This window comes from Cervus elaphus, chromosome 9 (genome assembly GCF_910594005.1).
Source record: "Cervus elaphus chromosome 9, mCerEla1.1, whole genome shotgun sequence".
Taxonomy (NCBI): Eukaryota; Metazoa; Chordata; class Mammalia; order Artiodactyla; family Cervidae; genus Cervus; species Cervus elaphus.
In genome coordinates this window covers 37,000,961-37,073,049 of record NC_057823.1, presented here as the reverse complement: position 1 = coordinate 37,073,049, position 72,089 = coordinate 37,000,961, and the positions used below count along the sequence as shown (strand labels likewise).

The window sequence follows — 72,089 nt, the reverse complement described above, 5'->3', positions numbered from 1 at the left end:
ACATCTGGAAGTTCTCGGTTCACGTATTGCTGAAGCCTGGCTTGCAGAATTTTGAGCATTACCTTACTAGCGTGTGAGATGAGTACAATTGTGCCGTAGTTTGAGCGTTCTTTGGAATTGCCTTTCTTAGGGATTGGAATGAAAACTGACCTTTTCCAGTCCTATGGTCACTGCTGAGTTTTCCAAATTTGCTGGCATATTGAGTGCAGCACTTTCACAGGATCATCTTTCAGGGTTTGAAACAGATCAACTGGAATTCCATCACATCCACTAGCTTTGTTCGTAGTTATGCTTTCTAAGGCCCACTTGACTTCACATTCCAGGATGTCTGGCTCTAGGTGAGTGATCACACCATTGTGATTATCTGGGTCGTGAAGATCTTTTTTTTCAGGAGGGGCGGCCGTGAGAAGATACTCTTCGTCCAAGGTAAGGAGCAACAGCTGCGCTTTGCTGGAGCAGCCGTGAAGAGATACCCCACGTCCAAGGTAAGAGAAACCCAAGTAAGATGGTAGATGTTGCGAGAGGGCATCAGAGGGCAGACACACTGAAATCACAGAAAACTAACCAATCTGATCACATGGACCATAACCTTGTCTAACTCAATGAAACTAAGTCATGCCGTGTGGGGTCACCCAAGACAGACGGGTCATGGTGGAGAGGTCTGACAGAATGTGGTCCACTGGAGGAGGGAATGGCAAACCACTTCAGTATTCTTGCCTTGAGAACCCCATGAACCGTATGAGAAGGCAAAATGATAGGACACTGAAAGAGGAGCTCCCCAGGTCTGCAGGTGCCCAATGTGCTACTGGAGATCAGTGGAGAAATAACTCCAGAAAGAATGAAAGGATGAAACAAAAGCAAAAACAATACCCAGTTGTGGATGTGACTGGTGATAGAAGCAAGGTCCAATGCTGTAAAGAGTAATATTGCATAGGAACCTGGAATGTTAGGTCCATGAATCAAGGCAGATTGGAAGTGGTCAAACAGGAGATGGCAAGAGTGAACGTCGACATTCTAGGAATCAGCAAACTAAAATGGACTGGAATGGGTGAATTTAACTCAGATGACCACTATATCTACTACTGTGGGCAGGAATCCCTTAGAAGAAATGGAGTAGCCAGAATAGTCAACAAGAGAGTCCAAAATGCAGTACTTGGATGCAATCTCAAAATCGACAGAATGATCTCTGTTCGTTTCCAAGGCAAACCATTCAATATCACGGTAATCCAAGCCTATGCCCCAACCAGTAATGCTGAAGAAGCTGAATTTGAACACTTCTATGAAGACCCACAAGACCTTCTAGAACTAACACCCAAAAAAGATGTCCTTTTCATTATAGGGGACTGGAATGCAAAAGTAGGAAGTCAAGAAACGCCTGGAGTAACAGGCAAATTTAGCAAATTTGGAGTACAGAATGAAGCAGGGCAAAGGCTAATAGACTTTTGCCAAGAGAACACACTGGTCATAGCAAACACCCTCTTCAAACAACACAAGAGAAGATTCTACTCATGGACATCACCAGATGGTCAACACCGAAATCAGAATGATTATATTCTTTGCAGCCAAAGATGGAGAAGCTCTATACAGTCAGCAGAAACAAGACAGGAGCTGACTGTGACTCAGATCATGAACTCCTTAATGCCAAATTCAGACTTAAACTGAAGAAAGTAGGGATAACCACTAGACCATTCAGGTATGACCTAAATCAAATCCCTTATGACTATACAGTGGAAGTAAGAAATAGTTTTAAGGGATTAGATCTGATAGACAGAGAGCCTGATTAACTATGGATGGAGGTTCGTGACATTGTACAGGAGACAGGGATCAAGACCATCCTCATGGTAAAGAAATGCAAAAAGGCAAAATGGCTGTCTGAGGAGGCCTTACAAATAGCTGTGAAAAGAAGAGAAGCAAAAAGCAAAGGAAAAAAGGAAAGATATTCCCATATGAATGCAGAGTTCCAAAGAAGAGCCAGGAGAGATAAGAAAGCCTTCCTCAGCGATCAATGCAAAGAAATAGAGGAAAACAACAGAATGGGAAAGACTAGAGATCTCTTCAAGAAAATTAGAGATACCAAGGGAACAATTACATGCAAAAATGGACTCAATAAAGGACAGAAATAGTATGGACCTAACAGAAGCAGAAGATATTAAGAAGAGGTGGCAAGAATACACAGAAGAACTGTACAAAAATAAACATTAGTTGCAATGTAACTAATATATGAGAAAAGCAGATGTGAAACAGTTTTTTAAAGTGATAATTGAAAATATTGTTATAAACCAATATTCAGCAAATTCCAAAGGACTGAAATCACAGAAATAGCCAAAAATCTCTTGGAAATTAAGAAAACTTTTCATGAGTAAGTCATAAGTAAAAAATAAAGCAGTAAAAAGAAAATAATTTGAATTGAATTTGGGGATGAAATAAAGTTTGAAAATTTGAGCTAAATATTTATCTTAAGAAGGTAAATCCTTAAAGGCTAACTATAACAAAAGACAACAAACAAACAGAAAGCAAGTAAAAATAAAGGGGAACAGCAAAGAAAGTTTAGTTAGTTAAAAATAATTATAAGCAAACATTGAAGGGAGTGATTATGACAAAAGACATAAATAAACCAATATTGGGAATAAAAAAGAGATTTTCATCCTTGATACTACAGATACTAAAATAATGCAGGATATTTTTAGCTGTATAATAATAAATTTTGAATTTTAAATAAAATGGAAGATTTTGTTTAAAAAGATAGCTTACCAAAATGAGAGAGAGAAGGAGAAAGAAGGGAAGAGAGATTCTGAATTATCCTGTAACCATTAAAAAAAAGGAATCAGGAATTTTAAAAAATAAGGCCCTTCTACAAACAAACCTTTAGTCTCACATGGCTTTCCTGAACATTTTCCAAAGTTAATAGATAAAAAAATGTCCTGCCTGTTTACCCATCAGAAAACGAAAAATGAAGAAGTAACCTGAGCTCATTTTACAAGACTATCATAACCTTGAAATAAAAATCCAGTAAAGAAAAAAATGAGAACGGAACGTACTTGTCGTTTTCACGGTAACATTTGTAACAGACATGTTACATTTGTAACAGACATGTTACAAATTTTAAAAGCAAAAAACAAATAAAATTCAACAATATAGAAAAATTTTAATATTATGTATCATAACCAAGTTGATGATGTATCAAGAAGACAAGGTGTTTAAATATTAGAAAATCAATGAATAGTTATTTGATTAAATGGAAAATGATGTTATTTCGATAGATATGATAAAAATGGTAAAATTCAAAGTTCTATTGAATGTGCTATTAAAAAGAATAAAAACCTCTTATCAAACTAAGAATAGAACCAGTTCTTTCATCTAAATATAACTGTTTTTTAATTATATATCATACTTAATAATGAAATAGTAAAAATATTTCTCTTGAATGCATAAGATGAGGATCTCATGCTGGAGGTTCTATCCAGTTTGGCAATGGAATGAAAAGTATGTGACTAGAAAAAAGGAACAACAGCCTCATTATTTTTGAACGATGTGCTTGTACATATAGGATTTTCAAAATATACACACAAATTTTTTACTTAATAGAGGAGTTTATGGAAATTGCTAGATTCAAAGTAAGTTTACAAAAATTGATTTTATTTATATATAGTTAATATAAAAGAAATGTAAAGAGATAACATTTATAACAGTATAAAATATATTATATTTAACAAAATACATATAAAACCTCTGCAAGGAAACTTATAAAAGCTTACTGAGAAACATTAAAGATGGTCTTAATAAATTATGAGAGGTACCATATTTATGGATTGAAAGACTCACTATTTTAAAGATTTCCATCCCTTTCAAATCAGTTTATAGTTTGTATTTACTCCAAACCAAATCTCAGTCGATTTTTATTGTGATTGTCACATTACTGATCTTTATGAGTCAAGTTTTAAAATGTATATAAAAGTGCAATGTCTTCAAGACATCATTGAAGAAAAAGAACAAGAAGGAAATTTCTATGATACCAAATACCTAGATTTATTTTAAAGCCAAACCATGTAAGACAATATGGCATTAGCACAAGATTAGACACGCAGAGAAGAACAGCAACAGACTCAGACACACACGGACTTCATATACAGCAGAGGAAGCGCTGCAGACCAGTGGGAAAGAATAGCCTTTCCAAAGAAATTCTGATTCCTTATCATGGTCTACAATTTATGTGCAGCTACTCCTTTAAAGCAATTTCCTACAGTTACCCATGCTTCTCACTCTCTACCCACTATGCCATCCTCCTCACAATTGCTCAGATGGTGGCTCAGACTGTAAACAATCTTCCTGAAATGTGGGAGACCTGGGTTCAATCCGTGGGTCAGGAAGATCCCCTGGAGAAGGAAATGGCAACCCACTCCAGTAGTCTTGCCTGGAGAATCCCATGGACGGAGGAGCCTGGCGGGCTACAGTCCATGGGGGTCGCAAAGAGTCGAACACAAGTGAGCAGCTAACATTTTTGCTTTCAGCAGACATATGTCTAGCTTAAAGCCACTGACCAGTTAGTCCTTCTGCATGGCATGCTTTGCCCCCAGATTCACTGCATTTATGTCCATTCACTGCATTTATATTTTGTTTAAATATCATCTTTTCGGAGTGGTTTTCCTTGACCTGTCTTTCAAAAATAGGCATCTCCAATATGTTTTCTCTAATTACCTTGCTTCATTTTTCTATGTCATCTACACTCTCTAGATGAGATGAAGGACTGTTTTTTTTCAACCCCTCTGTGTCCCTAGCTCCTGCTTCATTACTGAGACAGTATTTTCTTGTAAATACATGCTGGATATATGAATAAAATATATTTTAAAAGTTCTCCCTTACTGGTATTCAAAGAAAACACTTCAAAGAAGATAACATTTTTCTTCTCCTAAGTAACAAAGACTTTGAAATTTAAATATTCTACATCATTAAGCAAGGAAAGACATATGTCCTCTTGTAAACAATGTAGGAAGACTCCTGGTATGAAAAATGTCAGATAAATTAAGAGAATTTACAAGAAATTTCTGTCTTAATATTCTATATCTAGCAATTAGAACCAAAAAAATAATTTTAAGATGTAGTTGTTACATGAACAATGTATTTTTCATAGCATTAATGATAAAGTGAAAGTCACTCAGTCATGTCCGACTCTTTGTGACCCCATGGACTGTATAGTCCATGGAATTCTCTAGGCCAGAATACTGGAGTGGGTAGCCTTTCCCTTCTCCAGGGGATCTTCCCAACCCAGGGATCGAACCCACATCTCCCGGATTGCAGGCAGATTCTTTACCTGCTGAGCCACAAGGGAAGCCCATTACTGATAAAAGCATATAATAAATTAGAAATAATGTAAACATCAACAAACAAGATAATAGCTAAGGAAATTTTATATAGTCAAAGAATGCAATATAATGCAACATTCCAAATGAGTTATACTAATAATTTAAGTGTTGTGAAAAAACATAGGATGATAACAAGTGAAAAAGATGGATTTTAAAGTTATTTGCATAGTAGAATATCAAGTAAAGAACAAAGGTATGCATAGAAAAACAGAGGAAATAAATATATCAAGATGTTAATAATAATTATATATGCTATGAGTGATCTAATTTCAATATAATTTTCTGTGTTTTCCTGGGCGGGGGGGAAGTTTAATAAAGTCCTTGAGCAGAGCATTTTATTCAGTATTACATCTTCTGTTTTTCACCAGCATTTTTTTCATAAATTGGTCAAGTTCATGTCAGTTGTCTTATTAGAGCTCAGTGCTCTTTATTAGTGGTATCACGCCAGTTACATTTCCTTGTCAGACCACCTGACACTCTTTAAGCAATTCATTTTGACAAGAAATTCTTTTCCGATCCTATTTTGCCTTGACATGCTTCAACCTGGATATCTTTTCTTACTATCTTACAGCTGTACACACTTTCTTCTCTCAAGCAATTGTGATTCCAAAGATATGCCTCTGACTGAGTTTCCACTGTCAAGCATGATTTCATCCTTCCTTCCCTGCCACCTGCTCCTATCTACCTCTTCCATCACCTCCCTGCTGGCCCTGCTGGCAGCTTGTCCAGCATCTCCTGGCGTTGCAGCTTCTCCTTATGAGAGGCTGCCTTCACTCTTCTCAGGATACAGCTTATTTGCTCAGCTTATATTCAGTGTAGCAGAGGAGAGCAGGAGCGGGTATAGCCTCAGGGCATCCAGGCAGTGGACTGTTTCACTGCCAGGACTTCAGCAGAACCCAAAAGGAGACCAAGTACTTGCTCTAACAACTCTGGAGTCTACTTCCATAGACTCACAGGAGCCTGTGGACTCTGAAAATTCCAGAAACTCCTTTACGTCACATTGACTTTCTCTTACTCTATTGGTCTACAGAGGAATCCAGAGGCAAGAGTTATACCCATCCTCCAAGTCAGTGTTAGAAAGGAGAGAGACCCCACAGGTCGGACCCACCAACTAGAGGCAATGGAATTTTGGTAAAGTAAGGAAGAGTCTATTTTCTATTTCACAGGGTAAGGTGGTCACGCTTTCCCAGTGCGTGACATTATACACTCACAAAGCTGCTTTTTGTAAAACTCCACATTGTGCTTCATCTGTGTGCCTGATGTGAGCCAGTCTGGGGCCTCGCTGACGCAGTACAACACGGCAATTTCGTCCTTTTTATGCCATCTTCCAGATTTCTCTTTTGCTTTGCCCATCCACTTATTTTTTTCTTGAGTAACTGAGAGCACAGCAAACTCTTCAACAAACTGTGCTAAAGAAGCACAATTATGTCTCTCCCACTTTTACCAACGTGTTGTCCTGTCATGAACCCTTCATGGAAGATCTCTGCTTGCTACTAAGATCTATACTTAATAGAAAACAAGATGTGGAATAATTTCTCTATGGTTCTATTTCAGTGCCTTTGCTTTCTCAATAACTAATAATTATGGAATGTACTATAATTAGATATTTTAACCTTGCCTTATCCTAACTATGCCACATTCCACTGCCAAATGTATCCCAAGATCATCTACCCAGAGTAGAGATTAATAAGGCTACAATCAGGAGTACTGTGTGTCCAAAGACAAGTTTTTGCCAATATAACTATAATACAAGCTAACTATAAATATTTTCCAATTTGAAAATCCTCTTATCACTCCTTCCTTTATCAGTACTCCAGTGGCTAAGACACTGAGCAGAGTAAGTCAAGTATGTCTGGAAGATAAACTATTAATCATATTTTCAAACCATATTCAAAATTATAATTGATGATGACATTTTTTCCCTGTTTTAAACAGGCCAATTTACTTTAATTCATGTGGCAATTCTCAAAGCATAATTTGGAAATGGTTTCAAACACAGAAACTTGCCCAAATAAACTTTAGGATTTCATCTCCTGATCCCTTTGTCATTCCCTTCTCAATAGGGAAGGGAAATAGGTCTGTCAAAAGAGTTTTCTTGTCTATAAATCAATAATAACTATTAGCAAACTCATTCACTCATGTCACATTACCACATTTATTTCTAAACACATTGCAACATATTCTCATACAGTCTTTACGGCTTGTCAGAAGGTGATAACATATACGGCTTTCACAAATTCATGAAAATTGCACAGATTTTAAATTTTAGAGTAAGAGTTTAACACTGAGAGAAAATTTTTTTAGAGTAAGGGATAAGGATTTTATATGCTTAAAATGACCTTTCACTTCATAATGGGATTAAGATTAGGGCTCTGTAGTCACACTTTGTAGATCAGGTTTGAGGAGTGAGAGAAAACCAAAGGACCAAGGGCAATGACATCATTTTCTGCATGGTTTGAAGGACCCAAAGACCAAGACTAAGAGTCCAAATATAAACCCAATGAGAACCTAATGAGAAAAAAGCAGGAGCATAGAGGAGATCAGAAGGTTGGTGATACAAGTACCCAAAGCCCTACCTTTAATCCCCTTAGCAGCCCGCTAGGATAGTAAAGACCACTAAGAAGCTATACAAGAATACCTGCTCCAGGTTTGTAGTGCTAATGGGAGATCTGGGATCTGAGATGAAGAAACAAGGTCCTTTGATAGGACCAGAGCTTTTCCCCAAGGCCCAATAGGAGGCCCACAGAAAACAAGATACATACACCCCAGTGTTCACTGCAGCACCATTTACAATAGCCAAGACAGGGCAACAACTCCAATGTCCGCTGATAAAGGGCCAGATAAAGAAGTGTGGTGTATGCATACAATGGAATATTACTCAGTCATAAAACGTAATGAAATAATGCTATTTGCAGCAAAATGTATGGGCCTAGAGATTATCATAGGTGGATAAGTGAAGTAAGTCAGAGAAACACAAATATCATAGAACACTACTTATATGTGGAATCTAAAACAATGATATGAATTAAATATGAACTTAAATACAAAACAGAAATAGTGCCACAAACACAGCAAACAAAGTTATGGTTACCAAAGGAGAAAAGTGGGAGAGGGAGGGATAAATTTGGAGTTTGGGATTAATATATACATATTTATATATATTTACACTATTATATATGGTAGATAAACAAAGTCCTAGTGTAGAGCACAGGGAACTCTACTAAATATTGTATAATAACCTTTAAGGGAAAAGAATCAGAAAAAGTGTGTGTGTGTGTATATATATGTATATATATGCCATTCCTCTCTTCAGGGGATCTTCCTGACCAGGGATTGAACCGAGGTTCCTGCATTGCAGGCAGATTTTTGCCCATCTGAGCCACTAGGAAAGCCATAGATAGATAGACAGGTAGATAGATAGATATCCAAATCATTTTGCTGGATACCTGAAACTAACACAATATTTTAAATTACATTTACATGATCATTGTTGTTTGATAACAATAAATAAATAAAAGTAAAATGAAGGCACTTCTGTGCAGCCAGCTCACACTGCACTCACCTCCCTACATTTTCTGTAGGAGATGACTGCCCTCCAGGCTAAGATTTCTCTCATAGCCTGCCACATTTTCTCTCTAGAAGGTAAAAGTGACATTTTCAACAACTTTTCCCATTTTTAAAAAAAATCATTACTCTTTTATGGAATTGCATTGTTTCCTTGTGAGGCAAAGTCACTTCTAAACCAAACTGGACAAACCACTGTTGACTTAAACATATGTTTTCCAAGCAATTTTATTCCATTATCTAAGAATTTAGCACCGTTCTGAAGTCCTAAGTGGCATCAGAATACAGTTTTACTGCAAAACTGTCAAAATATAATACAGTCTACAATAAAAGCTAATAGGTAAATAAAGTAACAAAACCAACTTCCTTTTCAAAGGGCCACTGCAATAAAATTTTAACATGTACTTTTGATGCAAGATACTAATATCTTTCTAAATACATTTATTTGCAGTTTATGTCTTGTTTCTAGGCCAGGACATTATTTGGGATTTAGTTGTGGTTTTTGTTAACAGCATCATCAAACTAATAAATAAAAGGAGAAATCTAGCTAGTTTGGAAGGAGCTGAAATAGAATTGTATGCACAACAAATCTTAGTGATTTTTCAGGAATATACTAAAGTATTTTCAAACAACTGCAGATTATTGCAAGTAGACTATTATGAATTTCTCTATAATATGGGAGTGACTTTCAAGATGGAGATTTCTCTCTCTCTTTTTTTTTTGTCTACTGTAAATATATATCTTTTTCTTTTACTCCCTCTTTCTTGATCCAGCTTCTGAAACAGCATGATCAACTATTTATTTTTCCTTGGGTTGCTTTCTGTTTGTAAATCTTTCAACTCAGTGTATTTCTTGAGACGACTGTATGTGTCTCTTGCTTTGTTCAAGGCACCCAGCTGAATTCATTTTATACATGAGACAAACAAACAAAACATGGCATAGAATCCGCTTACTTTTAAAAGGTGACATTCCATCTTAGTTCAATAAAATAAAAATAATTCTTTTTTAAAGAATAGTTTCTTTCTGTATATTAGATTTGGGACATGCATATAAATAATAAGAAAAAAAGAAAATAATAGCAATGAAAAGATGAACTTCTAGAATACTTTAAAATGTTGATGGAAGCCTTGTTGTTTTTTCCCCAGATATACCCATATAAGAAAATCATTGAACTCATAGGGCTTCTCTTATAAGCTATCAGTAGGAATTATATGGCCTCTATGTAGTTAAAGGGGTACCGATTAAGATCCAGATCAACTTGCTGTCTTCGTATTTGTTCCACCGCAAAGATACTCTTCAAAATTTCTGAGTTGACAGCAATTGCTTAGACAATTTTTTAATCATTTTGATAGTCACAGTTTCTGTCATTAGTAGGGCAAACTGACAAATTATCAATGACATATTTACACTAGCAATGGCATCCCCTGGCAGCCAAGATGCTGGAAAACATACATGAGTAGCAATGTGTATAGAAAGTACTAGCTCACCATCTGTTTGTTTGGGTTGAGAACTTGAGAGAGCTCTTTTGTTTGAACAAGGCAGGGTTGATGTTGTGACTGTTTCAGCGAAATTCATGAAATGAAACTTCCAGTTGCTTGTCAGTTGAATATTTTCCCCATGGAAGGCTCTGTTGTGTCCCAACAAGAGGCAAGAGAATCCTGTTGATATGGCAGTCCTTATCCTTCTTGCAGAAGAGTAAGCCTAAGTCACCAGTACAATTATGTGTCTTTTCCCAAATGTCCATTCCCTGAAAGCTATGAATGTCTCTAAAAATATCAACTATGCATATGAACCACATAATCTTTGTATTCTCATATATGTTTATTCTCTCCTTAAAGTCATTTGATGTTTTCATCAGAAGAATATGGAATACTTCAAGTAGACTACTGAATTGGTTAATGTACAGGCCTTTAGCTATTCCAGCCAAATCACTGGGAAAGACCCTGATGCTGGGAAAGATTGAAGGCAGGAGGAGAAGGGGATGAGAAGACGAGATGGTTGAATGGCATCACCAGCTCAATGGACATGAGTTTGAGCAAGCTCCAGGAGATGGTGAAGGACAGGGAAGCCTGGTGTGCTGCAGTCCATGGGTCGCAAAGAGTTGGACACGACTGAACGACAGAACAACAAAGAGCTTTTCACATGAATGACATTGTTCATATGAACCATTTCCCCTATTCTAGAGTGGATCTTCTTTAAGGATGCAAGCCTGCAGAGTTTTTTCCTTTCTTAAAGTAAACACTGATCACCTGTGTTAATCATGGACCCTGCCACACCCACCACTTCTTATTAGGGAAACTATCCTATCTACTTAGGTCCCACAAGCTTTGCCCTACCAAGCTATAAAGTCAAACACAGAGCTCTCCTGGGAATGTAGAGCCTGTGCCACGGAAAGGATCAGTGCGTCTGCAGCAACTGAAGGTTGGTACCAATGCGGACGCAGCTGGAATATGGCCACGAGGGATCAGAGTGGGAATTTATATGAAAATAATAGAAGAAAGAAACACAAGCAGGAAAGAGCTTCAAGGAAGAAAAAAAATCTAGAGTAAGAGGGTTGAGCAGTCCATGGGAAGTGGGAAGAAGGCTGATGGGAGAGAAGGAGGCAGAGAGAACAAGAGAGGGAGGTTCTGAGAATGTATCTCAACAACCTTCCAGCCCCAGCCACCTCAGCCTCCTATCATCAAGGCCTGATACTGCAATTTTATTAAGGTTTCATACATCAAGAATCCTCATTCCTGATCTTCCCAATAAACTCCTCTGTTAACAGAGCTATTTAAGAGGGATTTTGAACAAAGGAAAGCATATTAACTGTACTTTCTTACTTTCTCTATTTTTGACGCTTTGATATCTGAAGCTTCGATGAACCAGGAGAGACTGCCCCTCCCAGAACCGGTTAATTTCTGCAGAGTTAAGGAAAACAACTTTACTGGGAGCCCCTAGAGCCTATGACCCCAGTAACCCAGAGCCGACAGCAGCCATTCAAACTGCCCAAATCCTACCCCTGCTTCCCCAGCTTATCTTCTCTCCTCCTGGGGGAGCCATAGGAAGGGTCCGTCCGCTACCCCGCCCTCCCTCTGCCTGCTCGTCTCTGCGCCCTGCTTCCCCTGCAGCCGTGCATGCCGTGCTATGCCTGTATCCAGGGGGCTGTGAGTGTGATAACAACTTCTGTCTTCATGACAATCTTTTCTGTGCTCTGCCTGTCTTACCACATCTGACTAAAATCCAGCTACCATTAAAGGAGAAGGACAGATGCTCATGTGAGTAACAGGAATATATACTTTTAAATGGTAGGGGCCTCAACGGGGCATATTCCAGAGACTAGGGCCGCAAGAATGTTGAATAAATGATTTCGGGTTATGAGCAGCAGAAAATGCTTAGAAGGGGTAGCATTCGAGATATATGTTGAAGGACAGGCAGAATTTAGACATGAATGATGGGGCAGGAGCAAAGACCAGCAGAGGGACTGGCCTGAGCACATGCGGGATGGGTAGAATGTATAGTGGAAAGGAAGCTTGATAAACTGAAGAGATAAAAGGATGCTAGGCCTGGAGGAAAGATTGGAGTCAAGTTCACATTTATATTTCCTTGAACTGCTGCTGCTGCTGCTAAGTCACTTCAGTAGTGTCCAACTCTGTGCGACCCCCATAGATGGCAGCCCACCAGGCTCTGCCGTCCCTGGGATTCTCCAGGCAAGAACACTGGAGTGGGTTGCCATTTCCTTCTCCAATGCATGAATGTGAAAAGTGAAAGTGAAGTCACTCAGTTGTGTCCAACTCTTCGCGACCCCGTGGACTGCAGCCTACCAGGCTCTTCCGTCCATGGGATTTACCAGGCAAGAGTACTGGAGTGGGTTCCTTGAACAATTAGCCCTCTATTACAGCTTTAACAGAGTATGCACTGTAGACCAAATTGTGCTACCCACACACACAACAAATTCACATGTTGAAGGCTTGACCTCTAATGTGATGGTTTTTGAAGATGGGGCTTTGGGAGATAATTAAGCTTAGATGAAGCCCTCAAGATGAGATTAAAACCCTTATAAAAATAAACAAAAGAGTGTTTGCTCTCACATTCGGTCTCTCTGGCTGTCTCTTTCTCCCTCTCTCTCCTCCATATAAAGTGACAGCAAAAACATGAACCTCTTCAAAACAGAAAGATAGTCTTCACCAGGAAACCAAATTACCTTGGTACCTTGGTCTTAGCCTTCCCAGTCTCCAAAACAATGAGAAATAAATTCCTGTTGTTGAAACCAGTCAGTCTATGGTAAGGCAGCCCAAAATGGCTAATATGGTAGGGAAGGGTTCAAACAAAATGCCAATTCCCAAAATGAACTTTCAAAAGCCTGATTTTGCCATTGCCTTGCCGTGTACTTGTGAACTTGATGAAAGCTGGTGTTTGGCAGGAGAGGATGTACATACAGATAAGGTAACAGTAATGACACAGCTTCTGGGGCTGCTAGTCTTTATGGCCTTAACGCCATTTCCAGGAGTAAATGTTTCCATCATAGTATGACAAATGTAATAGGTTTTAGAAAGTGCATTTTCAAAAAATTAATAGTATACATGCTGTGTGAAAACATTATGTTCGGAGGCATGTTTTCACAAGTTTCTAATAGACTATCTTAAAGAAATCATCCTAAAATGAGGTCATAATGTTTCACAATGTGTGATTCTAGTAACAAAGCATGGGAAATAGATTTATAACTGAAGGATATGAAAAAGGAATAAAAAGCTATAGTCAGTGTTTCTGTTCCATTAATTTTTAAAAATTAGTTTAATTATATGCATTCCCAAAGTACATTGGGGAATCAGTTAGTAGGTGTTCATGAAGAATTGAGAGGGAGGAAAAATACTCAAACAACATAAGTAACATACCAGAGAGGAAAAACTAGCTTCTATTCCCACCAGGTCTCATCCAGAAGACCTGGTGAAAATTAATCTACTTCTATACATTGAATTAGAGGGGAAATGTAACCATCACAGGGTAACAAGTTGAAGATGATCTTTCTCTGAATTAGCTGACCTAATTGACTCATTGGAAAGACCTTGATGCTGAGAGGGATTGGGGGCAGGAGGAGAAGGGGACGACAGAGGATGAGATGGTTGGATGGCATCACTGACTCAATGGACATGAGTTTGAGTAAACTCTGGGAGTTGGTGATGGACAGGGAGGCCTGGATGTGCTGTGATTCATGGGGTTGCAAAGAGTCGGACATGACTGAGCGACTGAACTGAACTGAACTGAACGCCCAATTATTTGATTATTATAATTTGGATTATTGTGATTTTTAATGATAGCCACTTGACTTTGATGTGGCTGCTAGCATAATCTTCAAGAAGCCTGGGCCTAATTTCTTCATACTTACAGGGGGAACATGGAAAAAGCAAAGAATTACTCTTAGCTAAGCTATGTTTTAATGTACATACAAACACTATAGAACTAAGAGAATTAGATATCCATTAAATATGGATTTTGAGACTATCATACTTCCACGTACATGCAAACAAATGCACTTTGCTTAATCCCTAAGAGGCTTAATATACAGGACATATGTGGAAACAAATGCATCCTGGGACAGAGAAGACAGAGGGGCTCAGCACGTGTGATTCTGAAATCTTCAGAGCCAGGATTCTTCTTTATGCTTCCCTTCAATGCTGATCAGCTTCCTCAACTAGAATAAAGTATTCTGTAGTTCACTGAGCCACAAGTAGAGGCAGGCAGCTTCTACAGTTTCCATTACTCATGGAATATTGCTATGGAATTATCTTAAATTTATCATAACCTGTAATTTGTTATCTATATCAAGTTATTACTTAGATATAATCCAACTGACGAACTTACAGAGAACTCCTTAGAGCTCTCCAGTGGAGCCCAGGTGGAAATAAGCAGCATTTACTCAGCACCTCCCATGTGCCAAGCGTTATATACAGTGCTGGAGACAAAAGGAACATCATGTGGCCCTTTCTCACAAATGATTCACAGGACACAGTGTACAGACAGAAACGTTAGCTAGCAATATCCTTCCTTAAATGTTAACTGCGAAATATGTGGTTAAGAATATTAATGCATAGGAATTCCCACCTGTGGACGGTTGCACAAATCAGAAGATTACATGAAGAAATTTAGCTATCAGTCAGAATAGCCATTATTAAAAGTCTAAAAATAATAAATGCTGGAGAGGGTGTGGAGAAAAGGGAACCTTCCTTCACTGCTGGTAGCAATGTTCTCTCTATGGAGAACAGCATAGCTGCTGCTGCTGCTGCTGCTAAGTCACTTCAGTCGTGACTGACTCTGTGCGACCCCATAGACGGCAGCCCACCAGGCTCCCCCGTCCCTGGGATTCTCCAGGCAAGAACACTGGAGTTGGGTGCCATTGCCTTCTCCGAGAACAGCATAGAGGTTCCTTTAAAAACTAAAAATAGGTCTTTCTCCTTCTCTATATGACTTATTTCACTTAATGTGAAACTCTCTCTGTCCATTCATGTTGCTACAAATGGCATTATTTCATACATCCCTTTATACATGGAATCTAAAAGGAAATTATACAAATGAACTTAGGTACAAAACAGAAACAGACTCACAGACTTTGAGAATGAGATTAGGGTTGCTGGGGAAAAGGAAGAAGGAAGGGACAGTGAGGGAGTTTGGGAACAATGTGTATAGATTACTATTTTATAATTGATAGCCAACAAGGACCTACTGTACAGCACATGGAACTCTGTTCAATGTTCTGTGGATGGAATTCTGCTCAATGTTATGTGGCAGCCTGGATGGGAGGGGAGTTTGGGGGAGAATGGATACATGTATATGTGTGGCTGAGTCCCTTCACTGTTCACCTGAGACCATCACAACAAGGTTTGTTAATTGGCTACACCCCAATACAAAATAAAAAGTTTTTTAAAAATCACCAGTATTGGTGAGGAGGTGGACAAATTGGCATCCTTGTGCACTCCTAATGGGATTATAAATTGGTGCAACTATTAGGAGAAAAGTCTGTAGGTTCCTCAAAAAATAAAAAATAGAATGGCCGTCAGTTCAATTCAGTTCAGTAGCTCAGTTGTGTCCAACTCTTTGCAACCCCATGAACTGCAGCACGCCAGGCCTCCCTGTTCATCACGAACTGCCAGAGTCTACCCAAACCCACGTCTATTGAGTTGGTGGGATGGTCATATGATCCATCAATTGTACTTTTAGGTATATATCCAAAAGAATTGAAAGCAGGGTATTGAGCAGATATTTATTTGCACACCTGTATTCATAGCAGCACTCTTCACAATAATTGCTCAAAGATGGAAGCAACCCAAATGTTCATTGACTGATGAATGGACAAAAAATTGTGGTACATGCATTCAATGGAATATTTTTCAGGCTAGAAAAGGAAGGGAATTCTGACACAGATGAACTTTGGGGACCTGCTAAGTGAAATAAGCTAGTCACAAAAAGTACTTTCTGATTCCTCTGTATTATATGGAATATCTAAAATAGTACATGTAAACTTGTCTACAGAACAGAAATAGACTCAGAGACATAGTAAACAAACTTATGGTTACCAAAGGGGGAAAAGAGGGAGGGATAAATTAGGAGTTGAAGATTAACATATACATACTACTGTATAAAAAATAAACAACAAGGACCTACTATATAATACAGGGAACTATATCCAATATCTAGGAATAGTTTACAATGGGAAAAAAATCTGAAAAAGAAAAGATAAATATAACTGGTTTATTTTGCTATTCACCTGAAACTAATGTGATAGTATAAATCAACTATACTTCAATCAAAAGAAAAGACTGTAACTTGATCTTGAAGCAGGTGCCAAAAGATCCAAAAATACAATTAAGGAGCTCCCCAGTCTATGATATGTCTCAAGTTTGTGGGTGACAGAAGTATACATCCCTGAAGAGGAAAATAATAGTCCAACAGGGGTAGGAAAAAGTCTAGTGCATTTGAAGCATTCATTCATTTCACAGAGGTTGCTTAATAATTACTAGGATTAGTAGTTGTTTGCCTGGTCATTTGCTTATTTCTACCTCTATAAAGGTCAAGAATAAGTATCAGGTACAAACACAGAGAGGCAAATGTGCATGTGCCATCTTTCATATATAAAAATAAAGCCATAGACAAAATATTTGGAGTTTTTCCAAGTGGCGACAAATACTCCTCATGCATTTAGTTCTACTCTTACTCATATCTCTCTGTGACCAGGTAAACATTTGAGAAGTAATCACTGGATAAGAGCACAAGCTTTGGAGTGAGAGCTCTGATCTTACTTTCTCGGTTGGTTGCTTACTAGGATGGGACCTTCGCCATAAATCTGTCCTCCAGTGGCCTATGTTTGCTGACTAGTGAAGGGTAAACACCAGCTCAAAGGGAAGTTGTGAGTATTCAGCTAGAGAAGGCATGTGAAGCACCTGATATTTAGTAGGTTCTGACAACAACATAGCCACTATTCTTGCAAGAAAGCCTGACAGCTGGCTCCAGCCGTGGAAACACATCACCAAACGATGAATGTCACCCCCCCACCCGTGCTGCCTCCAGAACTGATCGATGGCCTCATTACCACCAGCTGAGCTAACTGGCTAAAAAGCATGGAAAACAGGACTCATGGAAGGCAAATCACTACATGACAAAAGAAACCTCAGAAAAGAAGAAACGGCAAAATTGGATAGTAGAGGTCAGGGAGAAGACAGAACCCCCACTTCCCACAGTGGAGACTGATCTGTAGGTGACTTTGCTGAAAACATTCATTCATAAGCAAACGCCTACATGCTATTTTCTTTCTCCATATTTTAGTCCCTTATCCACCTACAGCTTCACTTCTGTATTTCAGCATTGTAATACTTCCAACCTTCCTCCTTCCTCATTAAGGAGGATGCATTGAATAGGCCACATGGAGAGATTTACACTGCCATGTCTGTCAGGAGGAATTCTAGCACAGTGATTTACTTTAACATCAAACTCAAAAGTAGGCCCAGAAATCCTTCATTATCATTTAATATGAATCTATTTCATTAACTAATATAAAATCATGCATAATTCATCACATGCATTGTTCATTTATTGTTTAGCATGTATTTCCCTAGATGTGGTGTCTATATTAGCTTAGCCTCATTATTTTTCCTGCATAAAATGATTGAAATATACAGCATTTCTTTATTATTGGGAATAAGATGGCTCTTTATTCATCAAACTGGGTCACTGATGTCCCTATGTACCATATTTCCCAACTTGTACTTTCAAAATCCTTTCCTATACATTCTCATTTTATCTTTCTAATAATCATGTTTTTTATCAACCTGATTGTATTATTTTATTTACTTGTTTTAAAAGCAAGGAATCTGTGATCTCGACTGAGAAATTTTCTCAAGTAAAATGTGATAGTTTTAAAACTGGAACTCAAATTTCCTGTCTTCTAATTCAAATTGCTACTGATAAGATAGTTATTCACCATTCCCAAAAGAAAAGGACATGCTCCTACCACACAGGGGCCAACACAGAAGTACCAGTCAGTCAGGAGGCAGAAGGAGCAAGTGGAAAATGCAGGCAAGAGCCTTTCCTATGACTTCTGAGGGAAGGAATGAGTGAGACAGGAAAAGCAGGTTAGGATTGGTACTTTGAAGAATTTCAGTGGACTCTGGGCCATAACGATTGTCCCTAGCTGTCTGATACTTGGTCATGGGGTGATTAAGGTAGGGAAAGAGTGGCTCTGAATACATGCCCAAGAGAGGGGGTGATGGAGGTGTGAGTTCTGGACTGATGAGTTTGCACATATGAAAGGCACCCTTGCAGGTCAGTCATTGACTATCTCACGTAATTGGCTAGCCCTGGGAGGAGCAGCCTGTCCAGGATCAACGAGGCCCTGGATGTCATAGCATCAGAAACACAGGATTAACACTAAGACCCAGTCATTCATACATGCCAGACACAGTGCTAAATTCTCAACATGCATAGTCTTACAAATACTTCCTAACAACCCTACAAAGTAAGTTGTTCATCATTACCATTAACATCATCATCCTTATTTTACAGATGGACGACCTGAGATTTAGAGACAACAGGAACTTGGTCTGAATCACAGCCAGTAAGTGGGGGGATAAGAATGTGACCCTCTCTACCCTAGCTACAGGGCTCATGCTTTTAACCATTGCATCACAGAATCTATTTGGAAAACTCAGGAAATATCATTGATGACTTTAATTTTACATAATGTTTCCCTTAGCCCCCAGATCATATCCAGGTTATCATGCTCCTGAGCCAACTGATTAGATCAGTTTGTGTTCCGATAACATGGTTGAGAATCCTCTGTGTGATGGGAGTTAAGAACAAACTCAGAAATCTGAGCAAAGTCTCCTGACTTAGGACCTTTAACAGTCAAACTTCAAAGTAAGTCTTCTGCTACCTATTCTTTTATTATAAATCCCTGTCCCTTTTCAAACTCACCTGAAGTTTTGTCTCCAGTGCAGTCTGCATAGCCCTGTCACTGAATAGCCAAGAGAAAGAGCAAAATCTCTAAATCTCAAAGATTAGGTATGAGCTCACAAAGACATTGGAAGGATAAGCAAGCTTAAAATATTATGGTATAGAGCTCAGAAAAACAAACAGGTATGTAAATTCTGTGGTTAATAATGTAATCTGAACAAGGCCAATGAGAGATTCACCTGATTCAGGGATCTCCCAGGAGGTAAAAATTTCCTAAAGATGCCCCTTCCACCACAAGAATCAGTTCGGTCACATCGCACTGTGACTAAGACTAGCTGACAAAGACTGGTTTCTCTGGATAACACAGTTGTTAAATTGTGCCAATTCCACTACGAAAGAAAATCAATGACTCTCTATATTACCAGTAGGAGCATCCACTTCTACATCCACACCATACCCAACCTCCACAAACACACATTGCCATAGCCCTGTGGAGTCATGAGGGACATCTTAAGAAGATAAGAAATCACTCTAAATTGCAGGGTCTTATTAAATGCACTGAACTCAGAAAGAAAGAGTTTCCAGCTCTAAGGAGTCTGTCTTCTCTTCATTCTGGTTTAGTTCCTGATTCCCTCTTGATTCACAGGCCTCCAATATTGAACTAGAGGGACTAGAGGGACTAGCTCATAATAACTAGAGGGACTTTATGAGTAGAGGGACCATTACTTTATTATCTGAACAGAGACACTTTCTGAGGCAGCAAGGGATCAGTATTAATCTTTACACAGGAACAACGAGCATAACTAGGTTCTCTTCCAGATAAAGGGGAATGTGTGGGCACCTGATTTGTATGACAGAGAGGAGCCAGTTCTTCATGACAGTCATATGGCTTTTGAGATGCAGGTGTTCACTTATCATCTGTGAGCCTTTATACACCAGACAGTCAGTGTCTGAAAGCCACTTTGTGCTTAGGTTACTCTTTAAGGGTTCTCCCTTATGCCTAAGAAAAGTGAATTTCAACAATTATACAGCCTTCTGTGAGAAATTTTGGCAATATTAAATAACAGTAAGCTTCCCAATCTAAATTTGCCCTAATCTCAAAAGGGGTCTCCGGAACAATCTAGGATACCTAAGAACTCAAGATATAACTGAGAATATGGAATGTTACAGAGCCAAGAGAAAGTGTTATCTGTAAGAACAAAATTAAGAGAAAATGTCTCACCCCATATATCACTTGAGCTCAAATGTGATTGAAGGAAAATAAATGAGGTGCTATTACAACCACTGGCTACAGAAGGGCTTAACACTTGAGAGTTAAAAGGGGACCAAGAGTCAATATCTCAAAGCAAAGGTACAAGGTCATTCCTTCTTTAATTACATATGCAATATTACTTCAGAAAATGTTGATTATCTATTGGTATCGATACATACCCTCATGAAGTAGAAAATCTGGTAGGAAACTATAAAATGCATGCATACACAAATAAGTGAGTTCTTCAAAAGAGACAACAATAAACAACTAAGAGGTCTCAAAGGAAGAAAATGCCACGGCTGGTGCAAGGTGATTATAATACTGAAGGAGTAAGAAAGTTTCCTGGAAGAGGCAGAATTTGAAACCTCCTTTGAAAAATGGAAAAGATTTTGACAATCGAAGGGAGATAATAAGCATTCTGGGCACAGAGAACGCTGTAAGCAAAGGAAGGAAGTGAAATGTTCCCCATCCTTGGAGTGCAAGACTGGAAAGGTAGGTCAGGGACCAGAATGTGACAGGATCATCAAGTTAAGTAGCTTCTAATACAAGATTTTCTTTACAGCAATTGCAGGAGAATGATCCAGTTATAATCTCTGAAAATTTGCCGTGATGGTAGTGATTATTCATGAGAATTAGCATACCTTTGGGAAATAGAATATTGATGGATGTATTTGTACTCTCAGATCCAAAGGTAAAAATCCCCCAAGTCAGTCCCAGCTGTGGGTAACCTAGATAAAAAAAAAAAAAAATGAAACTGTAAATTTTGTTTTAATCTAAAAGCAAAAATAGCAAAAATGAGGTTGCAAAATAGCAAAGGCTTCCTTCAGATATTTGCACTTTAAAGCCTTACACAATAAGGTATAGTTATTTCTGAATATCATAAAAATTTTAAAGGTGCTTTAAAATGCTTTTGAGTTTCATGAAATTGAAAAATAGTCTTTCTTCAGAACAACATGGTAGAATAATTAGGACATTAACTCAAGATTCCTACAGAATATGTCTTACAAACTCTTTACTAATAGTAGTAGCTAACAGTTAAGTAGTGCTTGTTATGTAATCAATACAATATCAAACATTTCACATGTATTTGTGGAAGCAACCCTTTGTTCAAATGAAAATTTAGGCCCAGTCAAAATAATAATAAGACAGTCGCTGTCTTATTAGGACTCCTTAGATAGTCCTGAAGAAGCCTCGAGGATCTGCTGGACTCTGAGGGAACAGTTTTTAAACCACCGTCACAGACTTTGCACAGAGGTGGACATCATGAATCCAGTGCCCGGGAATGCCTGCATCAGTCAGTTCAGTCACACAGTCATGTCAGGCTCTTTGTGACCACGTGGACTGCAGCACGTCAGGCTTCGCAGTCCATCACCAACTCCCAGAGCTTACTCAAGCTCATTCCATAGAGTCAGTAATGCCATCCAGCCATCTCATCCTCTTCCATCCCCTTATCCTCCTGCCTTCAATCTATTCCAGCGTCAGGGTCTTTTCATATAGGTCGTTCTTCGCATAAGGTAGCCAAAGAACTGGAGTTACAGCTTCAGCATCAGTCCTTCCAAAGAATATTCAGGACTGATTTCCTTTAGGATGGAATGGTTGGATCTCCTTGCAGTCCAAAAGACTCTCAAGAGTCCTCCAATGCCACAGTTCAAAAGCATCAATTATTTGGCACTCAGCTTTCTTTATAGTCTCACATCCATACTTGACTACTGGAAAAATCATAGCTTTGATTGGATGGACCTTTGTTGGCGAGGTAATGTCTCTGCTTTTTAATATGCTGCCTAAGTTGGTCATAGCTTTTCTTCCAAGGAGCAAGTGTCTTTTAATTTCATGACTGCAGTCACCATCTACAGTGATTTTGAAGCCCAAGAAAATAAAATCTGTCACTGTTTCCATCATTTCCCCATCTATTTGCCATGAAGTGATGGGACAAGATGCCATGATCTACTTTTTCACTCTCCCCTTTCACTTTCATCAAGAGGCTTTTTAGTTCCTCCTCACTTTCTGCCATAAGGGTGGTGTCATTTGCATATCTGAGATTATTGTTATTTCTCCCGGCAATCTTGAGTCCAGCTTGTGCTTCATCCAGCCCGGCATTCCTCATGATGTACTCTGCATATAAGTTAAATAAGCAGGGTGACAATATACAGCCTTGACATACTCCTTTTCCTATTTGCAACGAGTCTGTTGTTCCATATCCAGTTCTAACCATTGCTTCCTGACCTGCATATAAACCTCTCAAGAGGCAGGTCAGGTGGGCTGGTATTCCTATCTCTTTAAGAATTTTCCACAGTTCGTTGAGATCCACACAGTCAAAGGCTTTAGCATATTCAATAAAGCACAAGTAGATGTTTTTCTGGAACTCTCTTGCTTTTTCGATGATCCAGCAGATGTTGGCAATTTGATCTCTGGTTCCTCTGCCTTTTCTAAATCCAGCTTCAACATCTGAAGTGCACGGTTCACATACTGTTGAAGCCTGGCTTGGAGAATTTTGAGCATCACTTTGCTAACGTGTGACTGAGCGCAATTGTGCAGTAGTTTAAGCATTCTTTGCCACTGCCTTTCTTTGGGATTGGAATGAAAACTGACCTTTTCCAGTCCTGTGGTCACTGCTGAGTTTTCCAGATTTGCTGGCATATTGAGTGCAGCACTTTCACAGCATCAGCTTTTCGGATATGAAACAGCTCAGCTAGGATTCCAACACCTCCACTAGCTTTGTTCATGCTTGCATAGCTCTGACTTTGAGAATCATGGGAATATTACAGAATAATGGTGGGCATGTTTATTTGCCCTCTAAAATTTTTCAAAAAAGCCAGTATTCATTGCCAGCTTTTTAAAAATTTCATATTAAAATTTGGATACTAGGCTTCTCTTAGAAAATCTGAATATCTGGCAACCATGGATCCACTCATGTTTCATAACAGCCACATCATATAGAATAGAATCTTGGGTACACCCTTCAGACAGTCTATGTGTTCTGCTCTTTGGCTCACCACTGGCCCCACTCATTCCTTCGTGGCCTAGAGGTATCAGGTTTGACTATCTTAGCTCAGAGTGTGAATTTCAAATGCTGAGTATAGATGACCTGGAGATATGCCTGGGATATTGTCACTAGATGAGTAACAGGTTCACTTAGAATTTTCAACTCAGCTAGGATAAAGTGGAGGTTCAAATAATGTGCACAACCAGCTAGTTTTCCAAGTATATATATTTTCACCTTTTGTTATAGAATTCTTCCATGACAGAATTAGAGATGATCTAGCCTAACACACTCCCTTTATAGATATGGACACTTGAGTGCAGTCAGCTGTGTAATCAAACCTACAACTATAGTCGAGGAGGTTTTCATATTATTACTGGCTCTCAGTTCCACCAAACTTCTGACAGACTATTAAGATTTGTCCTTGTCCCATAAAAAAAAATGTTATTTTGGTCCATTCTTTAATATTGTAATTTACTGGTATTGAAGTTTATATCTATATATGTGTATATATGTATGTATAACATATATTGTGTATACATGTTATATGGGCTGCCCAGGTGGATTGACCACCTGTCAATCCAGGAGACATAAGATACATGGGTTCAGTCCCTGGGTTGGGAAGACCCCATGGAGGAGGACATGGCAACCCACTCCACTATTCTTGCCTGGAGAATCCCATGGACAGAGGAGCCTGGTGGGCTACAGTCCACAGGGTCACACAGAGTCAGACACAATTGATGTGACTCAGCATGTATGCATGCATACATATTATAAATATATACATATATAATCAATAGATTTATAATACATGCATTGTATATATATAGTATATATGTATGTGTGTGTGTGTGTATATATATATATATATTTATGTATAATATGTGTGTGTTTAAGAGGAAAGAGAATAAGTGTGGTTTAACCCTAAATTAAGTGAGAGAATTGAGAAGACAAATAAACAGTTCCCATCATTAAATGTACATTATGGAAAGAGGCCAACTTCCCATTTTTAAGAAAGGCATGGTTCATCATTCAAGAATGACATTGAGTCAATTTCTTTTCTTATGTAGGTAATAACAGCAGGGACTGGGCAAGGCCTCGAACTTAAAGAATGTTGAACCGATCCATTAAAATTTATAGTCTTATTCCTAGAGCAAACAGAAACCTCCAGGGGTTTTTCTTGGCTTGGCCTCAAATTCTCATTATACCTCACAAAGGGATTTCTTAATTCAGGAATAGCTTCTTTTAACTTAAACAATAAAAAAAATAAAAAGATAAACTAAGTGTTCGTGTGTGAATATCCCAGAATGGTTGTAGGCAGGGCTAGGAAGGGAAAATTATCTTGTACGAAGACCTTTCCAGCACAACATTGGCTATGTGATCAGCTGTATTCTTTGGCTTAGGGCTGCCATAAAAAACACCAGATTACTGGCCTGAGAGGGAAGCCTGGCATGCTACAGTCCATGGGGTTGCAAAGAGTTGGATGCAACTGAGCTACTAAACAACAACAAATGGCCTGAAGGACAGAAATTTATTTTCTCACAGTTTGGAGACTGGAAATCTGAGATGAAGGTGTTGGTAAGTTTGGTTTCTCTTGAGACGTATCTCCTTGGCTTGCAGATAGTTACCTTCTTCCTATGCCCTCACGTGGCCTTTTCTCTGGGCCTACATATTTCTGTGGTCTTCTAATGACACTAATCCTGCTGGATTAGGGCCCACCTATGTGACCTCATTTCCTCTTAATTACTCCTTTAAAGGCCCTATGTCCACAGTCACATTCTGCTATATTGAAGATTAGTAGACCAACATATGAATTTTGGGAGAACACAATTCAATACATAGGATCAGAACAAGACAAAAGAGAAGGAAAAATTAGAGGGGCCAGAGTAGTGATCTTGATTTACATAGTTTGCTGATACATAAGATTCCTCTCCCGGATCCACAGAATTTGAATTGCACTCATACATGGGTCAAATTGCCATAGAATTGCAGCAAAAGTATCATTTCCTCCCCTCACCACATTCTAATTTATCTGTACACCACCAGCATAGCCCATTGGGACAAAGTCTGCAGGGCCGGGGCTAGGAGGCACTGAGAGTTAGCACTTGCAGAGTCAGTGCCCCCTTCAATGCTGCATCTTGGACATCTCTCTTGGTTCATCCTAGTCTTGGTCCACAGGACAACCCATCATTACAACAATAGTCCCAGGAAGAGCTGAAGCTGAGAAGTCGCATAGCTTCTGTTTCAAATTTCAGGTCAGCTTCATGTTCACTTCAGGGAACTGGGGATCCACCAGGATAATTTCCTGTTTTAAGATTCAGACAGCAGTTGCAAGAGGAAGTAATAAAGATGGTTAAAGAGACTGATGGGCATAAAGTTACTTTGAACATATATTTTGTCTAAAATATGTACAGAATATGTTAAAAATCTATCTGCTATTTTAAAGGAAAGAAATGAGTGGGGCTTCCCTTTTGGCTCAGTTGGTAAAGAATCTGTCTGCAATGAAGGATTTTGATCTCTGGGTTGGGAAGATCCCCTGGAGAAGGAAATGAGGAAATGACAACCCACTCCAGTAGTCTTACCTGGGAAATTCCATGGCCAGAGAAGCCTGGCAGGCTACAGTGCATGGTGTCACAAGAGTGAGTCAGACATGGTTTAGTTTAACAACTAAACCAATGAGTAGTTTTTTAAAAGTGTAGAATAATTATGGCCAAAGAAACACTAGTCCCCCTTTATCCATGATTTCACCATCCATGGTCTCAGTTACCCATGGTCAACTTCAGTCTGAAATATTACATGGAAAATTCCAGAAATAAACAATTCATAAAGTTTCACACTGTTTTGAGTAGAGGGATGACATCTCAACCTGACTGGCTCTCTCTCATCAGGACATGAATTATCCCTTTGTTTGGGGTATTCTTGCTCCTTAGTAACTGATTAGCCCTCTCAGTTATCAAATGGACGATTGAAGTATCACAGTGCACATATTAAAGTAACTATTTAATAATGGCCCTCTTTAAAGTGCAAGAGTAGTGATGTTGGCAATTTGAATATACCAAAGAGAAGCTGTAAGTACTTCCTTTAAGTGAAAGGTGAAAGTTCTTGATTTAATAAGCAAAGAGAAAAAGTAGTTTTTTGAGGTTGCTGAGATCTACAGTAAGAATGAATCTTCTACTCACGAAATTATGAAAAAGAAGTTTGTGCCAGTTTTCCTATCACACTTCAAGCTGTAAGTTATTGCCACAGTGCGTGATAAGTACTTAGTTAAGATAGAAAAGACATTAAATTTGTACAATAAGATATTGTAAGAGAAAGAGAGACCACATTCACATAACTTTTATTCTAGTATAACAATGGATTTATTGTAGTATTAATTGTTGCTAATATCATACTGTATCTAATTTATAAATTAAACTTTATCACGGGAAAACATGTACAGGAAAAAACATGGTATACACAGAGTAATCTGTTGTTGTTGTTTAGTCACTAAATGTTGTCTGATTATTTTGTGACCCCATGGACTGTAGACCACAAGTCTCCTCTGTCCATGGGATCTCCCAGACAAGAATACTAGAGTGAGTAGCCATTTCCTCCTCCAGGAAATCTTCCTGACTCAGGGATTGAACCTGTGTCTCTTGCATTGGCTGGGAGATTCTTTATCACTGAGCCACCAGGGAAGCCTAATAGAGGGTAGTACACGTGGTTTTAGGAAAAAATATGGTATATATAGGTGACTCTCCACCATGACCCGTCAACTTGGTGTAGGGCTACCCAACACAGATGGCTCATGATGGAGAGTTCTGACAAAACGTGGCCCACTGGAGAATGGAATGGCAAACCACTTCAGTATTCTTGCCTTGAAAACCCTATGAACAGTATGAAAAGGCAAAAAAGAGAGGACACTGAAAGATGAACTCCCCAGGTCAGTAGGTGCCCAATATGCTACTGGAGATCAGTGGAGAAATAACTCCAGAAAGAATGAAGAGAGAGAGCCAAAGCAAAAACAACACCCAGTTGTGGATGTGACAGGTGATGGAAGTAAAGTCTGATGCTGTAAAGAGCAATACTGCATAGCAGCCTGGAATGTTAGGTCCATGAATCAAGGAAAATTGGAAGTGGTCAAACAGGAGATGGCAAGAGTAAACATCGACACTTTAGGAATCTGCAAACTAAAATGGACTAGAATGTGTGAATTTAAGTCAGATGACCATTATATCTACTACTGTGGGCAAGAATCCCTTAGAAGACATGGAGTAGCCATCATAGTCAACAAAAGAGTCTGAAATGCAGTACTTCGATGCAATCTCAAAAACGACAAATGATCTGTTTGTTTCCAAAGCAAACCATTCAATATCACGGTAATCCAAGACTATGCGCCGACCAGTAATGCTGAAGAAGCTGAAGCTGAATGGTTCTATGAAGACCTACAAGACCTTCTAGAACTAAGAACCAAAGAAGATGTCCTTTTCATTATAGGGGACCAGAGTGTAAAAAATAGGAACTCAAGAAATACCTGGAGTAACAGGCAAATTTGACCTTGGAATATAGAATGAAGCAGGGCAAAAGTTAACAGAGTTTTGCCAAGAGAATGCACTGGTCATAGCCAACACCCTCTTCCAACAACACAAGAGAACACTCTCCACAGGGACATCACCAGATGATCAATACAAAAATCAGATTGATTATATTCTTTGCAGCCAAAGATGGAGAAGCTCTATACAGGCAGCAAAAACAAGACCAGGAACTGACTGTGGCTCAGATTATGAACTCCTTATTGTGAAAGTCAGACTTAAATTGAAAAAGGTAGGGAAAACCACTAGGCCATTCAGGTATGACCTAAATCAAATCCCTTATGATTATACAGTGGAAGTGACAAATAGATTCAAGGGATTAGATCTGATAAACAGAGTGCCTGAAGAACTAGGTATGGAAGTTTGTGACATTGTACAGGAGGCAGTGATCAAGACCATCACAAAGAAAAAGAAATGCAAAATGGGGAGGCCTTACAAATAGCTGAGAAAAGAAGAGAAGTAAAAGGCAAAGGAGAAAAGGAAAGACATACCCATTTAAATTCAGAGTTCCAAACAATAGCAAGGAGAGAGAAGAAATCCTTCCTGAGTGATCAATGCAAAGAAAGCAATAGAATGGGAAAGATTAGAGATCTCTTCAAGAAAATTAGAAATATCAAGGGAAAATTTCATGCAAAGATGGGTACAATAAAGGACAGAAATGGTATGAATGGACCTAACAGAAGCAGAAGATATTAAGAGGTGGCAAGAATACACAGAATAAATATATAAAAAGATCATGACCCAAATAACCACAATGGTGTGATCACTCACCCAGAACCAGACATCCTGGAATGCGAAGTCAAGTGACCCCTAGGAAGCATTACTATGAACAAAGCTAGTAGAGGTGATGGAATTCCAGTTGAGCTATTACAAATTCTAAATTATGATGCTGTGAAAGTTCTGCACTCAATATGCCAGAAAATTTGGAAAACTCAGCAATGGCCACAGGACTGGAAAAGGTCAGTTTTCATTCCAATCCCAAAGAAAGACAGTGCCAAAGAATGTTCAAACTACTGCACAATTGCACTCATCTCACATGCTAGCAAAGCAATGCTCAAAATTCTCCAAGCAAGGCTTCAATAGTATGTGAACCATGAACTTCCAGATGTTGAAGCTGGATTTAGCAAAGGCAGAGGAACCAGAAATCAAACTGCCAACATCCGTTGGATCATCTAAAAAGCAAGAGAGTTCCAGAAAAAAACCATCTACTTCTACTTTATTGAATATGCCAAAGCCTTTGACTGTGTGGATCACCACAAACTGTGGAAAATTCTTAAAGAGATGGGAATACCAGATGACCTGACTTGCCTCCTGAGAAATCTGGATGCAGGTTAAGAAGCAACAATTAGAACTGGACATGGAACAACAGACTGGTTCCAAATTGGGAAAGGAGTATATTATCACCCTGCTTATTTAACTTATATGCAGAGTACATCATGAAAAAGGCTTGACTGGATGAAGCACAAGCTGGAATCAAGATTACCAGGAGAAATATCAATAACCTCAGATATGCAGATGACACCACCCTTATGACAGAAAGCAAAGAAGAACTAAAGAGCCTCTTGATGAAAGTGAAAGAAAAGAGTGAAAAAGTTGGCTTAAAACTCAACATTCAAAAAACTAAGATCATGGTGTCTGGTCCCATCATTTCATGGCAAATAGATGGGGAAACAAGGAAACAATGACAGACTTTATTTTGGGGGACTCCAAAATTACTGCAGATGGTGACTGCAGCCATGAAATTAAAAGATGCTTCCTCCTTGGAAGAAAAATTATGACCCACCTAGACAGCATATTAAAAAGCAGAGACATTATTTTACCAACAAAGCTCTGTCTAGTCAAAGCTATGGTTTTCCCAGTAGTCATGTATGGATGTGAGAGTTGGACTATAAAGAAAGTTGAGTGCCAAAGAATTGATGCTTTTGAACTTTGGTGTTGGAGAAGACTCTTGAGAGGCCCTTGAACTGCAAGGAGACCCAACCAGTCTATCCTAAAGGAAATCAATCCTAAATATTCATTGGAAGGACTGATGTTGAAGCTAAAATTCCAATACTTTGGCCACCTGATGCAAAGAACTGACTCATTTGAGAAGACCCTGATGCTGGGAAAGATTGAAGGCAGGAGAAGGGGACAACAGAGGATGACATTGTTGGATGGCATCACTAACTCGATGGATATGAGTTTGAGTAAGCTCCAGGAATTGGTTATGGACAGGGAAGCCTGTCGTGCTGTAGTCCATGGAGTCACAAAGCGTCAGACACGACTGTGCTGAATTGAACTGAACTGAACTGATATAGATGACTATGGGAAAGATGGGGCTTCCCCCGTGGTTCAGCGGTAAAGAAACCCACCGAATGCAGGAGCCACAAGTTCAATTCCTGGGTTGGGAAGATCCCCTGGAGGATGGAATGGCAACCCACTCCAGTGTTCTTGTCTAGGAAATCCCATGGATAGAAGAGCCTGGCGGGCTACAGTCCTAGGGTTACAAAGACAGACAGCACTGAAGCAATTTAGCATGTAAGCATGGGAAAGACTGAAGGCAAAAGGAGAAGAGGGTGACAAAGGATGAGATGGTTAGATGGCATCACTGATTCAATGCACATGAACCTGGGCGCGCTCTGTGAGATGGTGAGAGACAGGGAGGCCTAGAACGCTGCAGCCCGTTTAGTCGCAGAGTCGGACATGGCTTGGCAACTGAACGGCAAAGACAACAACATGCACGGCTCCAGGCACCCAGTGGGGAACTTGAAATGTACACCCTAAGAATGAGGGGGGACCATGCCCTGGTGGCAAAGATGTACCTTGATTCATGGCAAAGTGGCAAGGTCATACAGCAATGGACCACGACCCCCACTACTGTCCTCAGCAGAGGGCAGAAGACATGTGATATTCTCTTGAAATCACTTAGCCTCATAATTTTAAGGTAGTTCTCACTTTCATATAGCAGATACCAGATTCCAACTTGATTTGAAAGTTGATTTTATAACATATTACTGCAAAAACCACTGAATATCCTGTACTTGGGAACTTTTTAATCAGTGGGGCATGATTCAGATCTGTTTTTGGTGGTTCACTCAGGTGTCAAGCCCCACTGAGAGCCAATAGTTGTGACTCTCTTGCTTATTTCCTCCAGGTCTCTGCCAGATGGAAGTTTATAGCACAGAATCGCACATAATTGGAAACCTCTTTAGCTTTACAAGGCTACTAACTACAGTTCTCTTCGCCAGACACCTGGTTTGATTGGAGGATATTTCACTAACATAATTAAACTCTTCCAAAGTAATCTTTAGTTTAATTATGATATAAAGGTTGAAAAAATTAGATTATTTAGCCTGCAGAGGGAAAAGGTTGAAAAGTGACTTAGTAACTGTCTTAAATATATAAAGGATTTCTTGTTAATGCTATTAGCTAAATGAAGGATTATCATACGGAAACAGTTATTCTATAGACGCCATGATGCGAGAGAAGGCAGAAATGGATTTTAGGAGAAAAATTAAGGTGGTTAATAAGAGAATCTTTTGAAATCTTATGAAGTTAAATACTATACTATATCTGGGAACTGTTAACAAGGACAGTTGTTTTGTGGAACCACAATCTCTTAAGTCTTTAAAATTTCATGGATCATTATCTGTCTGAAATGACATTTTTCCTCAAATCTTATGTTTTTCCACAGCAAAGCTCTTCATTTTGCTCATATCGAAATGTGTTAAAATGAAGTGCCATTAGGCCATAGCACAATGCACTGTATATAACATATACTCTGTGAATGTTTATTGAATGACAAAGAGTGAAGTCTAAAAGAGTAAGTCAGTAATCAAAATCCAGAAGCTTCTTTGACTGAATTCACTCTACTTTGGAGTAACAGTAACTAGACTCAATTTTTCAGTTAAAAGTACACTAAGATGTATATTATCAAGGGTGAAACAGATCACCAGCCCAGGTTGGATGCATGAGACAAGTGCTCAGGGCTGGTGCACTGGGAAGACCCAGAGGGATGGGATGGGGAGGGAGGTGGGAGGGGGGTCAGGATGGGGAACACATGTAAATCCATGGCTGATTCATGTCAATGTATGGCAAAAACCACTACAATATTGTAAAGCAATTAGCCTCCAACTAATAAAAATAAATGAAAAAAAAAAGTACACTAAGAAGTGTTTACTTCAGGAATAGACCATGTATTAACAAATGAGAATAAAAGCACTATTGCCATAAGGGACATTATAAAGTTCTATGAAAACAGCTGCTTGAATACATCTCCAAATAGCTCATAACACATTGCCAAGCCATACCTCACTTCACTAGGTATATCTTTCTGACAGCAAGAGGTTAACACTCCTCAACCTTGAGCCTCCAGCTTTGACTGTATTTGGTATCTCATAGACTCAACACAAGGCTTCCCCAGTGACTCAGTGGTAAAGAATCTGCCTGTAATGCAGGAGTGGCAGGAGATGTGGGTTTGATCCCTGGGTTGGGAAGATCCCTTGGAGGAGAGCATGGCAACCCACTCCAGTATTCTTGCCTAGAGAATCCCATGGACAGAGGAGCCTGACAGGCTACAGTCCATAAGGTTGCAAAGAATTGGACAGGACTGAAGTGACTTAGCATGCATGCATATAGACTCAACACAAGTATTTTGCCTCAGAAAAATGAAAAACCAAGGCACTTCTGAGATCACAAATAGGAGAAAATTAATGAATGTTTCATCAGGGCTTAGTAACTGGGGGAACTAGTTCCTGGCTGATATTTCTATTTCAGATTTAAATTCCCTGATTTAAATCTGATTGAAAGAGCAAATGTCATATGCCCAGGCCCTGGCCAGGAAATGATAGAACCTCAATGGGGAATCTAGATACTTTACAAGAAGAGGAATGAATGCCACACAGACAAAAAGCAAACAGGACCACTTCAGTACTCTCTACTGACAGAAACAGCTTTTAACAGACACAACAAAGGGTGTTTGATTTAGAAAAATTAATAATATTGATATTAACATTACAAGATGTATTTGGAGCATCAGGTCTGGAGTCTTTGGAAATGAGTGCTCACTTTCAGTTAGTAGACCCACATCATGACTGATTTCTATTGTTTTTGTTTAGTCACCTAGTCAGGTTCAGCTCTTTGTGACCCCAAGGACTGCAGCAAGCCAGGCCCCCTTGTCCCTCAATATCTCCCAGAGTTTGCCCAAGTTCATGTCCATTGAATCAGTGATGCCCTCTAGCCATCTCATCCTCTGATGCTCTTTTCTCCTTTTGCCCTCAATCTTTCCCAGCATCAGGGTCTTTTCCAATGAATCAGCTCTTCACATCAGGTGACCAAAATAGTGGAGCTTCAGCGTCAGCATCAGTCCTTCCAATGAGTATTCAGCTTTGATTTCCTATAAGATTGACTGGTTTGATATCCCTGCTGTCCAAGAGACTTTAAGGAGTCTTCTCCAGCACCACTATTCGAAGGCATCAATTCTTTGGCGCTCTGCCTTTTTTACTGTCCAGCTCTCACAACCATATTTGACCTTTGTTGGAAAAGTGATGTCTCTGCTTTTCAACACACTGTCTAGGTTTGTCATAAGCTTTCCTGCCAAGAAGCAATCATTTTCTGATTTCATGACTGCAGTCACTATCCACAGTGATTTTTTAGAGACCAAGAAGAAGAAATCTGTCAATGGTTCCACCTTTTCCCCTTCTATTTGCCATGAAGTGATGGGGCCGAGTCCCCTAATTTCTTGACCCTATACTTCCTTGCATGTCAGTTTCCACCAACAGCTTATAGCACGGCAGAAAAATGGAAAAATAGCTTCAAGTTGCTCAGAACACAGAGATAAATTTAAAGACATGTAGAAAAATAGTAGATACTTCTTATCAATTACTGCAATATATGTTATTTTTAACCTCTAAATTAGATTTTCACTACCCCTGTTCTTCCCATTTATAAGTCAAACTTGTGTCTATCCCACTTTATTCTTTGGAGATTTCTAGTCCTGGTTTATTAACTCTACAATTTAAAATGTGGATCAGGAGTAAGTTACAAAGTTCTTCAATTAATTATCCTCTTCATAGCTTTAGAATTCAGCTCACTTACTTCCTCATTTTATTTTCTTTCCCCACCTCCAGCTTTGCTGAGGTATAATTGACAATTAAAAATGTTGTATATTGAAGGTGTACAACTTGATGATTTATTATATGTATGCATTGTGAAATAATCAACACAATCAAGCTAATTAACATATCTATGGCCTCACATATTTATCATTCTTTTTGTTTTCATGGTGATGAAAATATCTACCTAAACAAACACCAGGTATACACTATATTATTACTAACTATAGCCACAATATTGTATAGGAGATCTCCAGAAACTTAGTTTCTTCAAGGCAATCTGTATCAAAATCCCAAATTGCTATAGAAATAAAAAAAAATTCTAAAATCCATATACAATGATAAAAGACCCCAAAGAGCCAAAGCAAACTTGAGCAAGAAGAGCAAAACTGGAGGCATCAACCACCTGATTTCACAAACCAAAACAGCACAGTACAAGCGCAAAAGCAGACACACACACACACACACACACACACACACACATATATACCTCTATACAATGGAACATAATACAAAACCCAGGAATAAATCCACACATCTACAGCCAACTAATCTTTGAAATGGGTGCCAAGAACACATAATGGAGAAAGGATGGTACAAATTTTCAGTTACAAAATAAATGAGGTACAAATTTTCAGTTACATACTGTAGTAGTCCATGAAGACTGCACCAATTCACATTCCCACCAACAGTGCACAAGGATTCCCTTATCTCCACATCCTTGCTGAAACTTGTCATTTCTGTGTTTTATTTTTTTTAATAATGATCATTCAGATATGCATGAGTTGACATCTTCTTGTGGGTTTGATTTACACTTTTCTGATCATTAGTGATACTGAGCAACTTTTTATGTGCCTATTGACCTATGTCTTCTTTGGAAAATGTCTATCAGTTCTTCTGCCCATTTTTAAATCAAACTTTTTTTCTTTTGATGTGTTGTATGAGTTTTTTGGAATACTCTATAAATATCCAATAGGTGTCTCTGGTATAATGTGTCATTTAAGGCCACTGTTTCCTTACTGATTTCCTGTTGAATGATCTGTCCACTGATATAAGTGGGGTGTTAAGTTCCCTATTGTGTTACTATAAATTTCTCCCTTCATGTTTGTTAATATTTGCTTTACATATATAGGTGCTCCTATGTTGGGGACATACATATTTACACTGGTTATATCTTCTTCTTTGATTGATCCCTTGATTATTATATAATATCCTTCTTTATTTCTTATTGTAACCTTTGTTCTAAAGCTTATTTAGTCTGTCTAATGTATGTATTACTACTCCAGCTTTTTTTATTTCCATTTACATTGAATATCTCCTCTATCCCCTCACTTTCAGTCTGTGAGTGTCTTCGGATTAGAAGTGAGACTCTTGTAGGCCACATATATATGGGCCTTATTTTCAGACCCATTCAGTCACTCTATATCTTTTGATTAAAGCATTTCCTGCATTTACAGCTAAAGAAATTGAAAAGCATGTACTTCTTATCATTTTGTTAATTGTTTGGGGAATGTTTTTGTAGCTCTTTTTTGTTCCTTTATCTTTCTATTGTCCTCATCCCTTGTGATTTCATGCCTATCTTTAACATTACATTTGGATTCCTTTCTTTTTGTGTGTGTATCTATTTTATATGTTTGGTTTGTGGTTACCATGAGGTAGTTAGATACTCACATACATACATAATCAAGTTACTGATCTCTTAATTTCAAATACCTTTTAACAACCATGCATTTTTACTGGCCCCTGCCACAAATTTACAGTTCCAAATTGGGAAGGGAATACATACACCAAGGCTGTATATTGTCACCCTGCTTATTTAACATATATGCAGAATACATCATGTGAAATGCCAGGTTGGGTGAAGCACAAGCTGGAATCAAGATTGCCAGGAGAAATATTAATAACCTCAGATATGCAAATGGCACCACCCTTATCCCAGAAAGCAAAGAGGAACAGAAGAACCTCTTGATGAAAGTGAAAGAGGAGAGTGAAAAGCTGTCTTAAAACTCACCATTCAAAAAAAACTAAGATCATGGCATCTGACCCTATCACTTCTTGGCAAATAGATGGGGAAACAATAGAAATAGTGACAGACTTGATTTTCCTGGGCTCCAAAATCACTGCAGATAGTGACTCCAGCCATGAAATTAAAAGATGTTCGCTCCTTGAAAGAAAAGCTATTAACAACCTAGACAGTATATTAAAAAGCAGAGTCATTACTTAGCCAACAAAGGTCTGTCTAGTCAAAGCTATGGTTTTTCCAGTAGTCATGTATGGATGTGAGAGTTGGACCATACAGAAAGCTGAGAGCTGAAGAATAGATGCTTTTGAACTGTGGTGTTGGAGAAGACTCTTGAGAGTCCCTTGGACAGCAAGGAGGTCAAACCAGTCAATCCTAAAGGAAATCAATCCTGAATATTCCTTGTAAGTACTGATGTTGAAGAACTTATACTTTGGCCGCCTGATGCAAATAACTGATTCATTGTAAAAGACCTTGATTCTGGGAAACATTGAAGGCAGGAGGAGAAGGTGACAACAGAGGATGAGATGGTTGGATGGCATCACCAAGTCAGTGGACATGAGTTGGAGCAATCCCCGGAAGTTGGGGATGGAAAGGGAAGCCTGGCATGCTGCAGTCCCTGGGGACACAAAGAGTCGGACACGACTGAGTGACTGAACTGAACTCCTTGTTTACTGTTCTGACATCAAATTTTGCATCTTTTCCTTTTGTGTATCCCTTAATTAATTATGTGAATATAGATGATTTATGACTTTAAACCTTGTCATTTAACCTTATCTTTAACCTTCCTACTAGTTTTACAATCAGTTGTAAGGGTATTTACAAATACCTTTACTGTGTATTTGCCTTTACCAATGAGATCTGTTTCTTTTGTAAATTTCTTTTTTCCAGTTGTGACCTTTTAGGTGGCTTTTTATTTCCAATTATATGCTAATTATTGAGGTAGTAAATCTAAATCATAATATTTTAAGGTTAAAGTCAAATTGAAACACAATATTATCATATCTTATTTAAACTTCTTTTTAGTGGATTAAATTTTATTTTCACTCAATACTGTAAATTTATATCTAATTTCACAGGTATTTATTGAGTACCTACCATTCTATGCCAAGGACTAGGTAAATGGAGTGAAAGAAAATAATGCACTTCCTAATTTCCAGTAGAATATGTATAAATCAAGCAAAAAATGAAAGACAAGTGTACATAATGATAAATGGAAATAACTGCTTTAGAGAAAAAAAAAAAAAAGATCAATTCAGTTCAGTTGCTCAGTCATGTCCGACTCTTTGTAACCCATGGACTGCAGCACACCAGGCCTCCCTGTCCATCACAAACTCCCCGAGTTTACTCTAACTCATGTCCATTGAGTCAGTGATGCCATCCAACCATCTCATCCTCTGTCATCCCCTTCTTCTCCTGCCCTCAATCTTTCGCAGCATCAGGGTCTTTTCTAATGAGTCAGCTCTTCGCATCAAGTGGCCAAAGTATTGGAATTTGAGCTTCAACATCAGTCCTTCCAATGAACACTCAGGACTGATCTCCTTTAGGACAGACTGGTTGGATCTCCTTGCAGTCCAAGAGAATCTCAACAGTCTTCTCGAACACCACAGTTTAAAAGCATCAATTCTTCGGCACTCAGCTTTCTTTATAGTCCAACTCTTACATTCATACATGACTACTGGAAAAACCATAGCCTGGACTAGACAGACCTTTGTTAGCAAAACTGCTTTAAAGAAAAAAAAAAAAAAAAGATAGTAAGTTCCTAGTATTCCCAATCTTGATGATTTTCTAGAAGAACTCACAGTTACAGTTTATTACAGAGAAAGAACACAATGAAAATCAGCAAAGGGAAAAGGCAGATGGCGCAAAATCTAAGAGAACCCAGGTGCAAGCTTCCAGGAGTTCCCTCTTAGTGTAGTTGCATGGGGATACACGTAACTCTTGCAGCTACAGTGTGAGACCACACATTTGAAGCACTGCCAACCAGGGAAAGTCACTGAGCTTTGACATTCAGGGTTTTAATCGAGATTACACTTAGATGTGTAATTTCTGCATGACTACCGTCAACTACTCAGAGTTTAGCCCCCATGGCAAAAGCAATAATTTATCATCAATCATATTGTTAAGATAAACTATCTAATCAAAATGTCACAGTATAAGTCTAAGGCCTCAAACATACAAAAATTCCCCATTAGACAGAGTATCCCCAAAGGTTTAGTATTTATCTTTTATGAGATAGTCCTACAACAGACCTTTCTTTGGAATATGCAGGGTTTTAGCACCCTGGCTTGCTGAATTCACCCTTTATGGCACACTATGGAAGAGAATAACAGGGCATATCTACTTTAAATTGGTCCTTCAGGGATCTCCTCAATGAAGATAGAGCATTTAATCTGAGACTTGAAGAACAAGTAGGTAAAAAGTAGTGGCAGACGTGTTTCAACCAGGGGCAGCATCAAATTTGAAATTTCTCAGATGGGAGAGAGGTTAGCCCCTTTGGAAAACTAAATCAAGGCCAGTGTATTCGAAAGAGCATGAATCAAAGGAGAAAATGGCTCAAAATAAACGCAGAACACTAGATAGGGACTACATTGCACAGAGCCTTGAAAAACTATCTTAAGGATATTCTACTTTATGTTTATTTCAGATACAAGAGAAAATTAATGGGGCTTTTATATTAAAAACAAAAAACAAAAACCACTATCCTCCTTTCCTGGCTGCTTCATATCAAATGAATTGGAAGGAATTAAGAGCAAGATGGATGGACCAGTTACAAAATTACTGAAATCATCTTAATGACTGTGATGTGGCTTGGATTAGGGGTATAGTGAAGATGAAGTTAAGTAGGTGGATTCAAATATATATTGAGGCTAGGAGAGTCCAGCATAATTCCCATGTTTCTGGCTTGGACAGTTGAGTCAAAAGAAATTATATTTATGCAAGCAAGGAACCTAGGAGGAGGACCAGATACATAGGAGAAATATCAAGAGCTTAATACATGTTGAATAATTTTGTAACACATCCCCCCACACACAATAGCAAAAAGGTTAGAATGAAAGATAGCAATTTCATCCAAGACACTCACTGCTTCATTAACTACCTATTAAACAGCATGGTTTTTCCCCTTTATATTCCCCACTCAGCAATCCTGGTAAAGGGGAGTTAATAACCACCTTGTTTAAGTATGTTGACAGGGAACACTAGCATCCAAGCCCTGGTAATGTACTCATTCCCCTTCCATTGAGAAAAGTTGATTATTTGGGGGGAAAAAAGCAGAAAACTCACTTATCTTAATAATTCAAAGTAAACTCATGGTAAGTCTAAGATTCTTAATATATAGAGATTTATAGGTTGTGGTCCACCACCTGTATAAATATACAAGTACAAATCTTAGGGTCAGGCCAATTAAGTACATAGTAAACTGCTTTCAAGAAAGCAGTCACAAAGACCTATAGGTTTAAAATCCAGAATTAAAGCAATAAATCATAAAGGAACAACGGCAGATAACAAATACAGAGGTCTCGATGACATTTCCAGTCTTTCATCATATACAATTTCTAACACTTTTATTCTTATCCTTTTTTGGACTGATGTTTTTAACTTTTATGCATTTATGGGGTAACTAAAATACAATAAAATATATTTTCCTTAAATTCTAACCAAGATAAAAACCTAAGGATAACAAAATTAAGCATAACTTTAAAAAGGAGGAGCCTCCAATAGTTAACTTGTCTTACAATCAAAACTCTCAATATATGGCTAATGCCTGAGAAATGCAGCTATTTCTTTTGATTATCTTAGCAATTCAAGTAAGAAATTTTAAGATCAAGTGACACAGATCTTAACTTGTAGTTTAGCTGCAGGTCACCCATGCTGTACTACTTTATTAATTTAGGTAATCCTTACAATGTATCATCTAGAACACATCATCATTATTATTCCTCAATGTGTTGTCCCTTAAGTCAAGTTAGAGATAGCATTTAGCATATTACTTTATTGCTACAGACCCTTTAGAATTGGAGAATGTAATGAGCTTTTATGTTTTATATTGCTTTTTCCAAACTAAAAATTGATATAAAAATTGCATAATTCAAGTCACATGGAAAGTTGTATTAGTGAACAATCTTAAGGGAAGCAAACTACAGAACTTCCATCAATATAGAACAGTAGAGTCATAGAAAGTAACTTTGTTTTGCATTTAGAATCTGTTGCTCCATTTGTTTAAAACAGAAGATGCTGTGATACCCACTGAAAGCATGACTCACATCATTTGAGTGCACAAGAGATGCTATTCCATCCCAACGCGTTTCTACCAAAGGTCAAGTCTATTCCAATAACTTTTTAGATGGCCAATATACAGCTTTCCTTCAAAGCTCTGGGTCACTTGTGTGATCTACACTGATATGTGTTGACATGTATATATGGGCTAGCCACTTAGAAAAGTGTATCCTTCTTTGTAAATTTTAAAGATCAATGGACTATAATGAACTATAAATTAGTTAGCTGTTGAACTGCTTTGGCGGGTGCAAATTTTAATTTTCAAAAAACAGGAGTTTAAAAATAAACAGGCAAGGGAAGAAAGGCCAGCTTCTGGACTGCGAGGCTACACTTTAGTGAGCCAAAGTCACACTTGCTTCTCTGATAACAGTGATGGCTTAATTCTGTGTTTTCAGCAAGTTTAGTGTAGGTTATGCTACAGAAGCCAGTATATTCATAAGCTTGTCAGGGATGATGGAAGAAATGTAGAAAAGAAGATGGACATTTAGTGATTTATATTCTGGATCAGCAGATATTTCAAAGCTCTCTTTGTTCTTAATTTTCAAACAGTCTTCAAGCTGTTAATAAGGAAATATTTGAACATGTGAATGGATATAGACCCAAGTGTGTCCTGTGTTATATGTATGCATGCTCAGTCACTCAGCAGTGTTCAACTCTTTGTGACCCCTTGGACTGTAGCTTGAGAGATTTATCTGTCCATGTAATTTTCCAGGCAAGAATACTGGAATGGGTTGTCATTTCCTTCTTCAGGGGATCTCCTCAACCCAGGGATTGAACCTGCATCTCCTGCATCAGCAGGTGGATTCTTTACCACTGCTCCACAATATGGGAAGCCCCCCATATTGTATGTATGAGTACATTTAACAATTCACCCTATTACATGGGACCTAACTAAACTTAAAAGCTTTTGCACAGCAAAGGAAACCATAAGCAAATGGAAAGATAGCCAAAAGAATGGAAGAAAATATTTGTAAATGATGTTACTGACAAGGGCTTAATTTCCAAAATATACAAACAGCTCATATAACTCAAAAACAAAAAAAAGCAAACAATGCAATAAAAAAAAATGGGCAGGTGACCTAACTAGATATTTCTCAAAAGAAGACCTGCAGATAACCCAAAGGTACCTGAAAAGATACTCGTCACCACTAGTTATTAAAGAATTTCAAATCAAAATCAAAATGAGATACCATCTCACACTGGTCAGAATGGCCATCATTAGAAAGTATACAAGTAAGAAATGCTGGAGAGAGTGTGGTGGAAAGGGAACCCTCCTGCAGGTTACATTTGTGAGAATGTAAATTGGTGCAGTCACTATGGAACACAATACAGAAGTTCCTCAAAAAACTAAAAATAGAGTTGTTATATGATCCAGCAATCCCATTTCTGGGCATATATCTGGACAAAATGGTAATTAGAAAAGATACGTGCATCCCAATGTTCACAGAAGCATTATTTGTAATAGCTGAGATATGGAAAAAACCTGTGTCCATCAACAGATAAATAGATATAGAAGATGTGGTGTGTGTATACACACATACACACACACACACAATAGACTATTACTTGGTCACACAAAAAAAGAAATAATGCCATTTGCAGCAACATGAGTGGACCTAGAGATTATTATATTAAGTAAAGTGAGTCAGAAAGAAAAAGAAAAATATCATACGATATCATTTATATGTTGAATCTAAAACATAGCAAATGAACTTATCTACAATACAGAAGACTTACAGACATAGAGAAGAGACTTGTGGTTGCCAAGAAGGAGGGTCAGGAAAGTTTGGGATTGCAGGATTGAGACTAGCAGATGCAAACTAATATATAAAGAATGGACAAATAAAAAGTCCTTCAGGGAACTATATTCAATATCCTGTAATAAACCATAACAGAGAAGGAAAAGAATTCAACCTTTTACAAATATTAATAGATTTCAAGCAGTCAAGTGCCTGACCTTTCAATAAGAAAGTGTTACAGTAACTTAATTATTATTTTGGTAACTAGCATGATACTATATATATGCTAAATAAAGAGCTAAAATTAATTAGTGGTGTCAGAAGTTCAAAAGTGTCTGCATATTAAAACTTCTATAACAAAAACTCCAAAAGTGATTAAATACACTGGAAACTGTGTAGTTAACAAAAATGAAGTAATTCATGCTTTTACTCTGTTCCAATCGTCCTGCAGTGAGGCCACTTAAAATATTGACTAAACTGGTTTCCTAATACATATTCAAAACTGTTTATTGCATTAATTAGTCATTCATTAACCTTACCTTTTAAAGCATCCACCAGCTACTCAAATCAATATGGTAGGTTTTTTTTTTTTCTTTTAAACTGAAAAATCAGTGGTCTCTAACTGAGAACTTAAATTAGATCTAGAACTTAATGTAGGATCCTTTCAAATGTTTAAATTTTGTCTCCTGTTCAGATTTGCCAGGTACATTTCTAGATCTCTAGAAATCTCTTTTATGCTCTAATTTCTTCTGGTAAATACTTCTTGAGATTCCTTTCCTATGATTTATACTATATTCTCAATCATATTTTAGGTGTTTAGTTTCTATACTGCCTATGCAATGTCATAGCTTGCACAAGGTTTCCTGGTCCTTGGGCAGTATGTATGTTTTAAATAATCCAAATGGTAACTTCAAAGGAAAAAAATCAAAAGTGTTGTGATGGATATCAACAAGAAAACATGTGTATCTATAGATCATGCAAGAATGAAAATCATGTTCAGAAGGTTAGGTGTCAAGGATCCACCAATAACCTATAACCACATTTTACTAAAATTTCATATATATTGCATTGATTCTTTAGCTATTAGTTTATTCTCAGGGCTTTATAAAGATGTCTGTGTGCCCATTGTTTATCATAACCAGAACTGTCCTTCTTGAATGATAAACACCATTAGGGCAGGAATCAGTTCAGTTCAGTTGCTCAATCATGTCCAACTCTTTGCAACCCATGGACTGTAGCATGCCAAGCTTCCCTGTCCATCACCAACTCCCGGAGCTTGCTCAAACATGTCCATTGAGTCAGTGATGCCATCCAACCATCTCATCCTCTGTCGTCCCCTTCTCCTTCTGCCCTCAATCTTTCCCAGCATCAGGGTCTCTCCCAATGAGTCAGTTCATTGCATCAGGTGGCCAAAGTACTGGAGTTTCAGCTTCAGCATCAGTCCTTCCAGTGAATATTCAGGCTTGATTTCCTTTAGGATGGACTGGTTTGATCTCCTTGCTGTCCAAGGGACTCTTAAGAATTTTCTCCAACACCACAGGGTAGGAATAGTTCTCTTTAATTTTCTATAAACAGCTCTCAGAACAGTTTAATGCCAAAAGCAGGCTTGCTGCTTGTTGATGACAATGTTTCTTTTGTTATATGTCTCCTTTCTTATTCAGAAAATTCTTTCACTTAAAAAGTAGATCTACAACCTTTGCAATATTGGATTCAGACCCTGCAGGGACCTCATTGTAACTCCTCTCCAAGGACCCCAGGTTTTTGTTTCCAAGAAACACACTGGAGGCCAAAAGACAAAGAGCTTGTTTGAATCAACTCAAAGGGAGCTTCTCACATGTTGAGCCCACATATGGTTACTGAAAGCAGGGAGAAACTGAGAAACGCACCCTGCTTGTTTCTGAAGTGTTTAGGTAATTTTGTTTGTGCTGCCATATGGCACCGCACCCCTCTGCCCATATTTCAATTATTTTTTTTTATTTCCTTTAGGGTAGGCATAGTTATAAAAAGAAGAGGAAAAATTAGAGTTTGTAGATTTAATTATCATCATGTGTTGAGGACCTAAGACATCCATACCCGCTTTCCCATATTTTATCACATGGACTCGCTTGGTGTGCCTCTTTTTATTCTTGCATCAAATCAGTGCTGGTGAGGCTCAGACCGAGAATACGACCTCATCCAGACAGGAAGTGTATAATCTTGGGATGATTCCCAGATGTGGGGATTCAAATTGGCAGCTGAACACACACTATGATTCATTTAAAATAGCATTTTACATTTAAAAAGGAGGAAGAGACTTGTGCAATTATTAGAGATATAACATTTAAGCATTTCAGATAGTGCCTGGTAATTTGGATAATGGAACTTAATGGGGTGAAAATCAAAGTCTTGAGAATTTAATGAAATGGATCTGTTTAGGGCTCAAATTGATACCCAACATTTTAAACCACATATAAAAACATTATCTTCCAAACACTAGGACAGTTACACTATTAAACAAATAAATATAACCTTCAAAATCTTGTTTCCTTCCTCGTTAAATGTCAATTGCTTTGAGAAAAAAAAGACCAATGTGCAGAGTTAAAAGACTATCTTATTCCTGATGGGATCGTTTTTTAGGCATAAAATACTTTATCTCCAAGATCACCCCTCCCAAAATTATGAAAAACTTCTGGTCTAAGCAATGGTTTTCAATACAAGCCATACTCTATGTCCCAGCTAGTTAGAAAGAGGCAGCTGTCCTTTGGTTATCTCCTTGCTGTCAAGAGCACCTCCAGAGGCTGGACAGCACTCTTTTTCTTCCTCTATCCCTTGCCAAGGAGTTTAAACAGACTTGTGATGGAACCAGAACCTGAGAGCAGGCAAAATCTAGCACTTCAAAATCTAGTTGAAAACCAAACTCAAGCTACCATAAGAGCAACACTTGGGAGTAACAAATTTGCCATTTCCAAAGTTTCACCAAACCTAGACTTTTCTCAATGTTAGATTAGCTAGAATGGTTTTAAGATAAAAATCATGGAAAATCTGTGTGCGTAAAAGCAAGGCTGTCAACTTCTATTTACGTTTCAACATCTCTGCCAGTTTAAGATATAGACTGGAGATTTTCAATTTGGAAAGCACTGAATAATGGCGTACTTAATATTAATAAAACCATTACACTCCCATGAATCATTTGCATATTTAAATGAACTCTCCCTCTCTGGGCTATTTTTGCATTGATATTATTATAAACTTTAGATCTCTATTTTAACTTCTGAAAGCAATTTACCTCGTCAGTTTGATATCAAAGACAGAACTGAAAAACCTCATTTAAATATAAATTTTATCTTTCATTTCTTTCAAGGTTTCAAACTTGCCTTTTAACAGGCCTTCTACCACCACATCAGTCAACTTCTGAGCAATTGCTCATGTACTACCCTCACCTATATGTACCCCCCAACCACTCAAGTCTCTCATAAAATTTAGAGATTTCTTCACAAGAAATAAAGTGGCATACGAAAGTCAGATGGTGGACTGGATTACCAAAATGACAATACCATCTCAAGACAACGTATTTAACACACTTCACTTGCAATTCACTAAGAAAGGAGAGGTTGCATGTATTTGTCAAACGCAGTATTTGATAGCATTTCAGAATGAAACTACAGTGAAGGAAAATAATTCATGCTCACTACTAAAACAAAGCTGTGAATCTGGGCTGGATCTTCTTCAGACTACATGATGATTCCTTCAAGACGTTGACACCCTTGCATACGGTCTGAAATCCCTATTGAGAGACACAGTCTAAAGACAGAGGAAAATTTGATCTATAAAATTTGGAAGCTTGTTGAATAGTAGAGTTGATCTTTAACTTTTAAATGAGGAACAAAAGTAAGGAAACAAGTTTATATGATCTATATGACTCTTTAGATTTCTTACTCATTTACATTAAAGGTCATTCTTCTTTTATATTTAATTTAAAGGAATACCATTTTCACTAAAGAATTTAAAACACTTGTGATATAGGAACACACTGTCCCAACTTTGAATAAAATCTCTTTCAAAACAGAACTCAAGAATTTTTCAATTTGAATGGATTATTTAAATGATTTAATTAAAATTTCAGATTTTGAGACTTGTAAGATAGATGATTTATTACCAGCAAACACAACAATGAATTCTCTGATACAGACAGAAAGAGAATCAGAGATTGATAGAACTTTCTTGTCTAAGATTTGTAATTGGCTCTAAATGTCTATTCAGGTCCTTTCACATCACCCCATAGTTGCCTTTCTGCTACATAACTTGATTTGTAAGACAGTGTACAGGATTTGTAAATTCAGACTGGTCTCATAAAGTCAAGGGACTTACTACAAATGTAGTAAGACCTAGGTTTGAATGTAGGCTTCACTGCTCATTTTTTAACTTCACAGAGGTTACTTCACATTTTGAGGTTCAGATTCTTGCCTTGCAAAACAGTCATAAGGCAAGGCTCTCCTGAGATAATTCATGAAAATAAAATACCTTAGGCAATGACTGGCATATAATATTAATAGATAATTGATTGATAACACTTAATTGTGCCCTCATGGGTGACCAGTTCAAAGAAAAATTAAATCTTTAACCTTGTTTCTCCGATATTTTATCCCAACCAAATTAAGTCATGACCCAGTGTTCATATTGCCATGTTCTTTGCAATGGGATCTAGTATTAAACAAAATAATGTATCTAAGCAGCTCTGAGACCTCTTTTAACACACTCTTCACTGTGAGTTCAATACAATAGTCACCCAAGGGCCTAAAAATGATAGAAAGGGCTTCCCTAACTAGATGACTGAGACCACAGATATAAGACTAATCAAACATATTCCTCTAAGCATGTTATTAAAATTAACTTTCATAACCTCTCAGCAAACCTATAAACTAAGTATTATTATTCTCATTTTCAAGATAAGGAAATAGAAAATAAATCAAATGATTGACCTGTTCTAGATAACAGTTACCATAGTACACTATGATATTATATTAATATATACTACTCTTTGATAGAAATTGAAGCATAATGGGGATACTTGCTTCTAAGTCAACCCTTAAATGAGAGATAAGAAACCCTTTTTATGTTAACAATGCAAAGAAATAGAGGAAAATATACAATAGGAAACACTAAAGATCTCTTCAAGGAAATTAGAGATATTAAGGGAACATCTTATGCAAAGATAGGCACAGTAAAGGACAGAAATGGTATGGACCTAATAGAAGCAGAAGATATTAAGAAGAGGTGAAAAGAATACACAGAAAAACTGTACAAAAAATGATCTTAATGACCCAGATCATCACGATGGTGTAGTTACTCACCTAGAGCCAGACATCCTTGACTGTGAAGGCAAGTAGTCCTTAGAAAGCATCACTACAAACAAAGTTAGTGGAGGTGATGGAATTCCAGCTGAGTTATTTCAAATTCTAAAAGATGATGCTGTTAAAGTGCTTCATCCAATATGCCAGCAAATTTGGAAAACTCAGCAGTGGCCACAGGACTGGAAAAGGTCAGTTTTCATTCCAATCCCAAATAAGGGCAATGCCAAAGAATGTTTAAACTGCCACACAATTGCAATCATTTCACATGCTAGCAAAGTAATGCTCAAAATCCCCCAAGATAGGCTTCAACAGTATGTGAACCGAGAATTTCCAACTATACAGCTGGATTTAGAAAAGGTAGAGGAACCAGAGACCAAAATGTCAACATCCGTTGGATCATAGAAAAAACTAGAGAATTAAAAAAAAACATCTACTTCTGCCTCACTGAATACAACAAAGCCTTTGACTGTGTGGATCACAACAAACTGTGGAAATTCCTAAAGAGACAGGAGTACAAGACCACCTGACCTGCCTCCTGAAAAATCTGTATGCAGGTCAAGAAGCATCAGTAGAACTGGACATGGAACAAGAGACTGGTTCCAAATCAGAAAAGGCTCTATATTGTCACCCTGCTGAGTTAACTCCTTTGCAGAGTACATCATGCGAAATGCTGGCTGCATGAAGCACAAGCTGGAATTAAGATTGCAGGGAGAAACATCAATAACCTCAGATATGCAGATGGCACCACCTTTATGGCAGAAAGTGAAAAGGAATTAAAGAGCCTCTTGATGACAGTGAAAGAGGAGAGTGAAAAAGCTGGCTTAAAACAACATTCAAAAAACTAAGATCATGGCATTTGGTTCCATTACTTCATGGCAAATAGATGGGGAAACAATAGAAACAGTGACAGATTTTATATTCTTGGGCTCCAAAATCACTGTGGACAGTGACTGTAGCCAAGAAATTAAGAAAAGCAATGACAAACCTAGACAGTATATTAAAAAGCAAATATATTACTTTGCCTACAAAGGTCCCATATAGTAAAAGCTATGATTTTTCCAGTAGTCATATACAGATGTGAGAGCTGGACAATAAAAAAGACTGAGTGCTGAAGAATTGATGCCTTAGAACTGTGGTGCTGGAGAAGACTCAAGTCTCTTGAACAGCAAGGATATCCAACCAGTCCATCCTAAAGGAAATCAGTCCTGAATATTCATTAGAAGGACTGATGCTAAAGCTGAAGCTCCAATACTTTGGCCACCTGATGGGAAGAGCTGACTCATTGGCAAAGACCCTGATGCTGGGAAAGACTGAAGGCAGGAGGAGAGGTGGGACGAAAGAGAATGAGATGGCTGGATGGCATCACCAACTCAATGGGCATGAGTTAGAGCAAACTCTGGGCCTAGAGTGCTACAGTCCATTAGGTCTCAGAGTGGGACACAACTGAGCAACTGACAACAACAAAGTCAACCCTAAATTTGTTAAATTCCACAGCCTAATAAAATTAATTTTGCCAAAATCAAAACAAACAGATAACCTCACTTTCCATGGGAAGAAACTCCTCAATACCACAAGATATCCAATAATGACATAAATCAATTCAAACAGCTCTTATTTCTTTTGCTAGGGGAGGTAAGGGAGGATTCGATGTGTGTATATGTTTATTTTTGTGGTTTGTTGAGCTACTACTTATGTGAAGGCTGTGGTAAAAATTGCCCGCCAGGAATTCAGATTCCCTTTGTCTTCAAACTGCCTTAAATCTAATAAATATGACTTTTCAAATCAAGCTAGACTTTTATGCATCATGATGTCTGTTTGGAAAAATTTTTAGATTACCCAGATAACATAACTCATAAGCAAAAGTACATCTAAACCCTATTATTTTCTCTCCATTATCTGTGTAACTGAACCATGCTTGTTTTTTAGTTTAACATCATGATAGCATGTGGTTAAATCTGACAAAAATTGAACTATCATTGGCAAGCTTTTATGAAGAGATCTCCTTAGCTTTAAAATATATCATGGTTTCTATCTTTATTTTCATATTATTTTTAACTTCTGAAAGCATCTTCGTTAAATCCACAAGATCATATTCCATTGTGGCTAAACTGAGTCAGTAAATCTTCTTTGTTATCTTGAAATCAGATTATGCAGTATACTGATCAAAAACAGGAGATGACTGTAATTCTTCTAGAAAGACTGATTGCCCAGCAGGACTTGGGGAAAAAATAATCACCATCACAATTACAGCTGCATAAATATACTTCACATGCTGTCTTGTATGTTTAGCAATTCAAGACAAATGGTAAAACATGGCCCAGAAGAAATTCTCTTTTTCTGTTGATAATATCTAGCCAGGATCTGCACTTGCAGGCTATTATGAATATGCCATCTCTCCTGCTGTGTTTCTAAACATCTGAGGGGGAAAAAAGACTTGTGCTATACAGTATAAATTAAATCTACTTCAGGAATCGAGTGATTTTTCACTTTTAAGTACACATAAGACAAGGTGTGCTAGGATCAGTTAGAGTTTAAGGAGAAGCCACAATTCACATGAATGATCAAGTGAACGTGTTCTCAAAATGATGTTTTACTAACTGGACAGCCATCTCTACTATTCTTACTGAGCCCACATTTTATCAATCAAAAACCCATTACTAGTTGATTGAACTATCAATATTAACTGTCAAGACAGGTTGATTAATACAGAAGAACCAATCGATTATCAGTTGAGGTCACATATCCTGAAATAAGCATTAGAGAAATTTCAAGAGGGAACTAGGATATTAGAAATAAGGAAAGGCATCACTTTTGATCATTTTTACATAGCCCCCAAACACTGAAACTGATATCTCCCAGGCTTGCTCTCCAATTTTATTTTCAAGGTCTGCCAAGGCTAGTCAATAAGATTTATTAGATTTCTTGTGCTAAAATGAACACAGATGAAGTGTTAAAAATGGAACAGGGATGATGTAAAAGCTGCATTGAACTTGCTGTGTCATCCTCATGCACTGTTTTGTCAATCATCAAGTGGGTACTGAACATCCACATGTTACACAGCAAAATATTCAGCTAAAGTGTGATTGACTCATTATTCAGGTGGCCCATCATACTATTTTCTTGGGCTCCAAAAACATTGTGGATGGTGACTGCAGCCATGAAATTAAAAGACACTTGCTCCTTGGAAGAAAAGCTATGGCAAACCAATATAGCGTATTAAAAAGCAGAGACATTGCTTTGCTGACAAAGGTTCATCTAGTCAAAGCTATGGTTTTTCCAGTAGTCATGAATGGATGTGAGAGTTGAGCCATATAGAAAGCTGAGTGCCTAAGAATTGTTGCTTTTGAACTGTGGTGCTGGAGAAGACTCTGGGGAGTCCCTTGGACTGTAAGGAGGTCAAACCTGTTAATCCTATAGGAAATCAATCCTGAATATTCATTGCAAGGACTGATGCTGAAGTTGAAGCTCCAATACTTTGGCCACCTGATGTGAAGAGCTGACTCATTGGAAAAGACCCTGTCACTGGGAAAGATTAAAGGCACGAGAAGGGGATGACAGAGGACAAGATGGTTGGGTGGCATCACTGACTCAATGGACATGAGTTTGAGCAAGCTCCAGGAGATGGTGAAGGACAGGGAAGCCTGGTGTGCTGCAGTCCATGGGGTTGCAAAGAGTCAGACACGACTGAGTGACTGAACAACATCATACCGTTGAATCAACAGTAAACTTCAGTGATTAAATTCCCAACTGCACGCACTCTTATAATATTACCATGCATAAGGATTAAAAGTGATTAAGTACATAAAACACTATGTTGTTTACAGTAAGCACTAAACAAATATTAACTACTATTATATAAGAATGGGAGAGAGAACTCCTAACAGTTTAGATGGTTCAAAGAGGGTAAAAGAGATAGAGATCAAGATGAAAAAAATTGGAGACTGATAAAGCATAATACCATTTCAATATAGTTTAAAACTTTTAAAGCCTTGCTTGATACACTTTCAATCAAGAAATATGTTTTACCTCCCAAAAAGATGTCAGTAGTATTCAGACCCTTTCAGACATCTTTAGAATTCTGATATAAAAAAAATTTCCTAGAAGTTGAAATTAAAAATTATCCTCAACTTGATGAAGTTAGACAACTTTCCTGTATTTAGATCTATTTTATTAGAAACTTTATTTTTTATATCTCACTTTGCACATATATATATGTTTCATCTATTCTCTGTAGAATGTTAGCCCATTAAGGCACAGATTTATTTTTTAATATCTTTGTTTTTAACTCCTAAACAGGGCCGTGCCCAAAGGACACACCCAACAAGTATTTGTTTATAAGAATATTAGTTTTATTTTCCAATATTCCAATATATTTTTCTATAATATCATTTGGTATGAATTCCCTTCATACATTAATCCTTTGGCAGAATTTCTTCACAAGTCTTCAAACACAGTTAAAAGATAATAAGCAATAGAAGATGAATACACAGAAAAGCTCATATCTGAAGCATACAGACTCATACTGATGTAATATTTTCTAATACTGAAAATCAAAGGAAAGAGAACAATAATTTAAAATAAAAAGCTTTCATATTATGATTTAAAAATAAATTCTAAAGTAATAGCTAATCTTAAAATATTTTTTCTCAAAAATATGGAAGTAAAAATTTCATTGTTTATCTATTTCACCTCTTAGAGTCTGATATACATCAAAAAAGAAAATGTGAACATTCCAAACCAACGAGTAAATCAGCCTTATGCTTCTGAAAATATTTCTCTATTGCAACTTGATGTATATTAAGGGATTAGATTATAGAAAAAAACATTTTCACAGATCTGGTGAAAGACTGAAAACAAAGTAGCTAGGCCTCAGGTAAATTAAAAGTGCCTGTTGTCGCCGGATACACTGAGCTACTTGCCAGGACACAGACTATGTAATCCTGGGCAAACAGGATTGGTTGGTAATGAATACCTCACCCCCCAAAAAAGGCCTAAATAGAATATTAAACAGGATTAAACAGGAGAATTCTACAATAATCTAGTTTCAACATACCAACAGGTCTTTTGATTTAAAAACTACTAAATCAGTCCTAACAAAATACCATACATTTTAACTCCAGGCTGAATGCTGATCTAGAATATGTGTTTCTGCTGACCCAGAATGGAAATGACATTTGTATTTCTGTGGCTGTGTATCTCATGACATGCCAATTCAGCCTGTTGTGTACTCAGAGAAATTCATCAAAAAGAGAAATAAACAAAATGCAAGTGACTCAGAAGAGAATTGGCCATCTGGTCTCTCCTTCAGCTTTATTTCTTCACTGGACCTCCTCTTCCTTAGAGAAATGAAAATAATGTGAATAATTATTCTTCTAATCAGACTAGAGAAAGATGCCAAATATATACAAAATAAAATAAGACAATAATAGCAGTTGTGCAAATGAGAGCACTTGCATATTATTGGAAATGGAAATCTATTTTTGTCCCCAAATTATTTTTATCCAGAGAAACAAAATCCATCTTATCTGCAGGAGAGGAGAAAAGTAATGGGCCGAGCATGTTTTTCTCCTTCTCACCAAATTCTCCAGAAATGAAAATAAATTACATATAAATTAAATCTATAACAGCTCCCCAAATCGAGAAACGTTTAAAGGGACCTCAAAATGTTGAGGAACCCCTGAAAACTAGGTAACACATGAAATAGGGAACCATAACTCAAAGGATGTGCCAGTCTTTCTGCTGGACAAGATGTGATGTCTTTGGGGGTGGAATCATACATGACTGCAGTGGTATATTTGGGAGTAAGGAAAGCCCACCTATATCAAGCTGGCTGATTGGCTAGATGCAAATGACTCTCAAATAACCTCCTCCACCTTCAGTATACTAAACTCTAAGAGTGAGCGTGGACTTGAATTTGAGAGCTTGAGGAGTATCCCAGGGAGCTGGCAATAATCAATAAGTAAAGGAAACCCCCTGGTAGACGACCAAAACCCCCTTCCTATCACTCCACAGAATATGCCACCCTTTCCTCACAAAAGTACATTTTTAGAAAAGTGTGTGTCCCACACTAGGAGCTCTAGCTTATCATTTGTACAAAGAGAAATACTTGATCACATCAACTTACTTACTTAGTACAATAGGAGACGGATAATTAGATTTAAAATGGCATTATATATGTGGTTAGAGGATATTCATTGAGGATTCACGTAAATAAAACAAAAATCGATTCACGTCAGCCAGCTTCTGTGGAAGAATTTTTCTTAAATTTGTCTTAAATCCAGTATTAAAAACATGCAATAAAGTCTTTAAAAATAAATGAAAAAAAACCTTCTGATCAAAGTTTAAATGCTCTATAGGAATGGAACCTACCACTTCTGCTCATTGGATTTTAACTAGGTCCAGAAGTCCTATCACATATGAGAGTAAGAGAACCAAGCTAGAAGGGAGTTTCCTATCTATGTAAACTCTCAGCCCGTACCTGCACTTTTATAAGAAAGCAGCAGTGGCTCAGCAGTCACATCCTAAAGCATCACAAACCATTTTCACCATACTTCTGATTCAGTAGGGAGCCTTGGGAAACTTCTGATGGGAGGAGGAACTCGCCCGGTTCTCAGAGTTTGGCTATATCCTGCATAATCCCAAACCTGCTACTGCTAAGCCAAGTTTCTTTCATCTTTCCAACATGATACACTTCCACATGCATTGGCTCCACCATCTCACAGATCCTACCTCCATGCTTAATTCATCACAGTTTTCTCCATCTCCAAATCAACATATTCTTGGACATCTCTTTTTTTTTTTTCAATATATTCACTAATCTCTTGAGGCTTTTCTCTATAGCTTTCCTTATCCTCTTCTAACCTCAGTGTCATCTGAACTGTAAACACCTACAAGTGGTGTCCAAAATCACTGCAGATGGTGACTGCCGCTGTGAAACTAAAAGATGCTTGCTCCTTGGAAGAAAAGCTATGACCAACCTAGATAGCATATAAAAAAGCAGAGACATTACTTTGCTGACAAAGATCCATCTAGTAAAAGCTATGGTTTTTCCAGTAGTCATGTATGGATGTAAGAGTTGGACTATAAAGAAAACTGAGTATGAAGAATTGATGCTTTTGAACTGTGGTGTTGGAGAAGACTCTTGAGAGTCCCTTGGACTGCAAGGAGGTCAAGCCAGTCAATCCTAAAGGAAATCAAACCTGAATATTCATTGGAAGGACTGATGCTGAAGCTGAAGCTCCAAAACTTTTGCCACCTGATGTGAACAGCCAACTCATTAGAAAAGACCCTGATGCTGGGAAAGACGGAAGGCAGGAAGAGAAGATTGAAGTCAGAGGATGAGATAATTGGATGGCATCACCAACTCAAAGGACATGAATTTGAGCAGCCTCTGGGAGATGGTCAAGGACAGGGAAGCCTGGTATGCTGCAGTACATGGGGTCACAAAGAGTTGGACGTGGCTGAGTGACTGAACAACAAGTGGTATTCATCTTTGCTGTCAGATGTTTCTCATGGGTATTCTGTCGTTGGGTTTCCAACAGTAAATGGAGTTTGGGTGGTTTCGCTAATTTCCCTATCTGCCAATTGTTCTTGAAGTCTCTGAACTTGAAGATGTCAAGAGAACCAAGCAGGTGTGTACAAGGGGAGGGGAGGGGCTTCCTCCCAGCTTTACAGAAGACACATTTGACTTTGACAAAAGATGGGCCTACAGACAGAGCCATGCATATGGAATGTGTCAGTTCTTCCTAGAGACTTAATCTAGGAAATTAACTGGCTGAAGGTAAGATCATGGCATCCTGTCCCATCACTTCATGGCAAACAGATGGGGAAACAGTGGAAACAGTGGCTGACTTTATTTTTCTGGGCTCCAAAATCACTGCAGATGGTGGTTGCAGCCATGAAATTAAAAGACGCTTACTCCTTGAAAGGAAAGTTATGACCAACCTAGACAGCATATTAAAAAGCAGAGACATTACTTTGTCAACAAACGGCTGTCTAGTCAAGGCTAAATTGATGCTTTGGAACTGTGGTGTTGGAGAAGACTCTTGAGAGTCCCTTGGACTCCAAGGAGATCCATCCAGTTCATCCTAAAGGAGATCAGTCCTGGGTGTTCATTGGAAGGACTGATGTTGAAGCTGAAACTCCAATTCTTTGGCCATCTGATGCGAAGAGCTGACTCCTTTGAAAAGACCCTGATGCTGGGAAATATTGAGGGCAGGAGGAGAAGGGGACGACAGAGGATGAGATGGTTGGATGGCATCACTGACTCAATGGACATGGGTTTGGGTGGACTCTGGGAGTTGGTGATGGACAGGGAGGCCTGGCATGCTGCGGTTCATGGGGTCGCAAAGAATCGGACACGACTGAGCGACTGAACTGAACTGAAAGAATAGTGGGAATCAAGGTGACTATGAGGCTATTTTGATTGAAGAATCTTATAGATTCTTTTAACACTGAAAAGCTTTCATGTATAAATCTCTCTGTATAAACCCTAATCATACAACTTCAATCTCTCCAGAATTTAAATGGGACATATTCTATATTCTTCCTGAAAATAGCCAGGTATTTACCAAAAGATAAGCATTTAAGCTCTTTTTCCCTTGCTCAGTTTTATTTTCACCAATCTAACACCACACACAGACACACACACACACAGAGCATGTTTCTCAAGATATTCATTTCAGTGTTAACACGAGCAATTTCCCATAAAGCTGATAAAAGCAAATGGGGAGGATGTTCATTCTTCAAGTCCCCCTTCTCTTGTTTTGCCAACTTTAGAGTTCACTCCACACTTAGAGTATCTGGATTGAAAAACAGCGCTACAGTTTGTTATAGGTTTTCTCCCAGGCCACCTCTGCATTTCATGGCATCAATTTCTGTTCTGATTATAGAGTTTGTCCAAGAGCATATATTTAAACCAGATTTAAAGAACACAGTTGGGAATTTCCTGGTGGTCCAGTGGTTGGGAATCTGCCTGCCAATGCAGGGAATGCTGGTTCAATCCCTGGTCAGAGAAGATCCCATATGCCACAGAGCAAATAGGCCTGTGTGTCACAGCTATAGAGCCTGTGATCTAGACTCCATGAGTCGCAACTACTAAGCCCATATGCTGCAACTACTGAAGCCCAAGTGCCCCAGAGCCCATGCTCTACCACAAGAGAAGTTTGCCCACTGCAATGAAGACCCAATAGAGCCAAACATTATTTAGAAGATCACAGTTTACTAATAAAACATCTCCTACCTTCTCTAGGTAGGAAAAAAATGAGTCTCTGAAAGTCTAGGTTGCATTAGCATGCAAAAAAAAGATGCAGAAGTTCTGTGCAGCTTTCTAGCATTGTCCACACTGTTCTGCTTCTTCACCATTCTGACTTGTCTAAAGAAAGAGCTACTGGTTGTTTTTGTTCTGTTTTATTTCTCTTCTGTCCAAACTCTCTGGAAAATGCCAGTGAGAGACACAAATCTCAATTTCATTCCTTTCCTAAAATTTTCCATTATACCAAATTCCATAACTTGCTTTTACCCATTTCAGTCATGCAGAGAAAAACCAATTTTCCTTCTGATTCACTACTAAAGTTAAATGTACACAGTAAGCACATTTTTTGAAAAAAAAAATTAAAATTTTATCCACAGGTTACTTTGGAACCTCATGAGCTTAGCCATTAAATCTTGATAGATTCTGGTTCCACTATATCCACTTTTGTATGTTCCTTAGGACTTAATTTCAGTTAATAAATCAGGTTTTCACCCAGTCATAGAGAAGCCTCTGACAATACCACCAACTTGTCTTCCTGAACAGTTCAGCCCTTGATTTCAGCAGAGTGAAATAAAACATCATTTGTTCTATACCAAAGGTGTTCAAACATATTTTTAACCAAACTAAAAACAGATAATATGACAGAAATAACATGTTATGGTCACAGTCCAATATTCTGTCCTTGTGTTCTGGTCCACCTATTTTTCTAAAATGACAGAAACCTAACAAACACTATTATGACACTGTCAAGGTAAAGAAAAATGAAATAAAGATTGAGCACAAAAAAATGAAATAACGACAGAATGTTCCTAAGACTGATTTTCACTACAGTTCTCCAAGCCTTAGTTAATGTGAATTTTCTTAAGTTAATATTTATTTCCATGTTCTAATACTAGCCGGGATAATCAGACAACAAATTAGATAATATCTGCTCTATAAACAGGGCTTCCCTGGTGGCTCAGATGGTAAAGTGTCTGCCTGCAATGCTGGAGACCTGGGTTCGATCCCTGGGTCGGGAAGACCCCCTGGAAAAGGAAATGGCAACCCACTCCGGTACTCTTGCCTGGAAAATTCCATGGACAGAGGAGCCTATAAACAAGAGCCTGGCCATACCAAATATCCACATAGACATAGAAAACAAGCTTATAGTTAGCAAAGAGGAAAGAAGAGTTTAGGATTAAAATATATACACTGCTGCTGCTGCTGCTGCTAAGTCGCTTTAGTCGTGTCCGACTCTGTGCGACCCCATAGATGGCAGCCCAGCAGGCTCCCCCATCCATGGGATTCTCCAGGCAAGAACACTTGAGTGGGCTGCCATTTCCTTCTCCAATGCATGAAAGTGAAAAGTGAAAGTGAAGTTGCTCAGTTGTGTCCGACTCTTAGCGACCCCATGCACTGCAGCCCACCAGGCTCCTCCGTCCATGGGATTTTCCAGGCAAGAGTACTGGAAAGAGTACTGAGTTGTCATTGCTTTCTCAGAATATACACACTACTGTATATGAAATAGATAATCAACAAGAGCCTATTGTATAGCACAGGGAACTCTACCCAATATCTTGTAATTACCTACAATAGAAAATAATCTAAAAAAGAATATAACTGAATCACTTTGCTGTAACCTGAAACTAACACAACATTGTAAGTCAAATATACTTCAATCAATATTTCAAAAAATGCCAATATACTATATGTATAGTTTCTGGAATGAATGTATAGAAAGGAAAAAATTACAATCAATATATTAAAATGTCACATTTGCAAATAATTTATCAGAAGACTGTCATGCCTGAAATTCACTACACAGAGCACTCTCCCAGATTATCTTAAATTCAAAGACAAAAATAAATTATAAATGCCAAAGTAATATAAAATAAAGTAAAATTACAATTCTATTTGAAAGAGATTAATTGTGAATTAAGTGCCAAATTACTCAGTTCAGTTGCGCAGTCATGGCCAACTCTTTGCGACCCCATGGACTGAAGCATGGCAGACTTCCCTGTCCATTACCAACTCCAAAAGCTGACTCAAACTCATGTCCATCACATCGGTGATGCCATCCAACTGTCTCATCTTCTGTCATTCCCTTCTCCTCCCTCCTTCAGTCTTTCCCAGAATGAAGATCTTTTCCAATGAGTCAATTCTTTGCATCAGGTGGCCAAAGTATTGGAGTTTCAGCTTCAGCATCAATCCTTCCAAAGAATATTCAGGACTGATTTCCTTTAGGAGTGACTGATTGGATTTCCTTGCAGTCCAAGGGCCTCTCATGAGTCTTCTCTAACATCACAGTTCAAAAGCATAATTTCTTTGGCACTCAGCTGTCTTTATAGTCCAACTCTCACATCCATACATGACTACTGGAAAAACCATAGCTTTGACTAAACAGATCTTTGTTGGCAAAGTAATGACTCTGCTTTTTAATATGCTGTCTAGGTTGGTCATAGCTTTTCTTCCAAGGAGCAAGCGTCTTTTAATATCATGGCTGCAGTCACCATCTGCAGTGATTTTGGAGCCCCAAAATTAAAGTATTTCCACTGTTTCCATTGTTTCCCCAGCTATTTGCCATGAAGTGATGGAATCAGATGCCATGATCTTAGTTTTCTGAATGTTGAGTTTTAAGCCAACTTTTTCACTCTCCTCTTTCACTTTCATCAAGAAGCTCTTTAGTTCTTCTTCACTTTCTGCCATAAGGGTGGTGTCATCTGCATATCTGAGACTGTTGATATTTCTCCCGGCAATCTTGATTCCAGTTTGTGCTTCATATAGTCTGGCATTTCACATGATGTACTCTGCATAGAAGTTAAATAAGCAGGGTGAAAATATACAGCCTTGACATACTCCTTTCCCAATTTGGAACCAGTCTGTTGTTCCATGTCCAGTTCTACCTGTTGCTTCTTGACCTGCATACAGATTTCTCAGGAGCCAGGCCAAGTGGTATGGTATATCCATCTCTAAGAATTTTCCACAGTTTACTGTGATCCATACAGTAAAAGGCTTTGGCGTAGTCAATAAAGCAAAAGTAGATGTTTTTCTGGAATTTTCTTGCTTTTTCTATGATCCAGTGGATGTTGGCAATTTGATCACTGGTTTCTCTGCCTTTGCTAAATCCAGCTTGAACATCTGGAAGTTTACGGTTCACGTATTGCTGAAGCCTTGCTTGGAGAATTTTGAGCATTACTTTGCTAGCATGTGAGGTGAGTGCAATTGTGAGTAGTCTGAACATTGTTTGGCATTTCCTTTCTTTGGGATTGGAGAGAAAACTGACCTTTTCCAGTCCTGTGGCCACTGCTGAGTTTTCCAGATTTGCTGGCCTACTGAGTGCAGCACTTTCACAGCATCATCTTTTAGGATTTGTAATAGCTCAAAGGGAATTCCATCACCGCTACTAGCTTTGTTTGCATGATGCTTCCTAAGGCCCACTTGACTTCACATTCCCATATGTCTGGCTCTAGATGAGTGATCACACCATCGTGGCTACATGGATCATGAAGATCTTCTTTGTATAGTTCTTCTGTGTATTCTTGCCATCTCTTCTTAATATCTTTCGTTTCTGTTAGGTCCATACCATTTCTGTCCTTTGAATTTAACTCAGATGACCATTATATCTACTACTGTGGGCAAGAATCCCTTAGAAGAATGGAGTAGCCATCATAGTCAACAAAAGCATCCAAAATGCAGTACTTGGCTGCAATCTCAAAAACAACAGAATGGTCTCTGTTTGTTTCCAAGGCAAACCATTCAATATCATGGTAATCCAAGTCTATGCCCCAACCAGTAATGCTGAAGAAGTTGAAGTTGAACAGTTCTATGAAGACCTACAAGACCTTCTAGAACTTACACACACACCCCCCAAAAAAAAAAACATGTCCGCATCATTATAGGGGACTGGAATGCAAAAGTAGGAAGTCAAGAACTACCTGGGGTAACAGACAAATTTGGCCTTGGAGTACAGAATGAAGTAGGTCAAAGGCTAACAGAGTTTTGGCAAGAGAACACACTGGTCAGAGCAAACACCCTCTTCCAACAACACAAGAGAAGATTCCACACATGGACATCACCAGATAGTCAAATACGATAAATTATATTCTTTGCAGCCAAAGATGGAGAAGCTCTATGCAGTCAGCAAAAACAAGACTGGGAGATGACTGTGGCTCAAATCATGAATTCCTTATTGCCAAATTCAAACTGAAATTGAAGAAAGTAGGGAAAACCACTAGACCATTCAGGTATGAGCTAAATCAAACCCCTTATGATTATACAGTAGAAGTGACAAATAGATTCAAGGGATTGGATCTGATAAAGTGCCTGAAGAAGTATGGACAGAGTTTTGTGACTTTGGAGGCAGTCCAAAGGACTGCAGTGATCAAGGAGGCAGTGATCAAGACCATCCCCAAGAAAAATAAATGCAAAAAGGCAAAATGGTTGTCTGAGGAGGGCTTACAAATAGCTGAGAATAGAAGAGAAGTGAAAGGCAAGGGAGAAAAGGAAAGATAAACCCATTTAAACACAGAGTTCCAAATAGCAAGTTGAAATAAGAAAGCCTTCCTCAGTGATCAATGCAAAGAAATAGAGGAAAACAATAGAATGGGAAAGACTAGAGATCTCTTCAAGAAAATTAGAGATACCGAGGGAACATCTCATGCAAAGATGAGAAAAATTACTAGCACTTTTGAAATAATTCAAAGTAATAAATTTTATCATCTGGTATGTACAGTAAGGTTGCTTACCTCAAAACAAAACAAACAAACAAAATCTAGGAAATAGGAATGAGAATGTCCTAATGAGAGTTCATCTTGCTGTTGAAAACAAACTTGCAACAAAAAAAAATCAAAACAAATTCAGATATAAATTTATCTAAGGAAGCAAAATAAAGCCAATAAGATTCAGTTATCACCTGATTTGATATTTAAAGAGTTTCGACTTTTGAAAGAATTGATCGAGATGCATGTTTACAGTGATTATTCTCACATTCATGTTCAAAAAAATGTGGAAATGAGCAAATTATAGGACAATTCCTGTTGTAATACACACTCACTGGACACCCCCTGGAAAAGTCCTTCTTCTGAATCCATGTATGCCACTTCCTACTGATTATACTGATATGCCCACAGGGAAGGAGAAGGTGAGAATCTCACAGATGATAAAATTCTCATGCCTGTGTAGTAAACATTCATACTAAGTTAACAAGGTTGAAATTTGAATCTCATACGGTATTGACTCTATTTCCTAACTATATGTCTTCAGAAAGCAGGACTAGTTGGACTTACTTACCATTAAAACTTCTACTACCTTGGCAAAGTCTGATACAAGGCATATTCTCGGTAAATATTTCCTGTCTAAAAGAATTTTAAGAATGTGCAATCCAAACTCCTTCATAATAACTTAGTCCATAGTAGTGCTATTTGCTTAATATACTTAATATTTTGCTTAATATTTCCCTTAAGGTATAAGAGAAAATCTGGCTTAAATTATCAGTTGTGAGATAAGGTGATCAAATGAGTTCAATGTAGAGAAAAGTGTCTTGAAGGGCAGGCAAAATCATATTTTAGGATCCATATGGTTAAGTACCAGATAATGAAAAATGGAAAATTGATAATGTAATGGGTGCAAACACCTAAATATTGTCATGATATTGAAAAAGCCTATGCTGTTATTTACTGAATGTGTTACAGAACTGGTGGGCAAAAATGACTAGAGAAGTTCTATGCATCTAAACTATACCAATGGTTTTGAGTAACCATAAGTATTTCTCCAATGGGTGAGAGTAGATAGGAATTCCTAGCTCCAAATTGGCTTGTTTCTCCAATATTTTAAATAAAGATTAGTGATTTTTTTTTTAGAAATTTATAAGGAAATAAATTTTAACTTTAACCCTAAAAAAGTTTATATTAAAATTTACACTTACCCCTCCAGTAAAGGGGCTTCCCAAGTAGCTCAGCTGATAAAGAATCCACCTGCAATGCAGGAGACCTGGGTTCCATCCCTAGGTTGGGAAGATCACCTGAAGAAGGGAACAGCTACCCACTCCAGTATTCTGGCCTCAAGAATTCCATGGAATATATAGTCCAGGGGTCGCAGAGTCACAACTGAGACACTTTCACTTTGGGCTTCCCAGGTGGCACTAGTGGTAAAGAACCCTCCTGCCAACGCAGGAGATGTAAGAAATTTGGGTTTAATCCCTGGGTTTGGAGGATCCCCTGGAGGAGGGCATGGAAACCCACTCCAGGATTCTTGCCTGGGAAATCCCATGGACAGAGGAGCCTGGAAGGCTACAGCCCATAGGGTCTGAAAGAGTTGGACACAGCTGAGCAACTGAACATGCACGCATGGCATTAGAAGATGTTCTGGTTTCATTCTTTTACATGGAGCTGGACAATTTCCCCAGTATAAATGTAGCAGTTAAAGACATTTATGCTCTGGCTGGGACTTCCCAGGTGGCACAGTGGTAAAGAATCTGCCAGACAATGCAGGAGACGTAAGAGATGCTGGTTTAATCCCTGGGTCAGGAAGATCCCCTGGAGGAGGAAATGGTAACCCACTCTAGTATTCTTGCCTGGAGAATCCCATGAACAGAGGAACCTGGTGGATTACAGTCTCTGGGGTCCCAAAGAATGGACACAACTGAAACAACTTAGGACATCACACAGCCTCCAGAAAAAGAAGAAAAAATAAAAAAATTTGTACCCGTAATCTAAAGTGTCTTATGTAAAGCAAAACACAAAAATATACTGGTTATAATCTAGTATATTTGAATAAGTAGTCTCATGGAAACAGCTATGCAAATTACAACTGAGAAAAACTAAATAATACATACTGAATCTAAAAAACAGAGTTTCAGTTCTAATAAAATGTCACTCAATAGTAAAACTGTTGGATCCCTTGGTCAAGATCAACCCTGAAAGAATTAGAGATTGAAAAAACACACATATAAACACCCTGAAATCTACAGAATAATAAAATTTATGTTGAGCTATTATTTATGTGTGTGAGTACAGAAGGCTTGGGGAAGGGGTTAGAGAGGGAAGGAGTGGCGTTGACCTGAGATTAGCAGTGGGAAGTCTACTGATAGAGAAGTGTTAGATCTCAAGTTTTCAAAGAAGTTAGAGCCATTCTATGGCCATATAATGGCTATAATTCTTCCTACCAAGACAAAACTAATTCTCTGACATGCCTCTGTTACCTTCATAGTGGTACTCTATTCCCCTAGTTATTTGTATTTATAGAGTTATTTATAGAGTTATTCCTTTAGAAGAAAATCTGTGTTCCCAGAAACTTAGCTAAATCAAATTGACCAAATACTCTCAGTACGTCCTTTTCTGTATTCAGTTTTTCATTTACTTCTATTTAATTCTCCCTTATCTCAATGCATACTTCATACTCAACAAAATTAGTTCTAGTTTGTGTGTGCTCAGTCACTTCAGTCATGTCAAACTCTTTGCAACCCTATGGGTCATTACTTGTGCTCAAATACTGATTATTGGTTCATTATAAAATACGAACTCCAAAAATATATATTTGAATTGCATGTTTGTAAATATATGTGTATATATCTTCTACAGCATAATGGCAAAAATCTATTACATGAGTAATGACAGGATCTATTTAGAAGCTTTGTACACAAACTCTCCATTATTCACATTAATGTGAGAGGCAGAGGCAGATGTCAAAATAATGAAATATATAAGTAATCAAGTTTCTGAGCAATTCTCTTAAAAAGCCATTTAAAACATATGCTGTTAATTTTTTTGTCTCTGGCTTCTCTTTCTCCAGTAGTGTATACATACTCAGCGGTAAAAACTAAATATATACACCAAAGACTTAAAACATGCAAAAGAATTTTTAAAGAGGTTAGGAAAGTACTTAATTTGATGTATCAAACTGTTCAGGCTTGATATGACTCAAAGTGCTTGAGATATATCTAAAAACCAATGAAATGACACGTGAATGAAGCAAAAACTATCATAATGAGAACTATTTTAAACCATGAAAAAACAAATCTGACATTACACTTCTATTTGATTAAAATCTTCAAACTACAAGCTAACTGGGTGACAAATGAATCTGTCCCATCATGCAGAGCTATTCAAAAATCTCCTCCTGATTTCGCCTGAAAAACTCCAGACAAATATTTACCAAAGTCCGGAGAAGTAAGTCTGTACTCAGAATAAAAAAATCTCAAAGTAGTAAAAGTTACTATGCCTTTTTCTACAACATACTTTCTTCTTGAAGAAAACCTATGATTTCATTTCAAGGGTTCAGCTTTTCATCTCTGTTGCTTAGGGAAAGTGGGTAAATGTGCAGTTGAAAGGAAAGTCTTGAGAGTCATTACACATTCACCCATAGCCTCATTAAGTAGCAACACATCTAATGCACCTCCATTGGCTTGTCACCCCAGAGGTTTTCTTGTCTCACATACATTTTCACCCAGCCTAATTGCCATCTCAGTGCGCTGCAGCAAGGACACTACTAGTTTTCACCATGTTTTCAACATCCAACATTGTAATTCACAACCAGGTTTACCATTCATCCTGGCTTTCATGCCAGGCTTTTAAATCCCCACCAAGACACCAAGAGTCTCTTCCCACCCAACAAGCACACTTTTAATAATAACTGAGCAAATTAAGGTGTTTTTTTTTTTCTATTTGAGTCTTAAGATAATTTAAAAACATATAAAACCATAATCAAATTCATGAATAGTAGTTCTATATTTAAAACAAGCTTTCAAAACTCAGCTGATTCAAACATATCTAAAGGATCCCTTTTTCTTCTAGTACATAAAACCCTTCCCAACTTTATCCATAGCTCCCTGTGCAGACCTGACTCCCGTCACTACTGACACATGTAAACTTTTCATGCAAACTCTAACACACCCATGACAGTCACTTTATGACTGTGTGCCTTGGTCCCTGTCATTCTCTCTGCTGGTGAATCCTTCTCCCTCTGTTTTCTCACTTGGCAAACTTTTGCTCATTTTGAGACCCAGCTCAAAATTCATCCCAATCTGCAACTTTGAGCAAATGTCCAGCCAACTTTTAGTCAGGAAAAAAAAATTCTCTTTTAGTCAGAAAAAATAATCTCAGATATTCCCTTACAAATCTTTACAAACATTTCTATTATAGCACTGGGTGTGCTGTACTCCGATTCTAGTTTTGTGTATTGATCTTACCTGAATCTTCACATTTAACTGATTTTAATGGACATTCGTCATTTGGGGGCTGCTTGGCATCAAAACACCTTTCCTCTTTGGGGTAGGGTTGTCAGAACTGGCAAAAACAAACACAGGACACACAGCTAACCACCACATACCAAAAAATAACTGCCATTTATTCCATAATTTAGTCTTATTTTAAATCTTGGTATACATTAATTCAAAAAATAAAATCATGCTATTTCTATTTTTAGGCAATAAGTTTAGATTTCAAGATTCAAACATATCACTAAGACTCATCATTTGAAGAACCAGTTGAAATTATCGCAGTGTGATCAATATCAAGAAGAAATAATTTGTATCATCTTCATTTCAAAAACTGGTGAGAATACCTGTTTCCCATCGACACCCGGAATACTCCAGTGAAAAACCAATCCTATAGAGGCTGTCCATTTCTTCTCCAATCACACTGAAAAGAAATATGAACACTGATAATAATGTCACCATATACATAGTTTTCACTATTTAATGTTATTGAGTGAAGAGAAAGAAAATGTGTCCAACTGGACATTAACTGTGGATAAATCTATTTGTTCTGTGGTGTTCAAGGCAATCTTCTACCTACCCATGAATGCAATTCCTTCCTATACAAATGATGTACACCGCCATACCAATCTCAGAACACTTTTAGTACTCTGCAGCATAGCTGAAATATTCAATCATTTATTAATACAATTTTTAAAATCTTTCTGTGGTGTTATATTTAATGATGACCAAAACAGAGTCACTGAGTACTTTCCACTCATAAACTCACTGTGTATATGCCAAATGTGTATCCTTGTTCAGCACATCACTGGTGGGTAACAGTTGAAATTGCTTTGTATTTAGTAAGTACATGATAATAAGCAACTTTCTAAATCACATACCCTTGTATTAAGCAACATCCAATAGTGTTATTTGATTTTAAATTTTGTTCTCAACATGAATTACCCATGCAGTTCAGTTCAGCTGCACAGTCGTTTCTGACTGTTTGTGATCCCATGGACTGCAGCACACCAGGCTTCCCTGTCCATCACCAATTCACGGAGCTTGCTCAAACTCATGTCCATCAAGTCAGTGATGCCATCCAACCATCTCATCCTCTGTCATCCCCTTCTCCTCCTGCCTTCGATCTTTCCCAGCATCAGGGTCTTTTCAAATGAGTTAGCTCTTCGCATCAGGTGGCCAAAGTATTGGAGTTTCAGCTTCAGCTGAACATTCATTGGAAGGACTGTGAATATTCAATGAATGAATATTCAGAGTTGATTTCCTCTAGGATTGACTGGTTGGAACTCCTTGCAGTCCAAAGGACTCTCAAGGGTCTTCAACAACACAGTTCAAAAGCATCAATTCTTTGGCACTCAGCTTTCTTTATAGTCCAACTCTCACATCCATACATGACTACTGGAAAAACCATAGCTTTGACTAGATGGACCTTTGTTGGCCAAGTAATGTCTCTGTTTTTTAATAAGCTTTCTAGGTTGGTCATAGCTTTACTTCCAAGGAGCAAGTGTCTTTTAATTTCATGGCTGCAGTCACCATCTGCAGTGATTTTGGAGCCCAAAAAAATAGTCTGTCCCTGTTTCCATTGTTACCCCATCTATTTGCCATTAAGTGATGGGACTGAATGCCATGATCTTTATTTTTTGAATGTTGAGTTTTAAGTCAGCTTTTTCACTCTCCTCTTTCACTTTCATCAAGAGGCTCTTTAGTTCTTCTTCACTTTCTACCATAAGGGTGGTGTCATCTACATGTCTGAGGTTATTGGTATTTCTCCCATCAATCTTGATTCCAGTTTGTGCTTCACCAGCCTGGCATTTCACATGATATATTCTGCATGTAAGTTAAATAGGCAGGGTGACAATCTACAGCCTTGATGTATTCGTTTCCCAATTTGAACCAGTCCGTTGTTCCATGTCCGGTTCTAACTGTTGCTTCTTGAACTGCATACAGATTTCTCAAGAGACAGGTAAGGTGGTCTGGTATTTCCATCTCTTTAAGAGTTTTCCTGGAGAAGGAAATGGCAAACCACTCTAGTATTCTTGCCTGGAGAATTCCGTGGACTGGGAAGCCTGGTGGGCTATTGTCCATGGGGTTGCAAAGAGTCAGAGGTGAATGAACAGGCCAACCCATTCTATATTAATAGAAAAGACCTTGCTAATGCAGATGAGGTTGGCACTTCCTTATATATCTTTAGAATGTTAGCTCTTAATAAGTTGAAGTTATCTTGAAAGGATGATAAGAGCATTCTAAGTATCATTGGGGGAATGTGAATAATAGGATTTTGGTGCCTTCATCAGACTTTCTCCAAGACAAAGATACTTTTATTTTGATAGTACAAGACTCTGGGACTCTGGGAATAAAATTGGCTGTATGCATACAATTGTATGGAACTAAGTTCGTTTTATTTTGTTAAAGCTGCTACTCTACATAAAGATTTTGATTTAGTTGTTTGTTTTTAATCCCCTTTTATATTTGTATTTGGTAAGGCCTAAGTGTGACAAAAGCTCTTCTGCAAATACAAGGTAGTACTGTGTTCTGTTGTAATCTGGGTTCTGTTCTGTTGGATTCTGAGTTCATTCATTGAAAGATTTATTTTCAAGTTTACCAATTGTTTATTTCCACTAATGTTTGAGCATATTATTTTTATATGATGGGAATCCAGGGTAGGAATGGAGTGTTTTTTCTCTTTTAATTTTTATTTTAAAAAACTAGTTAAACTCCACTTCAGTGTTGTGGTTTAGTAGACTTGTTTTGCTTTATGGAGGAAAGTGTTAAATTTTATATTTTAAAACTTATTTCTCTATGATTAAACAAGATTTCTGAATGTTGTTTTTACTTATATTTTGCTTTTGATATGGCCAGATATTCAGCTTTTTTTTTTTGATAGTTCCTAATGTTTTCAGAAAAACAAAAATAAATTAGTTCCCTAAAGACAAAAAAAAAAAGAATTTTCTACAGTTTACTGTGATCCACACAGTCAAAGGCTTTGACTTAGTCAATAAAGCAGAAGTAGATGTTTTTCTAGAACTTCCTTGCTTTTTCTATCATCCAACAGATGTTGGCAATTTGATTTCTGGTTTCTCTGCATTTTCTAAATCCAGCTTATACTGCTTTATAATCTTATTCCCAATATTAGGACTCAGGCTTTTTTTTTTTTTTTAGGTAGGGAGAAGAATACAGTAACAAAAAAATCTCACAGTAGAGGTTTATTAAAAATTAAAAAATGGCCTACCATATGATCCAACAATTCCACTCCTGTGTATATAGCCAGAGAAGAAATGAATTCAAAAATATATACCCAACCTAATATTCATAGCAACACTATTTACAATAGCCAAGACATGGAAGCAACCAAGTGCTCATCAACATATGACTGGATTAAAAAGAAATGATACATACTTTTATGTATACACACACACACACATACATACACTATGTGTTACAGTGGATTATTACTCAGCCTTAAAAAAGAATGAAATACTGTCATTTCCAGCAATGTGAATGGACCTAGAGAATATTATGCTTGGTAAAATGTCAGACAGAGTAAGACAAATACTACTATATGATCTCATATTCCACATATAAATGTAGAATCTAAAAAATAATACAAATGAATGTAAACACAAAACAGAAATAGACTCATAGAAAACAAACTTGTGGTTACCAAAAAGGAGAAAGAAGGGGGAGGGACAAATTAGGGGTATGGAATTAACAAACTGTTATGTATAAAATTGAGAAGCAACAAGGCTTTACTGTGTAACACAGGGTTTTATGCCCATTATCCTGTAATAATCTGTAATAGGAAAACAATCTTTAAAATACTGAATCACTACATTACACATCTGGAACTAGCACAATATTATAAAGCAACTACACTTCAATTAAAGTATTCCACAGTAAATTTACTATCTTCAACTGAATAACGAGTTAATAATTGCTTATGTGAACTTTTCTTAAGCTCCCCAAAACTTGGAATTTCAGGTTTCCAGTTTCATCAATTTCCTTTTGCTTCCTTTTCTTGTTTCCAAAATTGTGATCATTGTGCTCTGACACCTTGGAGACCTCAGCAGTTCTCTGAATAAACATAATTTTAGTTTTATTCTTGTCCTAGAAGAATCTAGATTGACTTGACTGATTTACCAATACTTTGAAGACAGGATCATAATAATTTGGCATCTTGTCAATATTTGATAGAAGTGTAGAAATAAGTATATTGCAGATCCTATAAAATCTCTTTCTCATATATCCATCTAAATGTTCATTGTATTTGGTTGACCAAAAGGTTTATTCAGGTTTTTACATCTCATCTTATGGAAAAACATGAAAGAACATTTCAGCCAAACTTTTATCTGTTACCTGCAATTTCTTCTTTTGGCTGTTTATGTGAACTTACAGCATTTGATTAATTTTTTGAGAACATATAGATATATTTCTATATCCACATGATTTTGAGAGGATACTTTTACTTATAATTTTACTATGGTTTTTATGCTTTTGTAAAACATTTTAATCAATTTTTCATGAACTGGAGCTCAAATTAACAACTGTAAAAATAAAACCTGAACTCAACTTTAAGCAATAAGTAAATGATGTACAAATACTTAAACCCAAGATGGACTGATCAATTTATGTGCACGTAGCACATTATGAGGCTGTTTAAAAATATACTGAAATTTCTGAAAATCTAATAATTAACCTTCTAGTCAAAAACGGTGAAATATATATAAACAAAATTATGTCTTTAATTTTTTGAATTTATTTTTAGTTGGAGGATAATTATTTTACATTATTGTATTGGATTCTGCCATACAACAATGTGAATCAGCCATAAGTGTATATGTATATATGCCCTTCCTCTTGAATTTCTCCACCACTACCCGCACTCCACCCCATCCCTCTAAGTTGTCAGAGCACTGCGTGGAGCTCCCTGTATTATACAGAAACTTCCCATTAGCTATCTCTTTTATATGTGGTAACGTATATGTTTCAATGCTACTCTCAATTCATCCCACTCTTTCCTTACCCACTATGTCCAAAGTCTGTTCTCTATGTCTGCATCTCTATTCCTGCCCTGTAAATAGGTTCATCAGTATCATTTTTCTAGATTTCACACATATATACATATATATATATATATGTTAATATATGAATCTGTTTTTCTCTTTCTTACTTCACTCTGTCTGCTGTGCTGTGCTTAGTCACTCAGCCCTGTCTGACTCTTCGCAACCCCACGGACTGTAGCCTGCCAGACTCCTCTGTCCATGGGGATTCTCCAGGCAAGAATACTGGAGTGGGTTGCCATGCCCTCCTCCAGAGGATCTTTCCAACCCAGGGATTGACCCCACTTCTCCCACACTGCAGGTGGAAGACCTGGGTTCTTAACTACCTGAGCAACCAGGGAAGCCCATGAATACTAGAGTGGGTAACCTACCCCTTTTCCAGGGCATTTTTCTGAGCCGGGAATCCAACTGGCATTTCTGGTACTGCAGGCAGATTCTTTACCAGCTGAACAACCAGGGAAGCCCTCATTCTGTATAGCGGGCCCTAAATTAATCCACCTCACTAGAACTGACTCAAAGGTGTTCCTTTTATTGCTAACTAATATTCCATTGTATATACACACCCCCTCTTCTTTATCCACTCATTTGTCGACAGACATCCAGGTTGCTTCCATGTCCTAGTTACTGAAATAGTGCTGCTATGAACATTGGGGTACTTGTGTCTTTTCAGTTATGATTTCCTCAAGGTATATGCTTAGTAGGGGGATTGCTTGGTCACATGGTAGTTTTATTCCTAGTTTTTTAAGGAATCTCCACACTGTTCTCCATTGCGGCTGCATCAATTTACATTTCTACCAACAGTGCAAGAGGGTTCCCTTTTCTCCACACTCTCTCCAGCATTAATTATTTATCGATTGTTTTACTATGGCCATTCTGATTCATGTGAGGTGATACCTCATTGTAGTTTTGATTTAAATTTATAGATGGGGAAACAGTGGCTGACTTTATTTTTCTGGGCTCCAAAATCACTGCAGACGGTGA

The 72,089-nt window shown here is 37.9% G+C and overlaps 1 long non-coding RNA gene across 1 annotated transcript; it reads right to left on the bottom strand.

Annotated features, from left to right (window-relative positions):
• Nucleotides 1-21,236: 21,236 nt before the first annotated feature.
• Nucleotides 21,237-66,465, bottom strand: LOC122699883. The gene is made up of 3 exons (XR_006342699.1): nt 66,399-66,465; nt 66,025-66,121; nt 21,237-21,326 (listed from the first exon to the last, which is right to left on the bottom strand). It is a non-coding gene; the product is annotated as an uncharacterized LOC122699883 (long non-coding RNA).
• Nucleotides 66,466-72,089: the final 5,624 nt, after the last annotated feature.